A 51,317-nucleotide genomic window follows, 5' to 3' on the forward strand; every position below is an offset into this window, starting at 1 on the left:
CCTCCTCCACCTATGTATGATACAGAAACAGAGAGTGAAGAGGAGTGCAAGGGGAAGGGTAAAGCTGTCGGAAAAAAAAAGCAAAAAAGGAAGAAAAAAAAGCAGGTTGAAGAGTTGGCAGGGGAAAATACAATGGAAGAGGATGAGAAGTCAATGTCGTTCGAGGAGGGTGGGTATGGGTATAACTCTGAAGAGTTGAACACGTCTCCTTCAAGTGGTGCTGAAGAGGATGAAAAGGTTGTCAATCCAAAATTTAATGTGCATGAGGAGTTTGGTCATGTGCACTTAGAGGTAGGAATGGAGTTTGTGAGTCTTCAATTATTTAAAAATGATGTCAAAGACTACAATATTGATCTAGGAAGACAATTCAAGTGGCTGAAGAATGACAAAGTGAGGGCCCGAGCAAAGTGTAGTAATGATGAATGTGATTGGACGATTTACTGTTCGTGGAACAACAAAATGAAAGCTTTCCAAATCAAGACTTTTAATAACATACACACTTGTTGCAGACTTTTTAGAAACAAGAGGGCAAGTAGGGATTGGGTTGCAAAGAAGTTAGAAAAAAGGCTAATGACACAGCCGAACATGACAAAGGCAGAGGCCTACGACCACATGAAAGAGGAGTACAAAGTTCATGTCCATTTGAAGAAAGTGACCAAAGCACTTCAGAAAGACAAGGCCAAAATAGAAGGGTGTGAAAAAGAACAGTACGCAAAATTGAGAGACTACTTAGGTGAGCTATTAAGAAGCAATCCAGGGTCTACATGTCAAATGCAAGTGATCCCACAACCTGATCCGAACTCATCTCCCATATTTTCTAAGTTGTACATTTGTCTGGATGCATGCAAGAAAAGGTTCAAAGCTGGCTGCAGGCCCTTAATTGGTTTGGATGGATGTTTCTTGATAGGATATTATGGAGGTCAATTGTTAAGTGCAGTTGGGGAGGATGCCAACAAAAGTTTCTGTCATTGCATATGCAATTGTTGACAGTGAAACAAAAGAGAACTGGAAGTGGTTTTTAACCCTGTTACAGGAAGACATTGGCCCTCACGCAGTGTTTGGATGGAATTTTATTTCTGACCAACAGAAGGTGTGTTAAGCTTGTTTCATTTCAACTTGCTTTAGTATTCAGCCACATATTTGTTGAATGATTTTTTTTCTGTGTGTTACCTGCTTATTAGTTATTGGTTTTTTTGCATTTTTTTTTTGGTACATTGCCAAATGGTATCCCCATTCAACCTTCTCCGGGCACCATGCCCTCGGGGTACGACCCGTGTGGGCTAGCCCCTCATTGTAACAGTGGGTGCACTAAGCTTCGCAATTAGTTATTCCCCAACCGAAGATTTTTTTTTTGCAAAGATTTTCCAAGAAACTGCTTGAGGCAGGGTTTGATTACATAAACTGCATTTTTTACTGCATTGCTGATGTTAAGTGCATTGCTGATGTTAAGTGCATTTCTGATGTTAAGTGCATTGCTGTTAATGTCAGGGACCAATTAGTCCCCCGTGCAATTTGTCAGGGACCATAACGACCCTCGAGGGAAATTGCCAGGGACCTAATTGATCCTTGTCTATTTAAGTCAGCAACACTTTGTGGCAATCTATATATGTTTTTGTGATACCTTTTTTTGTGTCTGTGTGTAGGGGCTGATTCCAGCACTGCAAGAGGTGATGCCTGGTGCATATCATCGTTTTTGTGTGCAGCACGTTTGGAAGAATTTCATAAAGCAATGGAAAGATAAGGCAATTCGAGCCATGGTTTGGGAGTGTTCAAGATGCACCACTGTCCCCCAGTTCCAGCAATGCATGGCACGGTTGAAAGTAAAGAATGAGGCTGCATGGAAGTACTTGGATGGCATCCAGCCCTCAAGTTGGGTGAAAGCTTATTTCCGCCACTGGCCGAAATGTGATAATATCATAAACAACATGGCAGAGGTATGGAATGCCAAGATCGTTGGATATAGGTCAAAATCGATTATCACTCTATTGGAGGAACTGAGATGCTACATTATGAGGAGGATGGCTGCACATCAGAGGGTGTTAGGTACTGTTCGGGGTAAAATAGCTTCTGCTCAGCAATTGAAACTGGATCAGTTAAAGGTTCTTAGCAATTCATGGACACCCACTTGGACTGGAAATCTGCAGCAAGATATGTATGAGGTCAGTGGGAAAGGTGATAGAGTTGGAGTCAATTTAACAACACATACATGCGCATGCAATGTATGGCAGTTGACTGGACTGCCTTGTGAGCATGCTATAGCAGCAATTTGTCACAAAAACGAGCCAGCCGAGAACTATGTCCATCAATGGCTTACAGTTGATGCATTGCATGCCACATATGAGCACACCTTAAACCCAGTGAACTCGGACAAGTATTGGCCTGCATCTGATGAACCCAAACCTCTTCCACCAAAACTGAAAAGGCCAATTGGGCGACCCAAGAAACACAGGAAGAAGGACCCAACTGAAGACCAAGGGAGCATGACAAAGAAAGTTAAAAGGACATATGAAGCCAAGTGTAGTAAGTGTGGTCAGATTGGACACTATGGCAAGAGTTGTAAGGGGCCACCAGCTTCCAAAACAGACAAGAGCCAAGCAAGACCACAATCTGTGAGGATTGGCACAGACTCAGTAAATGAAATCCTATTAAGTCAAGGAGGCCCGTCAGAAATTGGTAGTTCTCAGGCACAACAAGTCAACTTGAGAGGATGCAGCCCACCTCCTTCAAATCCAGAAGAAGCAAATGCAGTGTTGACTGAAGAGACAATGAAGGCAGCCAGCACTGGCACACGAAGCAGATTTATGCACTTCATGACAACACCTGATTTCATGCCACCAAGGCGATCCTCAAGAAAATGAGCTGCTGATGAAGAAGAACAAGGGAGTAGTGCATGAGCCAACTGAAAATGAGTGGATATAATGCCCTTTTTTTGTACATTCTGGCCATTTTTTTTGGAGGCCTTTTACAGATATAATGTAATCATTTGATGCATGGCCAGGATTGTATTTATAGGCCTCACTTGGAATTTCTATCAGTTGGCTTTTATTTGTAATGCACTACTGGTTTCTAGTTCTAGGAAGACAATTATGTGTAACTGGTTATATTCTGGACATGCATGTTATGTGGCAGGGTTGATGAATGTGATAATTTCATGTCCATTTTATGTTTTTATCATTTAGCTGCCATATTTTTTGGTTACTGGTTTGTGCAGGTTTGTGCTGGCCATATTTTCTGGTTACTGGTTGATGAATGTTGCAAGTTGCCCAAGATTGCAGCTATTATGTGGCAGGGTTGATGCATGTCATAAGTTCATGTCCATTTTATGTTTTTTAACTGAGTTAGCTTGTTGTTGGTCATTTAGCTGCCATATTTGCATTCTAGTGCAGGTTTGTGCTGTGTTACTGATGAAACAGATCATGTCCAATTTTCTGGATGCAGGGACCAATTAGGACCCCAACAATCATTGTCAGGGACCAATTTGGACCCCTACATACTGGATTTCTGATGTCATGCACTTCTATTTTGTTTATCTGGACTGCATTCAAAAGCATATAAGTCAGGGACAGCAAGTGTATCTGATGTAATGCACTACTGTTTTTTAAAATGAGTGCTGCAATTTGTTGATTTGGACATCAACAACTCATGTCCTATAATTCTGGAATCAGGGATCAATAAGTGCCCCATGTACTTTGTCAGGGACCAAAACGACCCTCGAGTAACATTGCCAGGGACCTAAATGGTCCTCGTGTTTTGCAATCAGTAACAAAATATGCATAACAGTATGCAACTTCTGTATCAACAATGTCATGAGTTATGTGTCTATATCAGTAGCAATCTATATCTGTTTGTGATACAATGTAGTAATCTTTTATCCTTCAATCGATGCCTAACTATGCAATAGTCCATACTAAAAGAAGCTTAGCATCCAGTACAGCATTTGACCAAGGCACAAATATATAATGCCATAATATATTAAGGAATCCATTCAAGGCTTTTTTATAATAGGCCATATGATAATACACACAAACAGATTTGAACTAACACATAATTTGTATAATAACAGGAAGGAGTACTCATTACAATTCACTGAAGGAAAAATACATTTGGGTCACTTGTTTTCACTTTTACCACACTAACAACAAACATACAGATCATGATCACACCAACACAAGCACCTAAGACCCTAGCTGACCTATCAACTGTCCTAATTTTTTTGTCCATCCTATCTAACTCCTCCACCATCTTCAGGTATACATCATTTAGTTTTCTTTCCTGCTGATGAAGCTTCATTCCTTGCTCAGTAATCTTCACATCTTGCTCTCTCATCATCATCTCCACATACTTCAACTTGAAGTTCATTTCAACAACATCCAACTCCACAGTGTGAATTCTTGCTTCTTCCAGTTCCATGGGTTCATTACACATGTCATCTACCCATCTAAAAAATTCACAATAGGGCTTCTTCTCCTAAAAAAAATAAACACCATGGTTAGCAAGTTTTCCAACTCAATAAAGGGGCAGATTACAAATTCGTACCTTGAAGTTAGGACACCCAAGGAAAGCCTTGTTTGGGTTCCTCTCAGTTTTGGAGGTATAGACAATACTTTGTCTCCCACATTTGCACCTCCAACCAGTGGTCCTTGCCATTGTTCTTCCCCCCATTGATTTACTCCCACTTGACCCCCCATGCCAGAAGAAACACTCATCTTCTCCCACGCCCAGAAATCCGGTTGATGGCTTAATGTCTTTCGTCGAGTTTCAATCATCAAAGTGCAAACATTCTGGGGGCGTTTTGCTGTTTACAGATTTGCTCATCAATTTGGGGGATGGAGTTTCCGGTTTAGGGTTCGAATGAAGGCATTTGGGTTTTTTTCAATTTTAGGGTTCATTATTTGGGTTTTATCAATTAATTGGATTCAAGTAAAACGACGTCGTGCTTTCCATGGGTGTCCACCGTCGTCGTCCAGCTTTCCACCGTGGAGTCCGCGTCAGCAGATAACGTGCCACATGGGCACCGTTAGTTTGACCGTGATGGAGGAGTTGACAAAAGGACTAATGTGGCCCTTTTTTCATAACTTTAGGGACCAATTTGGTACTTTTATATTGTCAGGGACTAAAATGGATTTTGCTAATATTGCTAGGGACCAAAAAGGGTGTTTACTCTTAATTGAATTCTTGTCCATTGTCTCAGTCACTTAGCCATTTTGTATGACATCACTGCATACGCCACTAAACTCTAGATAATATTCATCCTCTTCATTATTATTATTAGGGGTCTTTGGTAAAGGATATATATATTTTTATTAGGTAAATATATTTATTAAGAATATGGTTAGAAAATGAGTTTGGTAGGAAAATAGAAAAATAAAAAAATAAAAAAAGTTTGGTTGATCGAAATATTACCAGAAAAATTGAGTTAAATTTTGTGAGTTTGTATTTGGTTGAAGTAAAAATATTGATGAAAAAATAGAATGAGATGACAAAAATAACCTTGTAATTAAATTTTGTGCAGAAATGTACTCTAATAAGAAGGATAATATTATCACTTTGCATGTCCACTTCCCCCATTTATCCAGTTTTATTTTGAAATACCACATTACACGTGGTAAACTTGCACAATGTCCTTCTTTGCCTTTTTCACACAAATCATGATTTCTAGACAACATCGTTTGATGAGAAAAATCTTAAAATATTTGTACCAAATGAGGACAACATTGAAATCCAATGAAGAATGCTAGGTATATTTTGAGAAAATCTGAAACAAACAGAAATGTTACTCCATTACTATTAATAATATGTTAAGGTATAACTTCAAAGTAAACGTTGTTTAAGTAAACGTTGTTTTCTCTCTTCCCAACGTGTCATTGGGTATAAATATGAAATACATAAAGATTGACCGGAAGTTCACGATCCAAATGACCAATTTGAACCTATCAACGCATACGACAAAATTTTAATCCATTCTTGTGGGACGAGTAAAATAAGATCATAATATTGTACCAAAAAATAATAATAATAATAATAAACCTGTCTAGCACTAAAGTCAGGATACGAAAAATATCGGCACGGACACGTTCGGACACGCGTTCGACACACAGTCAACATTTGGGATCACGCGGTCAACTCTCTGACACGTTTCGACACGTTTTCCGACATGCAGTCAACTTTTTTGGACACACGGTCAACACTCAGACACGCTAGGACATGCTCAGACACGCTAGGACACGTTTTTTTTAATCTTAATTTTATTTTATTAACTAAATATAAAAAAATATTTTATAAATTAATTTTTTTCTATTATGAAATTTGACATGAAAAATTAACAAGTACGAAAAATTATTTATATTTATATTTATGTTATGAAATTTAAATATCTGATTAGTTATATGACTTATTATAGACTCTTATATGTATTAAATATAAATTATATTATATATATTAAATTTTTTATTTAATATCAAAACGTGTCCCAACGTGTCGAAATATGACATTTTTTAAATTAACGTTCGGCGTGTCGTATCGTGTCGTGTCCCGTGTTAGTGTCCGCACATCATAGCTGTCTAGTTTACTTTCACGAATACATTTTTGGTTAATATTTTTCTCAAGTTACATATGAGATAAATATTTTTTTATACTCACATAATCAAATTAATAATTAAGCTATTATTTTATTTTTTCTTTCTCTTGATGAGCCCCACAATTGTATATGAGTGTTGGAAAATATTACTCTCTTATGCAACTTGAGAAAAATATTATCCTTCATTTTTAATAAAAGAAGCAATATTTGAATTGAACAATTTTTTTATATATATTTTCAAGTAAACCATGAACTGTTACTCTAGGATAATATAATATCATTTTCTTTATCTCTTGGAAGTGAGAAAGTCAGAATTGCATACAGGAAGTAGGGAAATTTCTATTACGCGTATATTTTACTTTCAAAAGGAAGTTTTATTTTACTTTGATTCATATATTTTAAAGTTATTTTCATCTAAATTCATTTTTTTTACTTCTTTTGGACCAGTGTTTTAAAATTTGACTCAGACCGTTGAGTCGACCCAGCTTTCAAATCGGTTAAACACTCGAACTGGTTGACCGAATCGATCCAAAATCGGGTTCAACCGGTGTTGAACCGATTTTATGTTAAATTGTGTAAAATACATACTTTTTACAAGAAATAGAATTCTGACTTAAGTCCCATTGTTTGAGGATCAGAAGGCTTACTACTAGACCACTTTTATTTGTTGGACATAATGTTCATAATTTAATACTTATTATATTATTTTGAAATTCGATTAAACATAGTTGAACTCGGTTGAACCACTAATTCAATACATCGACCGAGTCGATGATCGGTTCGAGTTTTAAAATATTATTTTGGACACATGTACGATGCTACTGCTACACTAAAAAAGTGTTCAGGAAGTAGATTGAAGATTTGAGGCCTGAATCAGGTATTGTTTTCCCAAATCAAATAAAGAAACCGAAGAAGTTTTGGAACCAGGCATTAATAGCCAAAGCTTAGTTGGAGCATCTTTAGTGTATAAGTTTTGGAAGAAATTAATAGCCAAAGCTTGGAGGGAAGTAGGGTTATTAATCCAAATACCTTGGTTGTCTTTGAGGCACTTAATTTTATTTCTTCGTTTCTGATTATAATGGACGTGTAGAAGAATTTAGAGTTCCTGTCACAAAAAATAAGTCAGTTACTTCTCGCCCTTTAGAACCAAGTGAGCTCTTCCTTGATGTAAATAGAGTTGAGCTGCTATCAAAGCTCTTTGTGAAGCCTTTCAAGGGTATTATCCAGTCTTCTCTCTAGCTCTTCCTCAATGCCTTTAAGTCTAGCTTGGATCTTCCTCTTTTGCTTGAGATGATCAGTGAAGGTGGCGTAATGCCAATCTGAAGCCTTATGTTGGAATAAAGATTTTGTAGCAACCCAATCATCATTCCTCTCCCAGCTGGTTTTAACTAATTGCTCAAAATCCTCTTGAGTTAACCAAGCTTCAAGGAATTTAAACTGTTTGTCTCCATCTCTAACCATCCACTCAGGTTGTTCTCCAAGGATAATTGGTCTATGATAAGATCTATTGAGGAAATGATGAGTAACTAATCTGTCCAGGTGAAAACAGGCCCATAAAAATCAAGATCAGCCAAACCACACTCTTCCAAGCAGTCTTGGAATTCTTATATATAGTTCCAAGTAGCTTCACTACTTCCTTTTTTCTCCTAATGGCTGAGGTAGGTGTAAGAACCTGCACCGTTAATTAAGAAAATTAATTAATTAATTATACAAAATTAGGAAATGATTTCATAATTGACCTAATAATTATTAAGAGGCTTTAATAATTATGATAAGTGATTAATAATGCTGAAAGTCGCTTTTCGGAAGAAAAGTGCAGATACCGGTTCTGCTAGTCGGTATAAATGCGTACCGAAAAAGTATCCCGAAAAATTAATGTAAATTCATGATAATTACTAGAATAATATATAGGACTTGTAAAACGAGTTTCAAGTTCAAATAATGAGAACTGGTGCCAGAAAATGATACTGGCTATGAAAAGCGCGTACCAAAAAGGTGCTCCGAAAATTATTATAAAAATATGATAATTCTTGTAAGATTGTGTAGGTTAAGAATCCAAAGTTTGGGATTAAAATGCTAAGTGTAGCAATTAAAGTTAATACTGTGTGTTTTATTGTTAAACCGATATAAATACTCTTCTTAATGGCACACAACCCTAGAAAATAGACTTTGAGCGTGAGTTCTTTGTGGTGGCTGACCAGAAATGCTCTCCTTGACCTTCTTCACAATTTCTTGAGCAAGTATTTACCTTTGATGCTTGTTTCATCATTCTAAACACATGGTGAGGGTCAGAGTTAGCCTTGGGGACTGTATTGTTGGTCGTTTTCTGAGTTAGAGGGGCTGTGTGAGGGAGCTTTGGTGCTGACTTGGTGGTTTTGGGTTGAGAGAAGCCTTGTCATGGCACTTGGAGGTCCAAGTGGTGGCCTTTGGTGTTAAAGAACCAACATTTGTGGTGCTATTTTCATGCACATCTTTGAGTCAGACTTGAGGGGTTGTGTTAGAGCTCCAAGAGCATCTCCATTCTCTGTTTTGAGCTTGTGGTATGATCATCACACTTTAACTTGAGTTCTTTTGCTTAAAAATGGAACCTTGATGCATGTAAAGGTTAAAAGATGATAACTTAAAGTTGGGTAATGTCAAACACACCTAGAAATGCATGTTCAGGCTTCTGTAATCGGTAAAAATGGAACCATTGAAGGATATCTTCGCGAAATGCAGAAACTGCATTCTGTCGCGAAATATCCAGATATTTTCCCGTGAAATATCCGGATATGGATATCCGGATATCCGGATATTGGATATCCGGATATTGACAATAAGATATCCGGATATTGGATATCCGGATATTGTCAGTGAGATATCCGGATATTGTATTGTATATCCGGATATGTCCCCGAGGAATATCCGGATATTCTGGGATTTCGTAGAACAATAGCTGTGCTGTGTGTACAGTAGGCTATTGGGGGTTTGTGGACCTTAGATTGATGAAGTTGAACTTCTGTTTTAATTGAACTAAGTCAGAATCATGTGATTAAGGGCTTATGGCTTGTGTGAAGCCTTAAGACGTAAAACGTAACGAGAAGGCGTGGTCTTAATATTATATGCTTGTGGTGCATGTTTATTGTTTTATTATTGGTCCTTATCAGATTGTGATCTGCTGTGTGTTGGACTTGAGCCGTGTGGACTCTTGGCATTGGATAGTGAGCTTGCAAGGTAAGTTTTTGTGTCCTCGATTTAGCCATGTTGTGGTTCCTCCATGTCCCATGGGGGTATGGTTATATGCATGCTGTATTACATGCTTTTGATGTTTTGAAAATGTTGTTGAGCTGTTATTGCTAGTGCCTTTATGATATGCATGTGGTGTTCCACCTATACGGTAAGCCTGAGTATGTGGTACATACAAGATGGTGAGGCTGTGGGTGAGGTGCAAGCGGTGTTCCTTGTACTACATGTAGGTATAGACGTATTCCTGCATTTCTCTGGCCAGTAGAATAGTGATAAACACACATGACATGAATATCTGTTGCACTGCATAGTTTTGGAACTGGTATTGATATAAATGCTTTTAGAATTGACTCTGGTTCTTCCACACTAATCATCTCAAAATGAGATCCCTTTATTTTTGTATTGTCATTACTTTGATTGTCTTTCGTTGGCTTCAAAGAAGTAGACACAGAGTTGCGGTTCTGGTCCAAGTACTCTCTGGGTTTTTTACCTTTGTTATTTCTCTGGACAATCATCTAGCTGCCTCGGTTTTGCACTTCTGAATCTTTCAAAATCTTTTCTAAGCTCTCTTTCTTTTGAATCATCGGATTATCCAGTTGAGTAACCTCTAGGTGGAGGTGTTGGCTGCATTTCTAGGACAATGATCATGTTTGAGGCCGTATTCACCACAGTTAAAACAAATGAGGTGTAAACCCTCATATGCCACATGAAAGATTCTATCTGCAAATCTGAATTTAGCTAGCAAACCTTTTTTTAAATCAACCTCAACACACACTCTAGCAAATTTAGCTCTCTCAGTAAATTCTTCTATCCCTGAGTTTCCTAATCTGATAGAGTATCTATCAATCTTGATAATTCTACCAAAAAGATTACCTATATTCTTAAGGTGTTTCGATTTGTAGAGCTCGAGGGTCAAACCTGGTATGTGTATCCACACCGCTAGTTTACTGTCGTCATGAGGGTTGAACATGGGGCACCATTTTTGCACAGTGACGTAATGGTCCGCTACAATCCAGGGTATTTCCTCTAGCACATGCTTGTAGTCTTGCTCATCCCATAGCCTTATCAGATAGAAATCATTCTCCAAATCTATAAATTCGTACGCTCCTTTAAGACTCCACATCTTCTGTAGATGATTTATGAGGAAACACATGCTTATTCTCTTCCCTAAGAGTTTGAAGATCAGAGTTTTCCTCCATTCCTTGCAATCTTCCTTGTGCTTTCTGAATGGTATATGGGGCAGAAGGGATCACCTTTGAAGTTTTCAGATCTTCCTTTCTATGGCTTCCTCAAAAGCGTCCTTTTTCTTTTGTTGGGTGAGCTAGTCTTCTTCATCATTCTCAACATATACCCCTCCTCCTTTCAAGTTGTTGTTCACAAGGGATTCTTTGTAAGAGATGACCTTCCTAATCTCCCCTTCTGTTTCAATGGCCTCTGGATGACAGAGGGTCTCTGAGTTAGCCTCCAAATCACCAATCAAGATCTCATTTTCTTTCGATTCACCTTGGTCTCCCATTTGCATATGGTCGTCCATGACTTCATCTTGTATAACAGGCCCTTTAGGTTTCTTCGTGCTTCTGTTAAGGTTATCTTCTTCTTCCTTGGAGGCTGGCCTGGTCTCCCCCATTAGTGAAAAGAGATGAAAAAAAAACCCTAGCAGAGAAAGTTTTCGAGCGCGTGAGATTCACTTTTGACCTTGATTTTATGTATTATTTTCCTTTCAGCTCTATGTATATATCCTAGACACATTGTCGCTGGAAAGCCAGAACCACTGCTCCTCCACCATGCCTATGCTTGTCAAAACCCACCCTACCTCTGCCATGGGGATCGACCTCAGGAAACTCGCTAGCATATACGAAATGTATGTGAATATAAGATAATTTGATTTTGAACATTAGAAGCCTTGATAAAGTGAATTATGTGTTACGTATGTATAAATGTATGTGTGTGTTCGAATCTCTTCAGTACTACCTTTGGGAGGGGTTTAAAGCCTTAATCCTGAACCAGACCCGAAAATCGGATTAGTTGCGAAGCAATGAACTGTTTGAAATATTTCAAAAAAAAAAAAAGTGAATTCTGTACATGCACAAATCACAATAATAGCGAATTCACAAGGCTTGGATAAATGCTTCATTAAGAATTAAGACAAACTAAATACCATTTTTAATGCTTATAGTGTAAAAAATGATAAAATATAATTCACAACTAAAATTGTATTTAATTAATTCTACAACATTTTAACTAAAACATATAACAACGAATTTGAGGTTTCCAAAAAAAAAGAACAACGAAATTGACAAATAATACATATTGTTTAAAACAAATAATACAAGCTAATATAAATAATATACATTAATTAACACAGCTAATAGATTTTACTTAATATATTTTAATTTACACAAACTATTCGAACAAGTAACATCTATTAACACCAATAATAATATTATTGAAGCCAAAAAATTTTGTACATTAACTAAGCTAAATAATATATTTCAAACAAAAAAAATTACTATATTTTTACACCCTACACTTTAACATTTATTTACATGCAATTTCAAACAATTGAAAATTAAAGCTTTAGAAAAAAATTAACACGGCGAATAAGTTAATATGTTTTAAAGGTGATACGAGACTGGAAAAGAGTGGGGGTGGTTGCCCAGAATAATGTGGCCTTAATTCTTATAGACAATAAGATAACGTGCATAAAAAAATAAATAAAAAATAAAAATTGTCGTAAATGTTGAGGCTGTATTTATCATATATTTTTAAAAAATTAATCATTGATTTTTGTTAATCAATAGTAATTAATTATTATAAATTAATAATTAATTAATAAATTATAAGAAATTATAAACATAAATAAGTTGAAACTCCTTTTTAATTTATAAAAAAAAAAAAAACTCCTTTTTAAATTGTTTTTATAAAGAAAGAAAACGTAAATAAGGTCACTGTTCCTCCGCACTCCGGATTAGTCCCATAGCCGGCTCAAAGAGTCGAAGCTCGTGGGGATACCGGAGGAGCCAACTCATCTCAAAGAGATAATTAGGGTTGTTAACTCCAAAAAAGAAAACCGAAGGAAAAGGCAGAAAACGGTGCCGTTTTGGAATCTGATTTGAAAAGTCCCTAGTTCTAAACAAGGGCAGATCTATAGATCGAAACGAAACCTTGGTTCGTAGTGTCTCTCTCGGCGCTTCACTGAGCCGATGGAAGAATTGGAGCAATGGAAGCAACAAATTGGTGAGTGGTGGCGTGTGGCTTTGGACCATCTTCGTCATGTTCCCCCAATTCAGCTCTACGCTGCTGCAGCTACCCTCCTTTTCACCACCATTCTGCTCCTTTCATGTCAGTGCTTAACTTAACTTACCATACCATTTTCCTTCTTATTTATTCTTTGATGTATATTAATTGATTTTTCCCTCTGTTTTGTTGTTGCAGTTCGCTTGTTGAAGCGCGCAAAGTCTAATACCATTCTATTAACTGGCCTTAGTGGTGCTGGCAAAACTGTTCTCTTCTATCAGGTTAACCTCTCATGCTTGTAAATGCAGTTATAACGGTCTTTAATTACGGTTGCAACGGCCTAACGGCCAATTGTTGTGTGGTGAGATACTTATATTATGCATTTTGTCACAGCTTAGGGATGGCTCTATCCATCAGGGTACTGTTACGTCAATGGAACCTAATGAGGACACTTTTGTTCTTCATTCTGAAACAACTCAGGTTACATCTCGGCTTCTTGCACTCAAATACATGCGTCGATTAACATGTTTTTGCACTATGAAGCACCGACACTTTAAAAAAACCCTGACGTGTCGTGTCCGACACTTCCCAACACTCCGACACACTCCCTGACACTCCAACATGCATTATAGAAATTCAAAAAAAAAAGTTTCAAAAGTTGCGTTGCGTTGAGTTTTTAGTTCCAACTATTAGATTCGTTGGATTATGATTACCATTTTATTGAGTTTAATATAAATATTTGGGATATCTTATGTTTCTTTGCAAAATTGATGAATATTATAAGTTTGGTTTCATTTTTTGTAAAATTATTGAATATTAAATATAATAGACACTACATAAATTAAAAATAATATTTAATATCAAAACGTGTCATAACGTGTCAAAATCTATAATTTTTTAGAATTAACGTGTCGGAGTGTCATGTCGTGTCGTATCACGTTTCTCGTGTCAGTATCGGTGCTACATAGTTTTTGCATGTGTTAAAAATTGTGTTCTTAATTGAATAAGCCTAGATTGGGTTTTTTGTCAAGTTAGTTGAGATTGTGTCTATGTCCTTGTTTGTTAATTGTGGAACTAGAACAAATATTGTCTCTTGTGTTTGCTTGACAGAATCGCAAGATAAATCCTGTTCATGTTGTTGATGTTCCGGGACATTCTCGTCTGCGGCCCAAACTTGATGAATACTTGCCTCAAGCTGCTGGCATAGTTTTTGTTGTTGATGCTTTGGATTTCTTACCAAATTGCCGTGCTGCTTCTGAGTAATTCCTTCTGTCCCCAAAGTGCCTTGTTAAATTGTGTTTATATGTTTTTTTTCATTTTTTGTTCCCCTCCATCTTTGAATGAAGTAATTCGTAAGCAATTGGAAGCAAGCATTAATTAACTGCCCTAGTCCTGAGGAAGAAGTGGTGTCAGTAGTGCAGCACACACAAGGGTTATTTATTACACTTGCTAATTTGCTTTTCTTAACAGGTATCTATATGATATATTGACCAAGGGAAGTGTTGTGAAGAAGAAGATTCCGTTGCTTATTCTATGCAACAAAACAGACAAAGTCACTGCTCATTCCAAGGAGTTTATCCGCAGACAGATGGAGAAGGAAATGTATTGCTTCAAAACTCAGTCTTTTATCTCCACCCATTTGATTGTTCATCAAGTACTTTTTTTTTTTTTTTTATAATTATTCATCAACCCAACTCCCTATACCTCACAATGCTGTAATAGCTTAATTTCTGATTGCAAAGTGCCTATCAATTCTACTGACAGCTATAGGACTAGTGATGCTCTGTTAGTCCATATTGGGCACTTGCCAATAAGAGCAAAAAATGTATGGCTAAGATGAGAATGTTAAGGTAAATGAGTCGACATATGAAATGAGGTTAGATTAGGATCAAATGTATTAATGAGAATGTTGGAGTAGCACCTATTGAGGAATATATGATAGAAACTTGTTTGAGGTGCTTTGTTTATGTGAGAAGACCAAAAGAGGCCCAATGTGACAAGTGGAACAAATGGAATGGATTTTGGTGAAGAGGGGTACAAGAAGACAAAAAATCAAAAATAAAACTTCAGGATAAATTTTTGAAAAGGAACTTACTCTAAATGGATTTATTGACAATTTGGTTTCTGATAGCCCTATGGTAACAATGTTTGACGCATGTAACCAGCCTCACCTTGACGGATAAGGCTTGGTTGTTGTCGTATTGTGTGTGTAATACCTTTGCATAACATTCATATGTTCATTCTGTTATTGTTGCTTGAGACTTGAGTCCCATTCAAGAAGTACTTTACAGTTTCTATTATTTATTCTAGTCCTTGTAGCTTCTTCCTCATAATTATTTGTCTTTACACTGTAAATCAACTTATTGGTTTGTTAATCACTTAAAAATATATGTATTATTCAATCTATGTCAGTCTTATTCTTTTCACCTTGCAACACTGTTCTTGACTCTTGTTATCCTTTTACAGAGACAAATTACGGGCATCAAGAAGTGCAATATCTGCAGCTGACATTGCAAACGAGTTCACCCTTGGGGTACCTGGAGAACCATTTTCTTTTACCCAGTGCTATAACAAAGTTACATCTGCAGATGCTTCTGGTCTAACTGGGGAGATATCTCAGTTGGAACAGTTTATCAGAGAATATGTGAAGCCATAGCTGGATATTATGTAGTAAAAAGTAGGGATCACCATGTTGGGATAATTGAAGTTCTAGATAATTGGAAGTCCTGGTAGATGATTGGACTATATTGATTTAACTAAATGCTTAGGTACTTGGAAAAATGATTTACTTTATTAGTTCTTTTACTTTCCCCATTAGTCCATTTACCCTCTTCTATCTCTTCTATTTGTTTTCTGATCTATTTGGCAGCCCTTTTCCTTTTATTCACTTTCATTTTTGCAGTGCTGATTTTGAATCACTTTGGCCATAATCTACGTAATTTACAAGTTATCTTACTAGCAAGAAATAGCGTTAAAATATACTTTGCCCAATGAAGCAAGCATCTTGCCGCTGCTCATCATGTGATTAATCGGTGCCTAAAACCCTGATGAGGAGGCCACATGTAAAGGTCCTCTCTCCCTAATGTGTAAGAAATGAATAATACCAGCATGTTCTTTGCCCCAGCAATTGATGTTGGTAATTAGCATAAATGTTGGTTTTCGCATCTTGATTTTGGGTGCGTAACTTTGACTGTTCGAAGTTCTAACCTTTGATTTGATGTGATTTTATTGCTTTCTCATATTACTAAAAAGTGATCCAACTAAGGTATTTATTCTACACATTTCTTTATGGTTAATTTCTCCTGAGTTCCGTTTATTCTTTCTTTTGGTAATGTACTTGCTATTAGAGTATTGAAGATCTGCTCTTAGTGTTTGAGAATGAAATGATGATAGATGTCTTTATTGCATTGCGAGTTAGACTTCATTGGTAGACCAATTTATCAATATTACCTCGTTTCTTTTAATAATGCATTCTTCATAAGATATACTAGATTGGTAGAGTTGGAAGAGTTGAGGACATACTAGTCCTCATTGCATTGCGATTTAGCGAGCAGTGTTTTTTTTTTTTTTTTGGTGGTTGTGGTCGGAAGAGATATAACAGCTGGTATTATCTAAATCTAATCTTCAAAATGCTTTTGCTAAGCAAAAAGGTAGCTCTCATTCAACCATGAATATAATAGAATGTGTTATCAACGTACAGAACGGGAAGACCCAGGAAACGATGTTGATAACAAGTAGTTCTTCAGCCTCACTATTAAAATAAAGATGCCGTAGGATGGAAAATGCATAAGAGCCACAGCCAAGTACCTGAAAGTCCAATTGGTCAACAGATATGTAAGATCATTTGAACACTAGACTTAATTTACTAAGATTAATTTCATATCCAATTGCTGCGTTCAGTACACAGTAACAGATAAACATGCAATGTTAGAGGATAATGGTTACTTGTTTGCAAGTTTATTAAAAATTTGTCATATTTGAAAACTGTGACCAGAATCTCAACCAAAATTTTGAAGCAATTAGAAGACAATCATTACAGAATGGTGACAAAGAATTTGAGAACATACCATAAGGGTGCATATGGGGATGACAAGTCAAGGAAAGGATAAGGCCACCTGTAACAATGGTTATTAAATTATAAGAGAGAGCACACTCTTGTGTAAAAAAAAAATCAAAACAAGGGATACACGTATTTACCAAATTGAAACACAAACATGGATGATCCACTGAACAATAACAAATATTGATGTCCACAAGACAAAATATGCAAACCGGAAAATTGGAAATCTCTGCATGTATTGAGAATATATAGTTATGAAGTTGAAGTTTTGAACTAGAAGCATTGCCAAAAAAAAATAAAAAAAAATAAAAAATAAAAAACTTGATGATTAAAAAAATAAAATATAAACCATACCAAAACCCAAACTCACCATGCAATTCAATGATGTGTCACCGAGGAGGAAAACAGCATTAATGGTGTGCATACAAAAAACGAACTGCCAAATGAGAAGTGCAAATATTTTAAGATGAAAGAAAGGCATCTCATGGGTAGCAAAAGACCAAACCTATTAAGAGCTAAAATTTAACATTATATAAATTTATAAACCCATTCACTTTTCTTCAGCCTCATTTGCATTATAGTAATTAAGGCATTTCAAACAACAGGCACCCATTAACCACATATTTCATTTGGTAGTTGATGTTTACCAGCAAGCTCAAAAAATATGCTTTGCTGTTGATTACATTTTCCAGTTGAATATTAAGTAAATGAAACAAAGAATTAGTTAAAATAAAAATTCAATAAAAAAGAGAAAATTTTGAGTACTGTTTTCTCAAATTTAAGGAAAAAATGATGCAGTTTCTTTCAAGGATATTGGAAGACAAACCCTATTGTAACAGTGATATTTAATGCAAATCTCAAATTGCTTTATTTTTCTACAAATATAAAACTAGGTGGATGAGCCAAACACTCTCCAAAATTTGTATGATATCTATATATTAACTATTAAGTATAACTATGCAAGCTTGGGCTTGCAACTAAGGCCCATTTAAGAGGTTATATGTCTTTATTCTTAAAGTGAGACGAATATTAATACCCAAAAAAAAGTGAGATGAATATTATCTCATTACACTTAAATCTCACGAATATGACTCTCTCTTATTATTGAAAAAATTTCTCCACCTATAAATATCCTTCGTTACTATTGAGGGAATAAATTTTTTATGCTACTATTGCACCAAAAATTCAGTACATCTCACTAATAGAAACATTACATGTCAATTAAAATTCTCTTTTCTCTTTCAAATTCTCTTTCTCCTCTGACATGTAATGCTTCCATTGATGAGATGCACTGAATCTAGGTGCAACAGATGTACCAAAGATTTATTCATATTGAGGCACCTTTTACATATTTACTCAATTTGTTATTACTCTGCCAGAATACAGCCACAAGAATCACCATGCCCAACTCGTTCCCCTTATTCTTAGCCTACACCTGAGATCCACTCAGGATGACTCTCTCCTTGAACTTAGGTTTATATCTCTACCTCATTATATCATTGGCAAAGAGGAATAGATCATAAGCTATCACACAAACAATTCAACTTCCCAAGCAAAAGTATAAATGAGGGACCAAGGACAATGTTTATTATACTTACAAAATCCAGATTGTAATCTTTGGATGTCAGAAATGGATAAATGATGAACCAGAATACAAAGTCAGTGAGTACTACAGCACCTGCACAAGTCTACATATTTAAAAGAAAATGAAAAAAAAATGAAAAAATAAATAAATTATCAATAGATTGCCTCCTGAGTTTGATGAAACACACCTAGATTATCAAAAATTAGAAAAGGTGAAAAATGAATATTACAGCATAAAAAGATATCTTAAAATCGATAAATTCTTTTGTAGACCATGTATACATAAGTTGTCTTGTCTACACAAGTATTTTTCCTTTAAAACACATGGCTGTAACAGAGACATATCACAGGATTTTGCAAACTAGTGATGGAGTGCCTAAAGAACTTTCTAACCATTTGTTCAAGCTGAACATTTGACAACCATGGATTGCCTAAAACACTTTCTATTTCAAATATCTTTCTCTCAGCTTCAAGGCAACACTCTTCAACCATATCCAATTTCCTTTTACAAAATTGAAAAATATAAAGAACCATTCAACCCAATACCTCTCACGCCTTTGGGCTTAAAGCGTGGATATTATACAGGTTCAATTTTTGGTTTACCTTTTGTGCTTTTATTTTAATTTCACTAGAAAGTGGGGGTGGTAGGAATCGAGCTTGTAACCTTGTGGTCACTTAAGTTCTGATACTGTGTAAAGAACTATTTTAACCCAAAACCTTAAGGTATTGGGTGAGGGTTTTTTTAATGGTTTATATGATTCCCTAACAAAAAAATTTGTTACATGACCTGACTAAACAATATTTATGTTCAAGGAGAACTAGTAATTTTGTCAAAGATAAATGAGAACTTGGACACCATATTAGTTAAAATAACAATATCTTGCAGGAAAAAAAAAAACTACACCAATTAAACCATTAAATAGAATCACCTGAAAAATTATTTGAAAAATGTAACCCCATACACCAGCAATTTTCCGAGCATGAGATTCCTGATCTGGACTCTTGGGCATGTTAGGCATATCTAAAGCTCCATCATGAGTGGAAACCACATAAGTGCCTAGTTCTGCGTCTAAAGATGCACGATTAACTGTGCCACTCCCAAATTTATTGTGTATAAGGAAACATCCATATAAAGAGAAAGATGATCCAAGCTGAAAGTGAAATTTAGAGCACAAGTCACTTAACATTATTTTCAAATAAAAGATATATTGCATTTTCATGCCAAATTTTTTTACTACAATATAACAAGAGTCAGAAATGTGAAGTGTTACCCCAAAGTATATGGTGAGCAAAATAAAGGTCCATCTGCACAACACACAATAATACAATCAGAATATTTATAAACAAAAGAACTGGCTAAAAAAGCAGCATTTCATTGCAACAATTAATAATTTGAATACCCCTCATGTATTGAATACCCCAATAAATAAAAAATAACATAATAAGCGCTTTCACTGTTATTGTTAATAAACTCTTTCCATTGTTGACATACGAGTCCTGCCTAGTATAAAGAAACTGTTCTTCAAAAATCCTAAAACTGTATCTAAATAATTATATAACAAAGTCTATAGTTTAATAATTGAGGTGGTAATGAAACAACTAGTGAAACTTAAACATATAAAGAAATAGTGTGGAGCCTTGGACAATTTTTTGTTATTTCAAGAAAAAGAATGTGTATACATTGTTCAATCCATATCATTGAAGAGTTGCATATAAGACTAGATTATACTCATATGCTTAATGTAGCTTACTGAGTGTAGAAGTAAAATATGCCGCCTCCATCAGCAGCCCCATTGGCGATGATCAAAGCCAAAAGCACAAGAAAAGAAATTATTCTATAAATAAGCAGCCAGGAAGGATCAATTCCTCTAAGACATGTATTCCATGCTTCATCTTCATATACCAATTCAACAGCTTCTCTCTGATTTTCTCCCCTCTCAGGTGTTGGTTTATTCAACCCTTCATGCTTCCATATTAAAAAAGATGCTATAGCCATGGAGGCTATGATCCATATTGCACAGATGAAGAACCTCCAATTCAGCCAATAACTTGGGGTAGTAGTATCTGATGTCATTGTGGGTTGCCAAGTATGGCCCGAGGACCCTGTTAAGAAGCTCATAGTTATATATGTTTGCTTCAGTAATTATATGTTGCTGGTGTGTTTCTTAAAACTCTATGGCTATGCACATTGGTGGGAGCCTCGTGCATTGGATTACCCTTTTCAATGATTATTAGTCTAACAGCACCTAAAACTCTTAGTTCCAACAACAATGGAATGGAAAGAAACTTCAAAAATTCAGCACAAACATCAGAAAGGACACTGAAATCCCAAATGCATAAAAAACTAACAAACCCAGGATTGTGACAAGGAAAGTAGTCAATTCTAGCTGATGCTAAAAAAAAGAATGCATTATCAGCTACATCACAAATGCTATCAAACATTCATAACTGAAGTAGAATTTTGATATGATTGTTCTTATTCAGGGTATTGAAACTCAAATGCATGAGAGAATGAGCAAAAACTAAGAGCTCAGAGACATAACAAGCTTGCTCATTAATTTTTGAAGCCAATCAAACTTAGATTCCTTACTTGAGATGGGTTTCAATCAAAAGTCCATAAAGTTCAATACTTCATCCAAATGAAGAAAAAATAAAATATAAAAAAAGAAAAAAGAAAAAAAAAGAAAAAATGGGCATGATTCCTAATTGAAAGAAAGGGATAGCACTTACTGTTGACAAGTAAAATTCAGAGAGCAGAAGATGCTTTGCTTTATGCTTTTATGTTTATCTGTGTATGAAGGAGAAGAGAGAGAAGAATCAGGTTGTGTGAACATTATTATATAACCTCCAGAAGAAGAAGGAATTTGCTAATAGAAAAAAAGGGATATGCTTTTTGGGTTTGTTTGTTGGCTGATCCCAATCACCATATTGGGATCACAGTTACCAGAAGAAGAAGAGAAGATTCATTACTATAATATAACTGAGGGTTTTATAAGAGTTATGTTGTAGGAAAAGTGATTGTGTTATGTTATAGAGATTCGTTTTGCGTGCCGAAGTTTTTTGTTTTTTGTTTTGCTGCGGGCCCCACAAAATGTTGTGTGTGTAGAAAAATTTTTGTGGTCATGTTAAATGATAGATGATAAACCCTATAACTAACTAGACAAGACACAAACAGAATACCTTTTTTTTTTCTCTCAGTATCCTCCATGATTATTATTTCCTACTTCCTTTTTAAACTTAAATCAGTTTCAACGTTCAAGTTTGTATAGTTTTTGTCATTGCGTGTTTTTCAATGTCTTGTGAATTTTTCTTGCTTTTTATTTATTTTATTTGAGTTTCCTACTTTCCTTGGAATCTTCGACGTAATCGTGTAAATAATAATAATACAGCACTTAGAATGTCAAGTTTAGATAATGAAAAATAAAAAAACATGAGAGGATTTTTTTTATTCTCCATTTGATTTTTTTTCTATTTAACGATTATGATTTAGTTGAAACTAATAATTAATTAATTGATATAACTCAAAAAAATTTCAACTATTAGACAAGACAGAAATCAATGATTGAGATAAATTTTTTTAAATATATAGATCTTATTTCTATTATTAATAATTAATTTTACTTGCACCTAACAATTTTATAAACTAAGTCAATAATATGATAAAAAAGTTAGCTTAAAGAATGATAGTATTTACGACCTTATAAATCTCAATCACTGAATACAACGATGTATTATGTATTACCGTCAGGTTCCTATTGATCCATTGTACTATCTCCAAGTTCTTAGAAACATTTTTTTTTTCTTTAGTGCAATAACAACTGATGTGACAGGTACCTATTGATCCATTGCACCTGCACCCAGTGCCCTAGAATTTTTCCCTAACATAATATTGATAAGAATACACCTGTGTAAGTAAGATTAATACATATGGGTGCTGCCCCTCATGAGCTGCGAACTTGAAAGTGTTATGACTCATGCCACATCTTTTCTATATCACTTTTTTTCCCCTCCAACAAGCGTCTATAGGACTTTTGAATTTGCGTAATACACTAGCGGGCGGTTGACAGAGGATAAATTTTTTTTTGTCTGAGAATCTCAATTTTTAAAAATATAATTTTTACATTCAGTCTACGAAAATATTCAAAAATTTAAAATTTAAAAAAAATCAATTTCTCAGAAATCCTACTAAAAGCCACGTACCAAACACCCCCTCGTTTTAATTGAGGAAGGGATATTTGAGTGAGGTGAGAGAATGGAGAGTATTGAGATAAGATAATAGTATTAGTGTATGAGGAATGAAAAGATGGGAGAATGGCAGGGGAGCTGCCACATGGCAGAAGGAGACCAATTGAGTTACACAAACTTGCTCAATACAATGAGCAAAGTCAAAGTTGCACATTGTATTAAGTGATAGACTTTTTTTAAAAAAATAAAAATAAAAAATTTGTTCAGCAAGAGACACTAATAAAATGTTTGAGAATAAAATGAACACGTGGTTATTTACATCTATCTATTTTCTGTAGTATTAGTAATTTTACATTTCATGCCTGCTATTTTGCTTAATACATAAGCTCTTCAAATTGTCTTATACATATATATCAAAAAATGTTTTTACCCCTATTCACTTGGGTTCAGCTTTTTGATAATCGAATCAACAGGTAATGATCCGGGTTGAGCTGATGTGTCCACTATATCATACAATTCATCGTCTTCATCATCATGGTAGTTATCATAATCATCATCATCATCCTCATCCTCCTCAGTAGGTAAGTTGTCACTAGAATAACTATCTTCTGTACCGTCTTCAAAGTTAGCAATTGAACCTTGAGTACCATTTTCATTACACAAAGTAAATGCTGGATAGGAGTGCTCTGTGGCTTGTGAAATAGCATCAAATTCCTCTACCTTCTCTAAGAGAGCATCAGGACCAAGATTAAACTCATCCAGCAACAAAGCTTTGCATGACTCAATTGCACGCTTCCACAGAGACAACATTTTTGGGCTTGTGTTGACCATGTTGCCATCATGCTTACATTGATTATCATCAGTCTCGCCTGATTAACATTTTGAAAACATCACGTTGATATTGCATAGTCAATGTTATCAACCAACGATATAGAACAAATAGACAAGAAAAAAGCAGCATACACGGCAGCAGAGGGAAAATATCAGTTCTTGTAGGCTAATATTGTAAAATACAAAAATTCAAAGGTATATGCATATTAGAAAACTGCGGTTTGGTATACAAGGCAGCAGTTAAATAATCAACGTGGGGTAAGGGAAAGACCACAAAACGTAGTATGTAATTTTTAAGGCTTTCCTAGGAAAATTGTTATGCAGTCATCATATTTGTAACTTAGCAGACAAACAGAAAGGAAACTCATAGCAATGGTAAAATGAGCTGCCTTGTTATAAGAAGTCAAACATAATTGAGTTATTGTCGAAGAAATTTCAAGGAAATTTCATTTGCTGTAGCTCCCCAATGGTAAAATGAACTTGTGTTCAACTCAAAAACAAAAAGCATTAGTAAAACTTCTTTTTCCTACACTTTTCCCCAAATATCACTTTATAAAGGTGCCCAAACAATTGTATTATGACTAGCTTCTCCAAAATATAAAATCAACTAAACTAAAGGAAAATTCATAAAACCTCAATGCAATAATACATTTCTAGAATATATCTTTTTGTTCATGGCCATTACTTAAATTTGTATCATAAACTCCATCGTTGAAATCCGTAGAGAGAAAAATTGAGTACACCTTATCTTTTTTATTATCAGCTGGGGAATTGCATCAAACATGTCCAAAACTCCAAATCTGTTTTAAGAACAAACCGTTTCTCTTCTGAAGCTGAAATTGCTTATGGTTGGGAACTCTCATTCTGGTCTCTTCCTTCCTCTTTATTTAGAATATTTCATACTATACACACACACACACATACATATATTATACGGTACAAGAATTCAATAGGGATAGGACGTTCAAATATAAAATAGTCCAACCAAATTTTTTTCTCTAACACATACCTGTATTGTCCAAATACCCTGTAATTCCAGCTTTTGTGGGAATAAAAACTGGAGGAGCTTGCGGGTACCTTGATTTCCAATCTTTGCCCCTCCACATCAATATCTGTTCATCATCAAAAGACAACAGCACACAAGGAACCAAATCCTGCCAAAACAAGAAGATTAAAATACAAGCAACACATGGCAATGGCCTGTACTGATACGTTCTATGGAACAAAGATTTATCAGGGGCTTTTCAATTTTAAATTCTAAAGCATATTGTATTGCAGTAACACATCGTAACAAGTCCCCCCATTTCCCGAGAGCTGAAACATAAAGAAGTCTGCCAACAATAGTAAGCATTGAGCTTTGTCATAAGCATAGATGATGAACTATATTGGCAGTGAAAAGCAGAAAATTCTATTGATCTTTTCCTAGTTAACCATAAGGGTGCTTTCAAACTGTTGAATCCTCAATCACGCACTTCGTGTGAACTTAGCTTTTGCAAAACTAAGCAACTTCAAAACATTAATTTAAAATGTTATACTCATTCATTATTTCTGTTATAATCTAAAATGTTCCTTGTCAAACCAAATTCTTCCTTTGCCTTCCTGAATTGCAGATATGCTGCAAGTGAAAGGTCATCACAAGAATTGCAATCATCCTGATAGGTCAATTTTGAATTTCATTATTCTGAAATTGGTATTACAGTAGCTTGTAGCGACTAAATCCAATCATATAATTTATCCATAAAAAATATTCCAATTATATAAATACATAGAGATAGACAGCTTGCCAACTGCTTCCACCAAATTTAGTAAATTGCATCGCAAGCCAAACTGTGCATACCTTGATAGAACAAGGAAAAGGTTTATATTGGATAAAGAACAATCACTTCAGATTGAATCTAATGTTTTCATTTCCTAAGCTTGTATATTTTTCTCATTTCCTTTGTGCATAAATTGACTTCCTTCTACACTTTGAATTTAAATTACTAAATATTTACCTAGCACGGATATCAATATTGTTTGTGTCAGGCATAAACAGGTTAAAAAAAGAGAAGAAGCTTTGTACTAAAAATAAAAGAAGAAGAAGCTTTTTATCTAGATACCTTAAGTTTGGCACCTAATCTCTTGTAATCACTAGGATCCAATCCCTCGCAGTCAATCTTCACCAATGGACTTCCTTCAAAAGCATCTCTGACATCCTTTACAAGGGAGGTGTATACTCCATTTTTGGCTGCAACATGATAGAAGTAAATTAGAGGTTTATATTTACAACTTGTGTCTTCAAAGAATAAGTGTAATTAGCCCAAAAGAAGATGTGATATCAATAATAAATTAATAATTCCAAAATAGAAAAGAGTACTTTCCAGAATAAACATTCAGATTAATAAAAAAAAAAAAAAGCAAAACATAATGACAGCTTATCCTTTCTATTTTAATTGATTTTGATCATCTTTCCTCCATAGCAATTTTGAATTTTATTCTTCAACTCGTTTTATTGCAAGTTCGATTTTCATTATCTTACTCACTCCACTAACAATTAGATATTCCTTCTTAACAAGCTCATCTAGAAGTCTAAACCATCTCATATGATCAAATCATTTATTTGGATTGTGATACTTAATAATATTAATCGTAATGACATGTAGACTTGAAGAAACCACACAGCTATGAATGGAACCGAATTCAGCCAACCTTTTAAAATACTTAAACCTAAAGAATGAGTTTAGCCAAAGTCTTGCCTCCCCTTCTGTGACTTCAATTACTCTCTAGGAAAGACAAAATAAAGACAAGGTACATGAAGTTCCTTCATGCATCGTGAGTGTGTGTGCATGAGAAAGAGAGATCTGAAAGTCAAGGTGGATGGTTACCTAATTTACATATTGGCAACAGGCTTTTTCCTTTCATCCGTAACTCATCAGCTTCAGCTTTGGTTAACCCTCCTGGAGCATCTTGTATAAGTTTTGGGTAAACAGGAGCAGCTGGCTTCCAAAGCATCACTGGATACTGTGGACGAGTTCTATAGTTGTAATTTCTGCCACGGAAAAGATAAACTACACCACCAACTCGATGAATTATTTCCCCCCCTGTTTTCTCCTGTCATAACATATAAAGACTGACTTCAAATCAAACAAAAAGTTTTACTCAACAATCAACTTCCATGAATGGTTCATAACTAATCTACTGCTCTTGTCAACATTGTGACTATGTAATGAATCTATATATCAATCTGACTATGTAATGAAGAGTTTTCCTTTCAAAATTAAAGACAGAAAAGCAATGCCTAAACTAGGAAACAGAAGACCTCAAAACACTTATATTCTTATTATTTTAATAAAAAAAAATGTTGGTGTGAAAAGAAAAGACAGGCTACAACAGCCCTTCAAAGCCAATCTCCCTCATAAAATAAAAGAAATTTTCTATTCAGCTCATGGGTTTCATGACAACTATATGCATAAAAATATACAGCATTTCAAGCCTTGTGACCACCCAGCAAGAGCATCAGTCATCACCATGTACATTTCAACAATTCAAATGGGAACACCACGAGGTTAAAAGTAACTCTTGATTCCCTACTTGGTTGTATGGCCAAATCATACGCGAACAAGTGCTAAACACAAGTATCTACAATTGGTGATCTTTGAAATCAAAACACCATCTATCTAAGATTCATTCAGATCAAAACTTTCTTATTAATATATTTTCATTTCCAGCTCAAAAACAGGTAACCATATGCACACTGACTGAACATTAAGATATTTTAAGATAAGAAGACAATAATCACAAACCACACAAGATTAGAAATCCAGTTTGAACAAATGAAAAGAAATACCTCAATATGATGGCAAACATTATCCATATCTACAGTCGGAACACCTTTACAACGAACTTTACATACACGGCTACGCTTCCAGTGCGAATGTATCAACTCCAACATGTTATGCGTTAAACCATCCCTCCCTAGACCATCAAATTAAACACTATTAACACAGTCCTTAACCTTAACTTATCATCATGAATAACAAGAAGAAGAAAGCAACACACTCAAAGGACCTGCATTATATATATATATATATATATATATATACTTTTAAAATATATTAAAATAAGAATGATTTAAGGGATAAATTATTCTACCTACCATTTTTTCTGTCTACTTTTGCCCACCACCCTTCAATACTGTTAGATCAGAATTTCAATAAAAACAAAAAATATAGTTGAGATTCTGATCTAACTATGTTGAAGGTGATAGACAAAGGTACGCAGAAAAAATAGTAGGTAGAATAACATATCCCGTGATTTAACTATATTCTTATTGTTATTCAATTTTTATAAGATTTAAGAAAAACTATATCAATCTCAGTAAAAAAAAAAAAAAAACTCACCGAGATTAACCTGGCGATTATAAGACAACATAGGCTTAACAAGCATTCGAATCTCCCAAAACTGAAGGGGCTCCCCAAGAATCTCTTCCCTAGTCTTACCCTCTTGTGGATACTTCCCAAGCTTAAACGGCCCTGGCATTTCAACGTGCTTCACTCCCTTCGTACCGGCAGGTGGAGGATTGAACGAATCGAACAGCGGAATCTTCTTCTTCGAGCTCTTCAACGGTGCTTTTCCGGTCCACGGCCTCGGCATCGTCGGCGGCGCGAACGGCAGGAACGCCGGCTCCCGAATCGCCAGCGGCTTCACCTTCGGCGTCTCCGAGTAGCTGTACTGGAACTCGAAGGGGGCGCCGGGGAGAATGTACGAGACGCCGGACTCACCGATCACGACGGAGCGGTCGCCGTCGGAGGCCATGACGCCGCCGCCGTCCTTGACGGGCTTGTGGTACTTGGAGTTGCGGTGGTATTTGAGGGCAGGGTTCGGTGGAGCGGGTTTTGGTGGTGGCGGGTTTTGGCGTTTCCGGGGAGGTGGGTATTTGGGGATTGGGATTGGCGGCGGAGGGGTGGCGGTGACGGCTGTAGCATGGTCGTGAGGCGGTGGCGTTGAGGGTAAGGAGGAGAAGAGGTTCCTCCCAGGGAGTGAAGAAGATAACGCAACAATAACCATGGATGTTGGGAATTTGAAGCAATGTGTTTGATACAAATGAATTGAGGAATAGGTGTCAGTGAAACCACAAAAGTGATGGAACGTGATAATGTCTGGTTTTTTCAGTTGCTCCCCATAGCGCCATCCAAAGATATTTTTTTTATCATCATTGTTTTATTTATTTATTTATTTTTTTTTTTTGAATATAAAGGAAATAGATTACAAAACCGGGCAAATTCTCGGATGAGAAGTGCCCTTCATTTTTTGGTCATATAGAAAGAGACCAAGGTACAAGCCTACAAGGCCAAGGAATTATTATTTTTAATATAAATGACAATATTTTGTTTATATTGTTTGATAAATTAATTTTATTTGAAAATTGCAAATGATATGTGTCTCTCATAATCACTTAAAAGTTTCTTTTCATTATACGTTTTTTTTATATAAATTGGTAGTTTTATTTTATTTTATGTGTTTTGACTATTTTTGTTACAAATTAAAGAGAAGCCCCGAAAACAAAAACAACTTGGGATATGTTAGAATCCTACAATATATCATTTTTTTTTTTTGGTAAATAAGGAGGGGCTAAAGACCCCAAACACAAACTCAGTTCAGAAACACCTTACGAGAATTACAAATCAAAGAAAAATCAGTTAAATACAGTGACAAAATCTCAGGGAAAGGGGAATAAAAGACAATAAAATTATTCTCCAAATGGCAATCCAATGGATATTTAGACAGCCAGTCCGCATAGCCATCCCTAAAATCTCGAATGTGAGTCACCAAACGACACTCTCGAGCTGCTTCTCCACTCTTGGTGAGCAAAGTGATCACTGAGCTAGCATCACTTTCTAACAAACAACGTCTCCAACCCCCATTCCAAGCCATTTCAAGACCTTTGAGAACACTCCAGAGTTCAGCTACAAAGGCTGAACATTTACCTATGTGATAGGAAAAGTCTTGAATCCACTTACCAGTTTCATCCAATGTTATTAAAATCGGCCCGGTCATTGAGTCGGTCGAAGTATTGGGTCGCTGATTCAATCAGTGGGTCACTGGTTCAACCGCTTGACTCGGTAATTATATGCAATTTTATAACTTATAATAAAAAATTATAAACATACTCAAATATCTAAAAAAATTGATAAAAATTTCAAATATTTTAATATAAAAAATAATAAATCTCATATTATTATCCAATAAAGGATCAAACAAAAATATAATAATCGTGATACGAGGCTTTAGGTTCAGAAAACGACATCTCTAACTATAAATAAAATCAAAATTTTCTAGATAGTGCATAATTGAGATAATATTAGTGTTGTAGGTAGATAACTTATGTAAGTCAATAAACAAAAAAAATTCAAATATATTCATTATGATTTTTTTTGAAAAAATAAATAATTTAAATTTTTTTTGGGACCGGGGCGGGTCATCGGTTAATCGACCGGGTCATCGATTTTCATGAAAACCGGCCGGGTCGGACCGGGTCACATCGATTCTGATGCATGACCGGTCCGTTGCTTCAACCGAACCGATTATATGACCGATTTACTGGTTCCCGGATCGACCCGACCAGATCGGTCCAGTTTTAATAACAATGGTTTCATCCCTCATAATTTCCCCACAGCATCTCCACCATTAATTTTGGCCTCCCCATCTCTGTTAATTTTAATCCAGCGAGTTCCTGGAGGTTGACAAACCACGTGTATGTACACCGGTCTTCTATTAGTCCTACGACCAACATGACACTTCAATATATCATTTTAACTATCAGTCATTTATTATTGTTGGTTCAAGTGCTAAAGAATTATTCTCCTTAACTAGAAGTCTCAAATTGAATTTTAGAAATGATTTTTTTTTTTTTTTGGGAGAGTCGTCCCTGTATAAATCTTACAAGTTACAATGTTTGAACCCGATTAACTCAATAATTGATGAATCAATAGAAAAACCAAAAATTACATGCCCTTTTAAGAATTTGTTTAATTATTCTAAATGTAAAAGCATACATCTAAAATTCATTAATAAATAATAACTAGTCTAGATTGACATAAAAACTAAAAAAAGTTTAAATTTAAGGGCTTGTTTGGAGCACCTGATAAAGAAGATAGGATAGAATAACTTATTATATCATACTTTTATCTCTTGTTTGGTGAGTCAGTAGGATATGATTAGCTTATCCTATTGTCTCATTTTATCATATCCAATACATGATTTCTTATTCTATGACGGGAAGTTGGGTTAAGATTCAACAGGATAAGATACCAATATTGAATACCCAATATATCCTCACGCTACCCAATATATCCCCCACGTTACCTAATATATTTGTATTTATTGCATTGTATTTTGTTTTTTATTTCTCCTTTCTCTTTCTAGATAATCTTATCATATTGTTAATCAAGTGCTCATCAAACACAGGACATGATATAGGCTTATCAGCCTCATATCATATCTTACCCTTATCAGCCTCATATGAGATCGTACCCTTATCCTATCATGTCCACCAAATCAATAATTCAAGGTTTTTTTTATCTTATTTTGCTTTTTTTATATTTTTTCCTTAAAAACAGAAGTTAAACCTTTTTTTTTTTTTTTGGAAATACAAGAGAAGTTAAACCTAGCAGTTCTTTACAAATTTTTGAAAAATAAAACTGTTTTTTATTAATGTACAAAAAAATATAGAATAGTTTTTCATGAGAAGAGCTCTCAGCCTCTCGTTTCTAGTTTTTTTTAAAGGGTTTCTCTTTTCTTTTTTTTTTGGAGTTACCCAACCCTAATTACCTCTTTGAGGCGAGTTGGCTCCCTCCGGTATCCCCACGAGCTTCGACTCTTTGAGCCGGCTATGGGACTAATCCGGAGTGCGGGGATCAGTGATGGCTAAGGATTTCTTTTTTCTAATATCACATGAGATATCATCTCTCGTGTCATAAATAAAATAAGTGGTGGAGCCCACCACTTGTTAAAAAAGAAGAAAAAATAAAAAAAGACTGCACGATTTTCGATGTCTCATAACATGAGAAAACTATCTGCTATTACATGAGAAAATGATTTCCCATTTTTAAAAGAGCATATATTTTACTCGCATGATCATCTTTCCCAATGCAGGCAAAGTAGGTATCATACTCAACCTTGCTAAATTTATTGCGTTCTATGATCTATATGTCACCTTACTCAACATTGAATTATTCGTTTTGGTGACATCAAAACTCTTTTAACAAGTAAACTTATGTTCCAATTCAAGACAATTCCTAATTGCCTCCATGTTTGATGAGTCTCTAATTTACTATGTATTAAGGGTCAATATGAGTGTGAAATTGATTTAAAAGTAATTAAAAAGTATGATAATTATAATTAAATTGTTATTTTATTCTCAATAATATTCTCATAAGATTTCTGATATTTTGCAGTAATTTCAACTCAACAATGAGATAAATTGGAGATATCAAGTAGAGTTGCTTTGGATTTATGAATTATTGAAGATCTTATCAAATCTTCGTTTAAATATTTTTAAGGAAAATTTTCCATTAAATTAAAAAGAGGAAGATTTGAAGGATTTGGTCAAAGATATGATTAGAAGATTTGAAGGATTGATTCAAAGATATGATTAGATATTCTAGTGAAGATTGTATTGAAGATTTGATCAAGATTTCTAAGTAAAGCATAAACTCTATAGACAGAGACCCAGACCTCATAGCAAATAATCTTTGGCTGGAGAGAATTCTTGGAGGCTCACGCTGGAGATCAGGATTCCGACGGAGTTGAAGACCGGAGATCATTGATTCTTCTTCTTCTTCTTTATTGCTTTTATGAATTCTTTTTATTATTTTAATTTGTTATAGTCAGCTATGTCTGGCTAGTTTATTTTTGTAGTTGGGATCACGGACCTAATGTGAATCCTTTATAATTTCTGTATTGATATTTTATAAGTTAATTAGTTAGTTTGTTTTATTCTACCTGGTTTAATTTTTCATATCCTGTTTAGAACTGATCACTCTAAATTATAGGCTTTGAGGGTTAGGACTCACAATAGACATATTGGGGTTTTAGTCTGGACAAGGGTAGAATAACAATTTGTGTATGATCTAGACGTAGGCTTACATAGATTGCAGACTCATAATTCATTTGTTTAATGCGTAATTCAAGAGGGATTACTAAGACATTAGAATTCTGATTGGGTTAAAGGGTTGAAATCACTAAGACATTAGGGTTCAACTATTTTATAGGAAAATAATGAATTGTCTGAACAAACGAATTAATTGATTATAAAATACAATACAGGAACATAAGGGAGGATCGGAGGTGAAGTGCATTCTGACTACATCTTTTTTCTAAATTTTTCATCAATACTTTCTCTCGTTCTTGATCTTTTCTTGCATGCATTCATATTTAATTGTTATTAATTTTCTGTTTTAAATTTAATTACTTTTAAATTCTGTTTTGAAATTCCAAATTCAATTGCTTTCTCAATTCAAACCAATTTTATTTTCCAACTTAAGGGGAATAGTTAAACTAGTACTTGGTGCATTAATCCTCGTAGGAACGATACTCTACTTATCACTTTATTACTTGAAACGAACGGTATATTTGCCGATTTCGCAACAACCATCATCATTATTATAGGAGAATATCTTTGATACATTAGATGTACAGAATTCGGCACATTTTTTTATAAATTTAAAAAAATTTGTAATGTGACAAAAAATAATAATTCAAAAGTAGTAAAAAAAATTTCAAATTTGAAAAAAATATATATCGATATATCTGATGTACCAAAAGTATTCTCGATTCTAGAAGCCAGTTAAGTGACCGTTTTTAATTAAATCAGTTTGAATATAAAATCTCTATTTATAGGCCGCGCTCCCATAGTGCAATCCAAAGCTATTTTTTTAACATCATTTTTTTTTTGGGTCATGGAAAGAGACCAAGGTCCAAGCCAAGGAACTATTATTATTTTTAATATAAATGATAATGTGTTCTTTATATTGTTTGATAAATTAATTTTAATTGAAAATTGCAAATGATTCTCCGAATAACTTAAAAGCATTTTTCATTATACATTTTTTTTCTAAAAAAATGATAGTTTTATTTTATGTGTTTTGACTTTCACTTTAGGATATCTTAGAATCTTAAAATGATCATTTTAACTACAGCCATTTATCAAGAATTATCGGTTCAATGGTGATAAGAAATTGTTCTCTTTAATTAGAAATATCAAATTCGAGTTCTGGAAATAAAATAAATAATTTTGGAATAGCCATGTTCTAAATAGGTCCTACAATGCTTTAACCTGATTAATTGGATAATTGAACGAACGAAAAATTACATGCCTTTTTAAGAATTGTTTGGCATCGTAATCAAATCTTAAGCTAACACTTATTAATTATTCTAATTGTACAGAAGACTGGAAAAGCATACATCTAAAATTCATTAATAACTTAGTCTAGATTGACATAAAAACTAAAAAAAAAAAAAAAACATGTCTTATAGCACGAAAAACTCAAAAAAGAAACAATAAATTTAAAAGGTACAAACCACTAATTCCAGCTTTTCTTTTCTTTTCTTTTTTTATCTTATTTGCCTTTTTTTTTTCTTCTCTTGAAAAATAGAAGTTAAACCTAACACTTCTTTACAATAATTTTTTAAAAAAACTTCTTCTTTTTTTGAATACATTAGGAATCGAACACAACACCTACTACCCATTACAACCTCCCCCTCACTATTAGGCTAACCCTAGAGACTTAAAAAGCTTTTTATTAATGTAAAAAAATAATATAAAAAGGTAGCTTTTCATGAGAAGAGCTCTCAACTTCTGGTTTTTGGTTACTCACATAACATCTTTCCCAATGCAGGTAATGTTAGTATCATACTCAACCTCGCTAAACTTCTAGCATTCTATGTCTATATCTTACCTGTAAGAACCCGCATCGTTAATTAAGGAATTTAATTAATAAATTACGAGAAAATAGGAAATGATTCCATAATTGACCCTAATAATTATTTATGAGGCTTAATAATCGTAATAAGTGATTAAGAATGCTGAAAGTCGCTTTTCGGAAGAAAAGTGCAGATACCGGTTCTGCTAGTCGGTATAAATGCGTGCCGAAAAAGTATCCCGGAAAATTAATGTAAGTGCATGATAATTACTAGAATAATATGTAGGACTTGTAAAACGAGTTTCAAGTCCATATAATGAGAACTGGTGCTGGAAACCGGTACTGACTTGGAAAAGCGCGTACCGGAAAAGTTCTCAGAAAATTATAAGAAAAATATGATAAATCTTAGAAAATTATGTAGTTTCATAATTAAATGTTTGGGATTAAAATGATAAGCGTAACAATTAAAGTTAACACTGTATGTTTAAGTGGCTTGGGCTTTAAATACCCATTTCTAAGGGCACAATGCCCTAGAAAACAGATTTTGAACGTGAGAGTTGAGGGTGGCTGATCAGCTTGGCTGACTTGTGGGGTTTCTTCTCCATTTTGGGTCCAAGACACTTCCTTTCTTGATTTTTCTTCACACTTTCACTTGGGATACACTTGGTGAGGGTGAGAGCTAGCCTTGGGACTCTATTGTTGGTCTTTTCTGAGTTGAGAGAGCTGCTGTGTGTGAGGTTTTGAGGCTGACTTGGGTTGGTTGTGTGTGGAAGCCTTTGTTTTGGCATTGTGAGGTCCAAGAAGCTTCCTTTGTGTTGAAAGGTCCAAGCTTGTTGATCCATTTTCGTGCACCTTGTTGAGTCAGTCTTGAGGGGCTGATTGTGAGCTCCAAAGAGCAGCCTCTTCTTCTGTTTTGGCCTTTGGTATGTATACCAATTTTTAATCATGAGTTTAATGCTTAAAAATGAAAGCTTGATGCATGTTAAGGTTAAAAGATGATAACTTGTTGTTGGGTGAGGCTTAACACATCTAGAAATGCATGATTAGGTGTTTAAAATCGGTAAAAAGGGAACCTTTTTGGCATATCTTCACGAAAATGCAGAAACTGCATTCTGTCGTGAGATATCCGGATATTTGTCAAACTGATATCCGGATACGTGGTTTTGGGATATTCGGATATTGGATATCCGGATATGTGAATCTGTGTATCCGGATATTGAATATCCGGATATGGACAGTGAGATATCCGGATATTCTGGGATTTCGCAGAACAGCAGCTGTGTTGTGTGTACAGTAGGCTATTGGGGGTTTTTGGACCCTAGTTTGATGAAGTTGAACTTCTGTATTTAATGGATTAAGCCAGAATCATGGGATTAAGGGCTTGTGGCTTTGTTAGAAGCTTTAAGACTTGAAAACGTAATGAAAAGGCGTTGTCTTAATATTGTATGCGTGTGGTGCATGTTGTTGATGTATTGTTGGTCCATAACAGATTGTGAATCTGCTGTGTTTGGACTTTGAGCTGTGGACTCTTGGCTTTTGGAGTTAGCTTGCAAGGTAAGCTTTCGTGTCCTCGGTTTAGCCATGTTGTGGTTCCACCATGCCCCATGGGGGTATGGTTTATGCATGTTGTGTACATGCTTTTGAATATTTGATATGTTGATTGAACTTTACATGTAATGGCTTTTAATATGCATGTGTTGTTTCATCTTGACGGGAAGCCTGAGTATGTAGCGCCATACAAGACGGTGTACCGGGGTGAATGCAAGTGGTACTTGCACGGTGTGTAGGTGATAGACGTATACCTGCACTGTCTCTGGCCAGTAGATTAGTATTGACACACATGGCATGATTATCTGCTGCATTGCATTGTTTTAGAAATGATAAATGATAAACTGTTTTTGAACTTATATTGCACATGTAAGTGAGCTTGGGGTGGAAGATCCTTGAGGACTCACTGACTTACTGAGATTTCTAGATTAGAGATCTTACCCCAAGTTTGGGGAATGCTTATTTTAGGATCAGGTAGTATGGGTACTGATGCCTCAGGCGGCAGGAGGCCGGAGCTTAGCTAATTATGTTTTACTGCTTTATGTTAGCATGGCTGGATTTGGGATGCTGTTTATGTTTTTCGCTATTTATGATATGTTGTTGTTGAGACTGATGTTGGGCATGTTGCCTTATTTGAGTGAGCATGGGGATTGTCCATGACACTTTTGTTAGTACTTTTAGATTGGAGTTGTATAAACTGTTAGATGGTCCGGTCTGCATTGTTGTAGTTCCGTGACTAGAGCCACACTTATATTATCCATGTTATGAGGTATTTCAGTTAGCTGTTTTATTGCAATTACATACCGGCGATGTTTTATTAATTGATTATTAAGCAAGTTGGTAATGTTAATGGCATCATAATTGAAAAGAAAAAGTAATTCCGCATTTTAATTAAGCGCAGCTTAATACGATATTATGATAACATTACCGGATATATACAGGGTGTTACATTTATGGTATCAGAGCAATGGTTCGAGGGAAAAGCCTGTATGTATTGCAATTGCTAGGTTGTTTGGTTGTGTCTGTCTTTGTGTTTACTCCGTCGAATTTTATTATGATGATGTATATGTGATCACATTGCGTGGGCCTGATCAACTCATAATTTGTGTAACTTGTGCAGAGTCATGGTAAGGTCCGGGAGAACACGAGAGACTTCTGAGGATCAACACGATCCTATCCTGACTGCATTGGCTGAGATGCAGGCGGCTAGGTTAGCCGATCAGGAGGCCACTAGATTGGCCAACGCGGCAATGATGGAAGCTGTTCGCGAGGCGAACCGGATAGCCGCAGCTGAGGTTCGTGAAGCGAACCGGAGGACCACTGAGGAAGTCCTCGAGGCGAACAGGATGGCGAACATGATGATGATGAGAGTCATGTTGGAGGAGATGAGGGCTGGTCCTGCTGTAGGCCATGCACCACCACCACTGCCACCACCGCCACCACCTCCACCTAGTGTTCAGGAGAAGAGCCATAGTCATATCGGCAGTGCTACTCATGTCGCTGAGACGGGGGATCCCCTCGTGGGGATTGCTGAGGATCGTGATGTGATTGATCGCCGGCTGAATGCTTTCAGGAAGCATAAGCCACCTGTGTTTGAGGGGTCTTTGGATCCTATTGCTGCTGCGAGATGGCTAGAGTCGCTGGACAAGATCTTTTGGGTTATGCAGTGTACAGACCCACAGAAGCTGATGTTCTCGACTTATATGCTGGAGGGCGATGCCCATGAGTGGTGGACGCACACCTCTCGTGCTTTTGAGACGCAGGGTCGTGTCATGACGTGGCCATTCTTTGAGGAGTGCTTTCTGGGCCGATACTTTCCCTATGATGCGCAGGAGAGAAAGCAGGGAGAGTTGGTCGTTTGGTACAGGGCTCGATGTCTGTTGATGAGTACCTGGCTAAGTTTAATGAGCTAGTGAAGTTTGCACACTTCAGGATGGTTCCTCCTACTCCGTTGTTTCTGGCAGCTAAGTTCCGCAGGGGACTTAGTGAGGTGATTGCTGAGCATCTTGCTGGTGCTGCTTCGAGGGACTTTGGTACACTGGTACAACAGTGTAAGGACATCGAGGATGTTTGCGTGGCAAGCAAGGCCAAAAGGGCCAAGGTTGAGGAGAGCAAGGGAACAGGTGGTTCCACTTCTGCTCCTACTTCTTGGAAGGACAGGAGGTTTGCTGATAAGGGCAAGGGAAAGCAGTTAGCGACTAGGGAGGCGCCTGGTCAGTTCAAGAGAGTTGTTTCACATCAGGGGAGTTCTGCTAGGCCTCCTACCACTCCGAGATGTTCGGGATGTGGGAAGGAGCATGTGGGACGCTGTGCTACGGGGCAGTTGTTGTGCTTCAAGTGTGGCAAGGAGGGCCACTTCTCTAGAGATTGTCCGTCGTCGACGGCGAGAGCTGCAGCTGTTCAGGCAGTTCCTTTGCAGATGGTTCCGATGGCATCTTCTTCGGCACCTGCAGTGTCACCTTCTGTTGGGAGAGTGTATACACTGGATAGGAAGCAGTCGGACCGCGCTCTGAACCTTGTTAGAGGTACTGTGTCTATTGGTGATTCTTTTGTGGATGCTATCTTTGATTCCGGGGCTACTCATTCGTTTGTTGCTACCCCGATTGCTTTGGGGCTTGAGTTGCCCAGTGCTGTGCTTTCTCCACCGTTGCGGGTGACTACCGCCACCGGAGAGATTTGTGATTCTACCACTGTACATCGCGATATAGCGTTTCAGTGGGATGGCCGTGAGTTCTCGGTAGATCTGATAGGATTGCCGATGGCCAACCTTGAGATTATTCTGGGCATGGATTGGTTGTCTAGAAACTGTGCATTGATTGATTGCTGTGCAAAGCGAGTGGTGATGTCTCCGTGTGATTCCACAGCTAGTTCCTCGCCATACATTTCACTGCTGCAGGCCAGGAGAGCGTTGCGAGCAGGGGCATTGGGTTATGTCATGTTGGGTGTTTTGGTGAATGGGACACAGGAGGATATCACTGGCATTCCTGTGGTGGGAGAATTCCTTGAGGTGTTTCCTGAGGAGATTCCTGAGTTTCCGTCACAGCGGGAGATAGAGTTCTCCATTGACTTGTTTCCCGGTGTGGGACCGATTTCTTTAGCTCCTTATCGGATGTCGCCACCGGAGTTAGCTGAGCTGAAGAAGCATATTGAGGATCTTTCGGTGAAAGATTTCATTAGACCGAGTTTGTCTCCTTAGGGAGCACCGGTCATCTTCGTGAAGAAGAAGTACGGGACAATGCGATTGTGCACCGATACAGGCAGTTGAACAAAGTGACAATCAAGAACAAGTATCCTCTTCCTCGGATTGATGATCTGTTGGATCAGCTCAGGGGTGCTTGTGTGTATTCCAAGATTGATCTCCGGTCCGGATACCATCAGATTCGGGTGAAGCCGGAGGATGTCCCGAAGACCGCGTTTCGTTCGAGATACGGTCATTTTGAGTATTTGGTGATTCCGTTTGGACTCACAAATGCGCCGGCAGTGTTCATGGATTACATGAACAGGATTTTCCAGCCGTATCTGGATCAGTTCGTGATTGTCTTCATTGATGATATTCTGATATACTCCAAGACTGAGGAGGAGCCTGCGGAGCATCTGAGGATAGTTCTGCAAGTGCTGAAGGAGAAAAAGCTTTATGCTAAACCTTCTAAGTGTGAGTTTTGGCTCAAATCAGTCAAGTTTCTGGGGCATGTGATTTCAGCAGATGAAGTTGCAGTGGATCCCAACAAGATTGAGGCCGTGTTGGATTGGGAGAGGCCCAAGACAGCTACGGAGGTGAGGAGCTTCTTAGGTTTGGCCGGTTACTATCGGAGGTTCATCAAGGGTTTTTCCACGATGGTTCTCCCTTTGACTCGCCTTACCCGAAAGGAGACTCCATTTGTGTGGACTCACGAGTGTGAGGCGTGCTTCCAGGAGTTGAAGGAGAGATTGACTTCTTCACCTGTGTTGATCCTTCCTGATCCTGAGGAGCAGTTTGAGCTTTACTGTGATGCTTCTCGAAAGAGGCTGGGCTGTGTGCTGATGCAGTCTGGTAGAGCTGTTGCTTTTGCTTCGAGGCAGTTGAAGCCTCATGAGGAGAACTACCTGACTCATGATTTGGAGTTGGCTGCGATTGTGTTTGCTTTCAAGATTTGGAGGCATTATCTTTTTGGTTTGAGGTTTGTGGTGTTCAGTGACCACAAGAGTTTGAAGTACCTGTTCGACCAGAAGGAGTTGAACATGAGGCAGAGGAGATGGATGGAGTTCATAAAGGACTACGACTTTGAGCTAAGGTATCATCATGGCAAGGCTGATGTGGTAGATGATGCTTTGAGTCGGAAATCCAGTAGTTCATCCAGTTTGCTACTTGGTAACTTCGATGTGGTTGAGAAGTTCCGCCACTTGGCAGTGACCGCTCCGTGTGCGAGCGTACTTCTCAGGTTGGAAGCATCAGATGTTGTGAACGAGCTGCTAGAAAAGATTAAAGAGGCACAAGTTCAGAGAGAGTGTCTGGATTATGTGAAGAACCAAGACGGTGTGTCTTGGAATGATGATGGATTGCTTTTGTTCCAGCGGAGGATTATGGTTCCTCGAGGTCCGTTGACAGAAGAGGTTATGGCAGAAGGCCATAAGGGTCAGTTTTCTATCCACCCTGGTGCTACTAAGATGTATCAAGACTTGAAGAAGAACTTCTGGTGGCCGGGCATGAAGAAAGATGTTGCTATCTTTGTGTCCAAGTGTTTGGTTTGCCAGAAGGTGAAGATTGAACACCAGAAGCCGTCTGGTAAACTTCAACCTCTTGAGATTCCGGAGTGGAAATGGGAGAGCATTTCTATGGACTTCGTTGTGGGTCTGCCGAAGACTCAGGTTGGCTGTGACTCAATATGGGTCATTGTGGACAGACTGACGAAGTCTGCCCATTTTCTTCCAGTGAAGGTGAGCTTCACTACAGAGCAGTTGGCCAAACTGTATGTTCGCGATATTGTGAGGCTTCACGGGGTGCCCGTGAGTATCATCAGTGATAGGGACCCGAAGTTCACATCTCGGTTCTGGGAGGCGCTGCAGGGAGCTTTTGGTACACAGTTGAGATTGAGTACCGCCTATCACCCTCAGACTGATGGACAGACTGAGCGGACTATCTAGACCTTGGAGGACATGTTGCGGGCCTGCACGTTGGAGCAGGACTCGGCATGGGATAGGTACCTTCCATTGGTAGAGTTTTCATATAACAACAGTTTCCATGCTAGCCTGGGCATGGCACCCTACGAGGCGCTCTACGGTAGGAGGTGTCGTACACCTACCTGCTGGTCGGAGGTTGGGGATCATGAGTTGTTTGGCTTGGACTTTGTCCAAGATACCATCCTGCAGATCCAGATGATCAGGGAAAAGATGAAGCAGGCGCAGAATCGTCAGAAGAGCTACTACGATGTCAAGCATCGACCACTGGAGTTCAGTGAGGGTGAGCACGTGTTTGTGAGACTTTCACATGTCACCGGTGTTGGACGGGCACTCGGAGTGAGGAAGCTGAGCCCGCGGTTTATTGGGCCATACCAGATTCTTGGTAGAGTAAGACCTGTTGCCTACCAGCTTGCCTTGCCTCCTAACCTGGCCAACATTCACGACGTGTTTCACGTGTCTCAGCTTCGGAGGTACATAGCAGATCCTTCGCACGTGGTGCAACCGGATGATGTGGAAGTTCGGGAGAACTTAAAGACTCCCGTAGGACAACTAAAGATTCTTGATCGTGGCGAGAAGCAGCTGAGGAGCAAGATCATTCTGATGGTCAAGGTGCAGTGGACCGGAAGGACTCCTGAGAAGTGTACTTGGGAGCGTGAGGACGAGCTTCTCCGGCAGTACCCCGAGTTTCGACCAGGTATGTTTATGATTTTGAGGTCAAAATCCTAAAAAGGTGGGGTAAATGTAAGAACCCGCACCGTTAATTAAGGAATTTAATTAATAAATTACGAGAAAATAGGAAATGATTCCATAATTGACCCTAATAATTATTTATGAGGCTTAATAATCGTAATAAGTGATTAAGAATGCTGAAAGTCGCTTTTCGGAAGAAAAGTGCAGATACTTGTTCTGCTAGTCGGTATAAATGCGTGCCGAAAAAGTATCCCGGAAAATTAATGTAAGTGCATGATAATTACTAGAATAATATGTAGGACTTGTAAAACGAGTTTCAAGTCCAGATAATGAGAACTGGTGCTGGAAATCGGTACTGGCTTGGAAAAGCGCGTACCGGAAAAGTGCTCAGAAAATTATAAGAAAAATATGATAAATCTTAGAAAATTATGTAGTTTCATAATCCAAAGTTTGGGATTAAAATGCTAAGCGTAGCAATTAAAGTTAACACTGTGTGTTTAAGTGGCTTGGGCTTTAAATACCCATTTCTAAGGGCACAATGCCCTAGAAAACAGATTTTGAACGTGAGAGTTGAGGGTGGCTGATCAGCTTGGCTGACTTGTGGGGTTTCTTCTCCATTTTGGGTCCAAGACACTTCCTTTCTTGATTTTTCTTCACACTTTCACTTGGGATACACTTGGTGAGGGTGAGAGCTAGCCTTGGGACTCTATTGTTGGTCTTTTCTGAGTTGAGAGAGCTGCTGTGTGTGAGGTTTTGAGGCTGACTTGGGTTGGTTGTGTGTGGAAGCCTTTGTTTTGGCATTGTGAGGTCCAAGAAGCTTCCTTTGTGTTGAAAGGTCCAAGCTTGTTGATCCATTTTCGTGCACCCTATTGAGTCAGTCTTGAGGGGCTGATTGTGAGCTCCAAAGAGCAGCCTCTTCTTCTGTTTTGGCCTTTGGTATGTATACCAACCTTTAATCATGAGTTTAATGCTTAAAAATGAAAGCTTGATGCATGTTAAGGTTAAAAGATGATAACTTGTTGTTGGGTGAGGCTTAACACATCTAGAAATGCATGATTAGGTGTTTAAAATCGGTAAAAAGGGAACCTTTTTGGCATATCTTCACGAAAATGCAGAAACTGCATTCTGTCGTGAGATATCCGGATATTTGTCAAACTGATATCCGGATATTGGATATCCGGATACGTGGTTTAGGGATATCCGGATATTGGATATCCGGATATGTGAATCTGTATATCCGGATATTGAATATCCGGATATGGACAGTGAGATATCCGATATTCTGGGATTTCGCAGAATAGCAGTTGTGCTGTGTGTACAGTAGGCTATTGGGGGTTTTTGGACCCTAGTTTGATGAAGTTGAACTTCTATATTTAATGGATTAAGCCAGAATCATGGGATTAAGGGCTTGTGGCTTTGTTAGAAGCTTTAAGACTTGAAAACGTAATGAAAAGGCGTTGTCTTAATATTGTATGCTTGTGGTGCATGTTGTTGATGTATTGTTGGTCCATAACAGATTGTGAATCTGCTGTGTTTGGACTTTAAGCTGTGGACTCTTGGCTTTTAGAGTTACCTTGCAAGGTAAGCTTTCGTGTCCTCGGTTTAGCCATGTAGTGGTTCCACCATGCCCCATGGGGGTATGGTTTATGCATGCTGTGTACATGCTTTTGAATATTTGATATGTTGATTGAACTTTACATGTAATGACTTTTAATATGCATGTGTTGTTTCATCTTGACGGGAAGCCTGAGTATGTAGCGCCATACAAGACGGTGTACCGGGGTGAATGCAAGTGGTACTTGCACGGTGTGTAGGTGATAGACGTATACCTGCACTGTCTCTGGCCAGTAGATTAGTATTGACACACATGTCATGATTATCTGCTGCATTGCATTGTTTTAGAAATGATAAATGATAAACTGTTTTTGAACTTATATTGCACATGTAAGTGAGCTTGGGGTGGAAGATCCTTGAGGACTCACTGACTTACTGAGATTTCTAGATTAGAGATCTTACCCCACGTTTGGGGAATGCTTATTTCAGGATCAGGTAGTATGGGTACTGATGCCTCAGGCGGCAGGAGGCCGGAGCTTAGCTGATTATGTTTTACTGCTTTATGTTAACATGACTGGATTTGAGATGCTGTTTGTGTTTTCCGCTATTTATGATATATTGTTGGTGAGACTGATGTTGGGCATGTTGCCTTATTTGAGTGAGCATGGGGATTGTCCATGACACTTTTGTTAGTACTTTTAGATTGGAGTTGTATAAACTGTTAGATGGTCCGGTCTGCATTGTTGTAGTTCCGTGACTAGAGCCACACTTATATTATCCATGTTATGAGGTATTTCAGTTAGCTGTTTTATTGCAATTACATACAAGCGATGTTTTATTAATTGATTATTAAGCAAGTTGGTAATGTTAATGGCATCATAATTGAAAAGAAAAAGTAATTCCGCATTTTAATTAAGCGCAGCTTAATACGATATTATGATAACATTACCGGATATATACGGGTGTTACATTACCTTACTCCACACTAAATCATGCATTTTTGGGATATCAAAACTCTTTTAACAAACTACCTTATGTTTCCAATACAAGACAATCCTTGATTGCCTCCCTTCCACCACCGCCACCACCACCACCACCACTGTTCTAGAGCTTAGTCAGTGGACGTCTTTAATTCATTCAATTTGCATACAAAACTTCTCTTGCTAGGTTAGGTAGCAGAGTATCATATAGTGAAATAGAGTCGGGAGAAACAAGAATTTCAAGACATTATTAACCACATCAATTGGCTACATAAGTATAAATTCAGTGAGAGTCTCTCTGTACTAAGCAACAATGACTAATTATATAACCATTGAATTTAAGGCCATGCCTATAAACCACTTCCCTAGAAACGGTATAATTAAATTTATATTGATTTCACTGGCCAAGAGATCAACAAATATGTCAATTGAAGTAACACATAAGATTTATGAGAAAAACTCTAATGTCAAAAAATCACAGGCAAAATCAAAGAAGATTTTAATTATGTGAAAGAAATTATATCATTTCTCTGAAATATAAGGAGAGAATATAATAACCCAAATAATCAAATTACATTAATTAGAAATGAAAGTCTAATTAGAGGATTAATTGAGTTAAAATCCTGAATTTTGGATAAAATCTCCACTACGGGCAAAGTGGTAATTTGGCAAAAACTGTCCAGTTTTGAGCTAATTCTATAAAATACACCCTTCCTAAACCCATAAAATTATAGAATTGAATTAGAATGAGGAAAATTAGATGAAAAATATAATTATTCAAATATAGTTACTTCTTACAATAAAAGTACGGTTAAAGAAAGATCCGAGTAAAAATGCAATTGTGCGAAAGTTACCCAAAACTTTAAAATACTGTAATAATATATCATTAAATAATTTTGGTGAATGTTAAAATAAATGTTAGATGTTTAAATCATGGATTAGTATGGTTTATTAAGGGTAAAATGGTAACTTCCTAATTAAGTGAGTTGACAAGTCAAACCCCACTTAAGTCATGACACCTAGGCTAATTTTCCCTCACTTTTTTCTCTTCTCCCTCCCACCTTGGGCAACAAAACCTTGCAGTCCCCTTCCTACCTCCATGGAAATGAACTTGAAAACAAAAAAAACTTTAAACCAGTATATCTTGAGCTATAATTAACGAAATTGAGTGATTTGAAAGCCAAACTTGCTTAGAATCTCACCCTCTATGAACCCCCCTCCCCCCTCTTATTTTCGTGTGCGAAGTACTATGGAGTGAGATATTACCCATTTATAGTTACAAGAATTTCAAGGGTTTTGTGATTTTGGAGGAGTTTGAGTCCATGAAAGTTTGAAGAATCATTTCCCAAGTATCCTTGGTGATTTAGAGGTAAGAAACACAAACTTTCATGGGTGATTTTGATTATTTGAATTTTATGTCGGGTGAATAGTAACCAACTTGAGCTGTGGTTTGATTTAGGCTTAAGTCCTTTAAAAAAGTTTGATTACGAGGAGTTTGTGATGAAGAATCAATCATGAAAAATTAACCTACATGGATTTCAAAAAATTATAATTACAAAAATTATATTGAGAAGAACTATTATAACCCTGAAATAAATTATAATTACAAAAATACTTTGATTTCTGCCCAAAACAATATCATTTTGGGCTCAATATAGATAATTTAGCTACATTGAATATAGAAAAAATTAACCCTTTATTAAAAAATGGAAAGAATATCTGTCCTTTTAAAAGATGGTCATTTTAGTTCAAACTAGTAATTTTTTATTTAAAATTTAAATAAAAAAATCGTAAACTTTCTCCCCCCCTAATTTTCATTATGTATCTCTTTCTCTCACTTAAAAAGACACAATTCAATATTTTTTAAAAGGACAAACGTCAAACCCTTACAAAATTAATCTCATTAAAAGGACTTGATTCTTCTTCCCAGCATTGATGGAGCCATGTTGGGGCAGGGGGGCCTTGGCCCAGACTAAATTTTGAAAATTAGCCACAGTTTCAATGTGGCTAAAAAAACGTGGCTAGTTTGCAGGCTTATTTTCAAAACATTAGCCATGTTTTAGTGTGGCTAAATAAACGTGGTACGAACTAAACTTTTTTTGCCCGGGCTGAGTTGTTACGCTAGCTCCGCCACTACTTCCCAGGAAATGTCTTCATCATAAATTTGATTTAAGTCTTCGGTACATAGTTTTGACATATGAATTAATTTTTGATTATTTGTTGTGCAAAATGTTTATATCTCATTCTACTCGCCTTTCTTTCATATACGTCTCAACCCATTATGGTTACATTTTCACATTTTTCACCGATTCATCGATTACTCGACTAATTCAGTTTAAATATTGTTGAATACATTATAGAGGGCAACTCTTGTAAGACTATTTTTTCATTTTTAGGGCTCAATCTCAAGACCTCTGATTAAGGAGAAAAAACTCCTTCCCATTTACCACATTTCTACATATATTTCTACAAGCGCAGAGGTCACTTAATTTTTCATTAATTGAGTTACTTATAAAAAAAACTTAAACAAAAATATGAGTTACTTAATAAACTTAATGAAAAATAAATATAAAGATATTTAACTAGAAATTGTTTTCTACAAAATTGTTTGGTGTAAAATTGGCATGGGAGGCAGGGAAGCCACTAGTGATAGAAGAAGTAGAGGACTAGAGGTAGCACCATGGTAGTTAAAATCCCGATTTATATCAGTGATTTTATGATTTTACGATTTTTTTTAATCATAATGATTTCATCAAAATTTCAAACGCTTTTACGATTTTTTTTACGTTAGAATTTTACGATTTACGATTTTTTATCCTCCTTCCGATTTTAGGTAGAATCCTGATTTTAACTACCATGGTAGCACCACCCGAGAATGATGAATTGTGTTTGAGGATCCTCTACAACTCTCTTTGCCGTACTGATGTTTACTAGTGGGATTGCAAGGTAACATGTAACATGTTTATTTTCTTTTCTTTTTCTTTTTCCAGTTAGCAGTTTACTGTTTTTGTCAGAACCCAAGAGTACTTTTTCCAAAATTTTCTAAAAAAAAGGAAAATTTTCATTTTTACCCATTGTGATTTTGTGATTTATCATTTGACCCTCCGTGGTTTTAAACTTATCACTTAGATCCATTGTGCTTAAATAATTTATTATTTAATCCCCCTTGGTTTCAAATTTTCACTTAGACTTCTTGTGGTTAAAAATATTTTCACTTAGACCCCTTGTTACAAAAATAAAAACTTTAAAAAATGAATAAGTCTTTTTTATTTTATATCATCACCTAATGCATTTAAGGTTTAAAAAATAAAAATAAATTCTAAAAAAATTCACTTATTTTTATCAAGAATATAAATTCAAATCAAATATTTTTATTTTATCTATTTAAAGAAAGTAAATATCTTATTTTGATAATACATATTTAATTTATCATAAATAATATTTTTTTAATTTCATCTTAAATAATTTTTTAATTTCAAATATATTTTTAAAATAAAAAAATTAAGATAATTTATAAATTAATTTCAGAATAAATAACTTAAAATATTTTTCAAACCCTAAATGCATTATATGAGGATATAAAATAAAATAAAAAAGAGAAAATTTATTTTAAATATGTTTTTAAAATGTTTAATTTTAAACCACAAGGGGTTTAAGTAAAAAAATTTGTAACTACAAGGAATCTAAGTAAAAATTTGAAATCATAGGGGGTTAAATGATAAATTATTTTAGCACAATGAGTCTAAATGATAAATTTAAAATCACGGAAAGTCAAATGATAAATTTCAAAATCACAATGAGTGAAAATGAAATTTTCTAAAAAAATAAAATAAAAATTGATATGGTTGGCTTGTTAAAGTTCCTGAGGCCTACATTCGTGCCTTGTAGGTTTTCAATTTTAGGCCCAAAATCCACTGTTTCCTCGGATCTTGGGTCAGGAGGCTGCAGGGCATGTTACTTTTGTAGAAAACTATTTTTCTACTTAAGTAGATAAAGACTTTAATTATTTTTGTTGCATCGGGAAAAAAAAAATAAGGATGTTAAAAAAATATAAATGATGGTAACTCAGTTGATGCTAAGAAATTGAGCAGATGGATATGAGAATATGTGTTCAAACCTTTCCGGTACTCTTATTGGAAAGGGTTTAAAGTCTTAATATCAGGAGCCGTCCCGAATCGAATTAGTCACAAAATGATGAATCAATTAGAATATTTAAAAAAAAAAAAACTAGAAAACCTGAACTAAATTTTTTTACGCATGAGTAGATAAAGACTTCCACTATTTTAGCATACCAAAAAAAAAAAGACTTCCACTATTTTTGTTGCACCGGGGCCAAAAGTTATTTTACTTCTGAAAATCGCAGCAAGCATTAAAGTACTATATATACTGGTCGTCCATTACATGCGCTATGGAGCAGGTTGTTAACCCACAAATTCTTTGGGAGATACAAACCAAATAAAGCAAACAACTTTTTTGTTATAACTAATAATCATTAATATTAAACCCAGCATTAATCCCTGGTCCATCTTTAACTAAATGCTGAAAGAGTTCATCCAGCTTACTTTTCCCTTGTGGGATTATTCGGTGACCACTCATGAGTTCATTGTTTCTATTATTTCCTTCTTGCTAATCTTGGTCTCCTTTGAAAATATCTACCTGAAAAGTTAAATAAGAACTGTTATCATTATGCCGCTGATAACTTATCTATGATAAGGGGTTTTCATTTTGGATAATAATTGGTGTTATTCAAAACTCCATTGCATGCATATCATAAAAGTCTTATTATACAAAGACTAATGGTCATAAACTGTAGTTATGGCCTACATATAAATCTTTATTAAGTTCAAACGTAGCTGATCCTCGATCAAAAAAGATATGAAAGCTTAGATCTCTTACTCATGAATGGCCTGGGAGTGATAACTTGCAAATATGCTCCGAAGAACTCCTTATTCTCCTTTTGTAACTCTTTCCACACTGCACAAGGAATACAAAAATTCACATAGATTTTACAGTATATATGCTATCTTTCGTTTGTCTTCAAGTCAGGGTTTTCAAGAGCACATATATACACAAACTCAGAGTGATGAAAGGATCAGGACCTGTATGTGTAACAAGTGGTTTAATCCCTGCATGTTCTGCTAGTGCTTTTATGCATTGCTCTTGACTCATGTGAAATAGCAAGCATCTCTCTATGAGATTTTGAACCTGCATGCATGAAAGTTTGGAACTTATAATATTTAAAAAAGGCAACACTCATATAATAATCTTTAAAGTAAACTAAGTGTCCAAATATATATAATAGAAGGAAACAAGATAGATTACCATCCTAATATAGCTATGTGGGTGGCAATACAAACAAGGAAGGGGGTATTGATGACTGTGATGCATTTTGCTTCTATAGGTAGCTGAGGACAAAACAAAGAGAATAAAGAAAGGAATAGAAGGAAAGCAAACAAAAGGAAAAAAGTACATGAGAGTAAAGATATTTTGAGGGGCTTTTATATAGAGTTATGAGAGCAAACAAATGAGTACCTCTTTGGTGTTATCCACACATATCTAAAGTGAAGGGCCGAAATTGCTCAAGAAATCCAAACGACAGATTCACCTCATCTTCAAAGAGATAAGAGGAGTGGTGTTCCCCTATCTCACTCTCTTTTTCTTTTTTCTATTCTGTTTTTTCATTTCTATTTTTTCTTAAGACTGAATTTTCTGTGCTGATGAAGCCAAAAATGTGGACAAGCCAACAGCCACTTAAACAGCGACCCTGGGAAATTATTGCATGAATTAATACCTCATTTACTGCCACATCTCAAGGTCCTACATTCTTGATATGCCAAGACTATGGAGTGGTCCCCTAGTAAAGAGAAGCCACTTGCTTCCATATCAATAGAGATTCAATTCAACATCAAAAGAAGAAAAAAAGCAAAAAAGAGAAGAAAGAAGCAAAAAGAGTATCATTACCCAACCTCACTAGCTAAAAGTATTCAAGAAGTGTCATATATTGTACAAACATTAACAATAAAACAAAATAGCACAAAAAATGAAATAGGACTATTAATTGATTCAAAAGTCCATGCTTTTGATTCTTTCAGAAGTTACAGTTTCCGAGCAATTACACCCTTGTGTCATGAATCATGTTTCATGTATTCTCTTATGCTCAAAATGCGTCAGTTATTCTTCAAGTCCTCGCGTACTTTTCATTTGCATTTACCATAACTCAAACGATGAATATTAAATAAGGGGTTTACTAATTTCATGTTACATGAGATAGTATTCTCATGTGGGTGATACAAATACGTGGGGTCCAGAATTTAAAAAGAAAAGAAAAATTTGACACAAAATTCTATAGGTGTATAACATAAGATAACTCTCTTATGCAACACGAGACTATTATTTCCAATTAAACAAAATCATATTATATTCTTGAGAGTTTTACATTTTTCTAACTGCTTGGTGGGCCGAGATGTGCTTGGAGTAAATGTTATGTTCAGAGGAGCAAATGTTATGTTCGGGAGCAAGTGTATATCCGAGGAGCAAATCTTCTCACATTATGCAAGCACACACACGTCAAGCAATATATGGTTTTTATGAGCCCCAGATTTAGGGATAAATTGTAAAAGAAGCGTTGATGGCCCTCAAAAGTAGAGGTCCATTGATGGTTTAGATGCTCCTTTAATCCAAATTTTTAATATTTAAGCTTCACTTTTCTTCTATTATTTCTCCTAGGAGCAAATACTTGTTAGATTGGGCTGGAGCAATACGCACTTTGGGAATTAGAGTAGTACTGG

At 36.2% G+C, this 51,317-nt stretch overlaps 5 protein-coding genes across 6 annotated transcripts; 2 read left to right on the forward strand and 3 right to left on the reverse strand.

Moving 5' to 3' along the window:
- The first annotated feature begins 12 nt into the window (after nt 1-12).
- Nucleotides 13-3,505, forward strand: LOC133298332 (uncharacterized). Its single transcript, XM_061497598.1, has 5 exons — nt 13-777; nt 938-1,090; nt 1,644-2,839; nt 3,130-3,211; nt 3,362-3,505. Exons 1-5 carry the CDS (start codon nt 13-15, stop codon nt 3,503-3,505), a joined length of 2,340 nt encoding a protein of 779 aa, XP_061353582.1.
- A 9,428-nt stretch (nt 3,506-12,933) lies between these two features.
- On the forward strand, nt 12,934-15,886 carry LOC133298345 (uncharacterized). Its single transcript, XM_061497612.1, has 6 exons — nt 12,934-13,144; nt 13,238-13,320; nt 13,433-13,519; nt 14,150-14,298; nt 14,510-14,641; nt 15,506-15,886. The coding sequence occupies exons 1-6, from the start codon at nt 13,006-13,008 to the stop codon at nt 15,693-15,695; spliced, it is 780 nt and encodes a 259-aa protein (XP_061353596.1). The 5' UTR covers nt 12,934-13,005; the 3' UTR covers nt 15,696-15,886.
- Nucleotides 15,887-16,728: 842 nt separating this feature from the next.
- On the reverse strand, nt 16,729-20,802 carry LOC133298333 (uncharacterized). The gene is made up of 8 exons (XM_061497599.1): nt 20,435-20,802; nt 19,955-19,988; nt 19,613-19,834; nt 18,698-18,787; nt 17,470-17,535; nt 17,237-17,328; nt 17,107-17,154; nt 16,729-16,846 (listed from the first exon to the last, which is right to left on the reverse strand). The coding sequence occupies exons 1-8, from the start codon at nt 20,800-20,802 to the stop codon at nt 16,729-16,731; spliced, it is 1,038 nt and encodes a 345-aa protein (XP_061353583.1).
- Nucleotides 20,803-23,178: 2,376 nt separating this feature from the next.
- On the reverse strand, nt 23,179-28,841 carry LOC133298344 (CRS2-associated factor 2, chloroplastic). Of its 2 annotated transcripts, XM_061497611.1 has the most exons (7): nt 28,079-28,841; nt 27,526-27,653; nt 26,564-26,789; nt 25,799-25,926; nt 24,709-24,853; nt 23,516-23,737; nt 23,179-23,473 (listed from the first exon to the last, which is right to left on the reverse strand). In XM_061497611.1, exons 1-7 carry the CDS (start codon nt 28,743-28,745, stop codon nt 23,301-23,303), a joined length of 1,689 nt encoding a protein of 562 aa, XP_061353595.1. In that variant the 5' UTR covers nt 28,746-28,841; the 3' UTR covers nt 23,179-23,300. The 2 variants fall into 2 exon arrangements, with proteins under 2 accessions (XP_061353595.1, XP_061353594.1); XM_061497610.1 differs by having other exon boundaries at nt 23,179-23,737.
- A 20,029-nt stretch (nt 28,842-48,870) lies between these two features.
- On the reverse strand, nt 48,871-50,031 carry LOC133298349 (uncharacterized). The gene is made up of 4 exons (XM_061497619.1): nt 49,852-50,031; nt 49,629-49,734; nt 49,426-49,503; nt 48,871-49,185 (listed from the first exon to the last, which is right to left on the reverse strand). The coding sequence occupies exons 1-4, from the start codon at nt 49,999-50,001 to the stop codon at nt 49,142-49,144; spliced, it is 378 nt and encodes a 125-aa protein (XP_061353603.1). The 5' UTR covers nt 50,002-50,031; the 3' UTR covers nt 48,871-49,141.
- Nucleotides 50,032-51,317: the final 1,286 nt, after the last annotated feature.

Source organism: Gastrolobium bilobum, unplaced genomic scaffold, assembly GCF_033153095.1.
Source record: "Gastrolobium bilobum isolate Gb01-03AN ecotype WA unplaced genomic scaffold, APGP_CSIRO_Gbil_v1 utg33134, whole genome shotgun sequence".
Classification (NCBI taxonomy): domain Eukaryota; kingdom Viridiplantae; phylum Streptophyta; class Magnoliopsida; order Fabales; family Fabaceae; genus Gastrolobium; species Gastrolobium bilobum.

Excerpts from the sequence above, each read along its gene's own strand:
- LOC133298332 (XM_061497598.1), top strand. The coding sequence starts at position 13 with ATGTATGATACAGAAACAGAGAGTGAAGAGGAGTGCAAGGGGAAGGGT. Across the intron at positions 778-937 it reads GGTCTACATGTCAAATGCAA|TTGGGGAGGATGCCAACAAA; the intron begins GTGATCCCACAA and ends TGTTAAGTGCAG. Across the intron at positions 2,840-3,129 it reads CCTGATTTCATGCCACCAAG|GGTTGATGAATGTGATAATT; the intron begins GCGATCCTCAAG and ends GTTATGTGGCAG.
- LOC133298345 (XM_061497612.1), top strand. The coding sequence starts at position 13,006 with ATGGAAGAATTGGAGCAATGGAAGCAACAAATTGGTGAGTGGTGGCGT. Across the intron at positions 13,145-13,237 it reads CACCATTCTGCTCCTTTCAT|TTCGCTTGTTGAAGCGCGCA; the intron begins GTCAGTGCTTAA and ends TTGTTGTTGCAG. Across the intron at positions 14,642-15,505 it reads AGACAGATGGAGAAGGAAAT|AGACAAATTACGGGCATCAA; the intron begins GTATTGCTTCAA and ends ATCCTTTTACAG.
- LOC133298333 (XM_061497599.1), bottom strand. The coding sequence starts at position 20,802 with ATGAGCTTCTTAACAGGGTCCTCGGGCCATACTTGGCAACCCACAATG. Across the intron at positions 17,155-17,236 it reads CATGTTTGTGTTTCAATTTG|GTGGCCTTATCCTTTCCTTG; the intron begins GTAAATACGTGT and ends CCATTGTTACAG. Across the intron at positions 16,847-17,106 it reads TCCCCATATGCACCCTTATG|GTACTTGGCTGTGGCTCTTA; the intron begins GTATGTTCTCAA and ends TTGGACTTTCAG.
- LOC133298344 (XM_061497610.1), bottom strand. The coding sequence starts at position 28,745 with ATGGTTATTGTTGCGTTATCTTCTTCACTCCCTGGGAGGAACCTCTTC. Across the intron at positions 27,654-28,078 it reads TAATCGCCAGGTTAATCTCG|GGAGGGATGGTTTAACGCAT; the intron begins GTGAGTTTTTTT and ends TTGATGGTCTAG. Across the intron at positions 24,854-25,798 it reads GATTAGGTGCCAAACTTAAG|GATTTGGTTCCTTGTGTGCT; the intron begins GTATCTAGATAA and ends TTGTTTTGGCAG.
- LOC133298349 (XM_061497619.1), bottom strand. The coding sequence starts at position 50,001 with ATGTACTTTTTTCCTTTTGTTTGCTTTCCTTCTATTCCTTTCTTTATT. Across the intron at positions 49,735-49,851 it reads CACATAGCTATATTAGGATG|GTTCAAAATCTCATAGAGAG; the intron begins GTAATCTATCTT and ends TCATGCATGCAG. Across the intron at positions 49,504-49,628 it reads ACCACTTGTTACACATACAG|TGTGGAAAGAGTTACAAAAG; the intron begins GTCCTGATCCTT and ends TTCCTTGTGCAG.